The following is a 72,089-nucleotide window of genomic DNA, read 5'->3' on the forward strand; positions in this document are numbered from 1 at the left end:
GGAGGAACCCGATAATGTTGTCGATGAAGAAGGGGATGCCTTGGGCATCCCCAAGCTTAGACGCTTGAGTCTTCTTAGAATATGCAGGGGTGAACCACCGGGGCATCCCCAAGCTTAGAGCTTTCACTCTCCTTGATCATATTGTATCATCCTCCTCTCTTGATCCTTGAAAACTTCCTCCACACCAAACTCGCAACAACTCATTAGAGGGTTAGTGCACAATAAAAATTAACATGTTCAGAGGTGACACAATCATTCTTAACACTTCTGGACATTGCATAAAGCTACCGGACATTAATGGATCAAAGAAATTCATCCAACATAGCAAAAGAGGCAATGCGAAATAAAAGGCAGAATCTGTCAAAACAGAACAGTCCGTAAAGATGGATTTTATTAGGGCACCAGACTTTCTCAAATGAAAATTCCCAAATTGAATGAAAGTTGCGTACATATCTGAGGATCACTCACGTAAATTGGCTTAATTTTCTGAGTTACCTACAGAGAATTAGACCCAGATTCGTGACAAGAAAGAAATCTGTTTCCGCGCAAGTAATCCAAATCTAGTTACTTTACTATCAAAGACTTTACTTGGCACAACAAAACATGAAACTAAGATAAGGAGAGGTTGCTACAGTAGTAAACAACTTCCAAGACTCAAATATAAAACAAAAATACTGTAGTAAAAACATGGGTTGTCTCCCATAAGCGCTTTTCTTTAACGCCTTTCAGCTAGGCGCAGAAAGTGTGACTCAAGTGTTATCGAGAGATGACGCATTGATATCATAAGCTCCCCCATCCGTAGTGGTACTAAGGGCTTTGTCAATCTTAGGCCTATAATAATATTTCTTTGGTTTAGGCACTTTAGAGACATACATAAACTTTTGCTCTTTTCCCACATAAGCTTTCTCTCTAAACTGTAAAGATGAAAAGGTTGAACCCAAGGTTCCCATAGCTTTTTCAAGTTCGCCAATCCTATTAATTTGATTATCATGGTCAACACAAGTTCTTAGGACACTAATTCTTTCATCAATTCCTCCTAAGGATTTATCAAGTTCATCAGTTTTATCAAGTAACATCTCCAACTTAGTTTCAACACTCGGAAAATTTTTCTCTATGGTTTCCAATTTTTTCATAACATCCTCAAGGGAGGTTTCAATTTTAGTTTCATTAACAGGTGGTGTTCCAAATAAACTCTCAATAATGCAACTAGCTTCTAAAGCGGGAGCGCCTAGGAAATTACCTCCCGCGAGACAATCAAGAACATATCTATTCCAGCTAGAGATACCAACGTAAAAATTCCCGAGTAGGATAGTGGTGGAGTGTTTCTTAGTGCACCTATTATGGGCATCACTAATTCTATACCAAGCATCTTTTAAACATTCTCCCCCTTGTTGCTTAAATGAACGAACTTCAACTTCAGAATTACTCATTTTAGCAGTAGTAAATAAAACAAACTAGATAAAGTAAATGCAAGTAACTAATTTTTTTGTGTTTTTGATATAGCAAACAAGATAGTAAATAAGGTAAAGCTAGCAACTAATTTTGTTGTGTTTTGATATAATGCAGCAAACAAAGTAGTAAATAAAATAAAGCAAGACAAAAACAAAGTAAAGAGGTTGGGAAGTGGAGACTCCCCTTGCAGCGTGTCTTAATCTCCCCGGCAACGGCGCCGTAAATTTGCTTGATGCGTGTAATAGACACGTCCGTTGGGAACCCCAAGAGGAAGGTGTGATGCGCACAGCGGCAAGTTTCCCTCGCTTAGAAACCAAGGTTTAATCGAACCAGTAGGAGTCAAGAAGCACGTTGAAGGTTGATGGCGGCGGGATGTAGTGCGGCGCAACACCGGAGATTCCGCGCCAACGTGGAACCCGCACAACACAACCAAAGTACTTTGCCCCAACGAAACAGATGAGGTTGTCAATCTCACCGGCTTGCTATAACAAAGGGTTAACCGTATTGTGTGGAAGATGATTGTTTGCAAGAAAACAAGTAAAGAACAAGTATTGCAAGCAGATTTGTATTTCGGTATAAAAGAATGGACCGGGGTCCACAGCTTCACTAGAGGTGTCTCTCCCATAAGATAAAAGCATGTTGGGTGAACAAATTACAGTCGGGCAATTGACAAATAGAGAGGGCATAACAATGCACATACATGTCATGATAAGTACAGTGGAGATTTAATTGGGCATTACGACAAAGTACATAGACCGCCATCCAACCGCATCTATGCCTAAAAAGTCCACCTTCAAGGTTATCATCCGAACCCCTTCCAGTATTAAGTTGCAAAGCAACAAACAATTGCATTAAGTATGGTGCGTAATGTAATCAACAACTACATCCTTAGACATAGCATCAATGTTTTATCCCTTGTGGCAACAACACAACACAACCTTAGAACTTTCTGTCACTCGTCCCGGTATCAATGGAGGCATGAACCCACTATCGAGCATAAATACTCCCTCTTGGAGTTAAGAGCAAAAACTTGGCCAGAGCCTCTAATAACGGAGAGCATGCAAGATCATAAACAACACATAGGTAATAACTTGATAATTAACATAACATGGTATTCTCTATCCATCGGATCCCGACAAACACAACATATAGTATTACAGATAGATGATCTTGATCATGTTAGGCAGCTCACAAGATCCAACAATGAAGCACAATGAGGAGAAGACAACCATCTATCTACCGCTATGGACCCATAGTCCAGGGGGGAACTACTCACTCATCACTCCGGAGGCGACCATGGCGGTGAAGAGTCCTCCGGGAGATGAATCCCCTCTCCGGCAGGGTGCCGGAGGAGATCTCCGTAATCCCCCGAGATGGGATTGGCGGCGGCGGCGTCTCCGGAAGGTTTTCCGTATCGTGGTTCTTCGTACCGGGGTTTTCGCGACGGAGGCTTTAAGTAGGCGGAAGGGCAACGTGGGGGGCCACACGAGGGCCCCACACCATAGGTCGGCGCGGCCGTGGCCCGGGCCGCACCGCCCTATGGTGGCGGCACCTCGTGGCCCCACTTCGACTCCTCTTCGGTCTTCCGGAAGCTTCGTGGCAAAATAGGACCCCGGGCGTTGATTTCGTCCAATTCCGAGAATATTTCGTTACTAGGATTTCTGAAACCAAAAACAGCAGAAAACAAGCAATCGGCTCTTCGGCATCTTGTTAATAGGTTAGTTCCAGAAAATGCACGAATATGACATAAAGTGTGCATAAAACATGTAGATATCATCAATAATGTGGCATGGAACATAAGAAATTATCGATACGTCGGAGACGTATCAGCGCCCCAAGCCCCCCTCTCTCCCAAACCCTAGCTACTCCCTCCTCCTTCTTCTCCTGCGGTGCTTACGGCGAAGCGCTGCCGGAGATCTCCACCACCACCGTCACCACGCCGTCGTGCCGGTGGGATTCCGAGGAGGATCTACTACATCCGCTCCCGTGGAGCGGGGAGAAGGACGTCGTCATCAACACCGAACGTGTGACCGAGTACGGTGGTGCTGCCCGACTGTGGCACCGTCAAGATCTTCTACGCGCTTTTGAAAGCGGCAAGTGATCGACTACATCAACCACGAGATCTAATCTCGTAGGCTTTGGAATATTTGAGGGTTAGTCTCACATACATCTCATTGCTACCATCTACTAGATTAGATCTTGGCTTGTCATTCGTTCTTGCGGTAGGAATTTTTTTTGTTTTCTATGCTACGAATGTAGGATAACGTAGCATAGAAAACAAAAATTTTCCTACCGCGAACACGCAATCCAAGCCAAGATGCAATCTAGAAGACGGTAGCAACGAGGGGGTATCGAGTCTCACCCTTGAAGAGATTCCAAAGCCTACAAGATGAGGCTCTTGTTGCTGCGGTAGACGTTCACTTGCCGCTTGCAAAAGCGCGTAGAAGATCTTGATCACGATCGGTTCCGGCGCCACGAACGGGCAGCACCTCCGTACTCGGTCACACGTTCGGTTGTTGATGAAGACGACGTCCACCTCCCCGTTCCGGCGGGCAGCGGAAGTAGTAGCTCCTCTTGAATCCGACAGACACGACGGCGTGGTGTCGGTGGCGGTGGAGAATCCCGGCGGAGCTTCGCTAAGCGTGCGGGGAAGAAGGAGGAGTGGGGCGGCTAGGGTTTGGGGAGAGGGGGTGGCCGGCCTCCAAGGGGTGCGGCCAAGGTGGTGGCTTTTGTGTGGCCGGCCCCCTCCCTATGCCCCTCATTATATAGGTGGAACCCAAGTGTTGGTGTCCAAGTCTTCGAATAAGACCCGAAACCAAAACCTTCCATAGGAGGGGCAATCCTAGCCCAACTAGGACTCCCACCCAAAGGTGGGATTCCCACCTCCCATGTGGGGGTGGCCGGCCCCTATGGTGGAGTCCACTTGGGACTCCACCCCATCTAGGGCTGGCCGGCCATGGAGGTGGAGTCCCTTGTGGACTCCACCTTCCTTGGTGGTTTCTTCCGGACTTTTCTAGAACCTTCTAGAACCTTCCATAGAACCTTCCGCGACATTTTATTTCACATAAAATGACATCCTATATATGAATCTTATTCTCCGGACCATTCCGGAACTCCTCGTGATGTCCGGGATCTCATCCAGGACTCCGAACAAATATTCGAACTCCATTCCATAATTCAAGTACTACCATTTCAACATCCAACTTTAAGTGTGTCACCCTACGGTTCGAGAACTATGCGGACATGGTTGAGTACTCACTCCGACCAATAACCAATAGCGGGATCTGGAGATCCATAATGGCTCCCACATATTCAACGATGACTTTAGTGATCGAATGAACCATTCACATACATTACCAATTCCCTTTGTCTCGCGATATTTTACTTGTCCGAGGTTTGATCTTCGGTATTACTCTATACCTTGTTCAACCTCGTCTCTTGACAAGTACTCTTTACTCGTACCGTGGTATGTGGTCTCTTATGAACTTATTCATATGCTTGCAAGACATTAGACGACATTCCACCGAGAGGGCCCGAGTATATCTATCCGTCATCGGGATGGACAAATCCCATCGTTGATCCATATGCCTCAACTCATACTTTCCGGATACTTAATCCCACCTTTATAGCCACCCATTTACGCAGTGGTGTTTGGTGTAATCAAAGTACCTTTCCGGTATAAGTGATTTATATGATCTCATGGTCATAAGGACTAGGTAACTATGTATCGAAAGCTTATAGCAAATAACTAAATGACGAGATCTTATGCTACGCTTAATTGGGTGTGTCCATTACATCATTCATACAATGATATAACCTTGTTATTAATAACATCCAATGTTCATGATTATGAAACTAATCATCCATTAATCAACAAGCTAGTTAAGAGGCATACTAGGGACTTCTTGTTTGTCTACATATCACACATGTACTAATGTTTCGGTTAATACAATTCTAGCATGATATATAAACATTTATCATAAACATAAAGATATAAATAATAACCACTTTATTATTGCCTCTAGGGCATATCTCCTTCGATCTCCCACTTGCACTAGAGTCAATAATCTAGTTTACATTTGTAAAGATATAACACCTTGGCCTTATGGTGCTTTATCATGTATTGCTCACGGGAGAGGTTTTTAGTCAACGGATCCGACACGCTCGTAAACGTATGTATTTTGTAATTCATTTGCGTCTCAACGCATCACTCATTTCCAAATGAGTCGGCATTAAATATGTTTGGTCTTTTGGTGGAACCTTAATTCCGCGGTCTGAAATATGTCACTTAATATTGTCACACACAATATAGCTTCAAAGTTCTGACTCTGTCGGAAATACACCAAGTTCTCAAAGAACCTCATGACTTAACATCCTTTGTCATTGTCAAAACAATGACATACTCGCCTTCTTTTGTAGAATCCGTCACAATATTTAGAACTCTTCTAAATCTAGCATAGACAACTTCTAGCTCATTGTGCTACTTTTTAAACAACACTTAATCTAATTTGAGATTGAAATTATATTTTATATGTGACAAAACCAATATCGGTGTAACACCTTACAGCGATTTGTTTGTCATTTCTTCATACAAAAATATATATATATATATATATCCTTAGTTCTTCTAAAGTACTCAAGGATATTCTTACTCGTCGTCCAATGATCATCATATGAATCATTCTGGTATATGCTCATAACACTTTATAGCACATGATATCTGATTGTGTACATATTATTCGTGATCTATAATCACTCATGTGTTTTTACTCATTGAGTGTCAGATACACTCAAGTCTTGTTAAAACTTCACATTACAAGAACATTTTCTTAATATTTCTATATTGAACTACTTCAATATCCATCATATGTACTTTGACTTAAACTTATTTATGTGTTTCAATCTATCTTCATAGATCTTGACACTCGAATTTGTTTCAGTCCATATCCTTTCATTGAAGTTAATTCTCAATGAAACCTTTTTAATCAAGTATATAATTACATCATTTATAACCAACTATATGTCACCTACATAAAGTATTATAAATGTGTCTTAGCGCTCCCACTTAATTTCTTGCAAATGCAAGCCTCTTCATCGTCTCTCGATGAAATAAAAAACTCTTTGACTATTTCATCCGGTGAAGATTCCAACTCCGTGATACTTACTTCATCCAATTGAAGCTTGTATACCTATCTAGTATTCCACGGACCAGCAAAACTCTTGGTTGTATCTTGTATACATACTTCGTTAAGTAGTGTATTTTGCCATCCTACTAGCATATCTCATAAAAGAAATATGTAGTGATTACTAGAATAATCCACATAGACTATAAGCATTGCTACGGAAGATCTAATCTTATCGTATTCAACTCTTTGAACTTTGTCGTAAACAATTTTTCGATAAGTCAAGCTTTCTTCAAGGATATTTCATCCAAGTCTATCAATTTCATAGATCCATTTACTTTCATAAAGTATTCATCTATCTTGGATTTCATGGCGCATGGCCATTTTAACGGAGTTAGGGCCCATCATAACTTCTTTGTTTTGTAGTTGGTTTATCATTGTTCAAAATCAATCCTTTGTCCACAAATCATTTATTTGATCACAAAGTAAACCATACCTACAAGGTTCAATATGTACTTCGATCTCCATGGCTAAAACACTTTGTAGTCATGAGAGCCATGATTGTCGTGGCCGCTTTCGAAACCAATTCCGATGTTGCGCTACTCTGATCAGTTTGCTCAGGTTCATAAACCTTATCAAATTATATTGTCCTCCCACTTAAATACTTCACTCGAAACAATTTCTCGGAAATAAGAAACATTGACAAACACTTTTGTCTTTGTCTCGTGGGAAGAATTCCTAATTAAATCTCTGGGATAACCAACAAAGACATTCATCCGATTTTGGTTGTAAACTCTTAGACCAAAATTTAAAGAAAGACTATTAGGGTTTATACCCATATCATAACTCGTATGATGTCATTTCAACGGATCATGATGATGCTCTATTCAGTGTAAAAGCGGTAGTCACTAAAACATAATCCACAAAAATATAATGGCATCAATATTTTATCTCATCATTGATCCAACAAAGTTTGGATATATCTCTTGGATACTTCATCATCACTATGATACTCCAAGAAATGTAAGTTGTAGAACAATTTCATAACTCTCTTAGATGTTCGCTAAAACTCGTAATTCAAATATTTCCACCATGATCCAATCATAGATATTTGATTTCTATTACGATGATTTCCACTTCATACTGAAATTTATTTGAATCCATTCAAATGTTTTCAAACTTCTTCCTTATTGAATATATCCATATATATATACTCAATTCATTGTTGGAAGTTTTTATGAAGTAGAAGAATCTCCCGCACACAACTATGCCCAGTGAACCACATACATCAGCATGTATGTTTCCACTAAGTTAGTTGCCCGTTCAACTCTTGGCCTATGAACGGTATTTTAGTCATTCTTTTTAGAAAAAGATTTGCAAGCGCCAAATGATTCAAAAATCAAATGACTCCAAAAACCCATTTGCATGGAGTTCCTTCATGCATTCCTTTCTAACATGACCTAAATGGTGGTTCCACAAATAAGTGGAATTCAAATCATTTGCCTTATGGCATTTTAGCGTCAGTGTTATGTATGTGTGTTTCACCATTAAGATTTATAATAACTTATCCATCGTACATGGAGTAATGTCATAATTTGAACAACTCATTGTTTTCATTTGACCAGAGCAAAATAACAATTATTAAGTTCTTTATTATAAATTCTAAGGGCTAGATAGAATGCCAACGACGAACATAATAACACTTTATTTTGTTCCGGACGTGCATTCCTATCATATTCCTTGTCGAGTCACTTAGGCCATTGTATTCTTGTATTGTGTTGTTTTGTATGACACTTCATACCAACCAATATAGTACTAATACCCAAGAATTTCATAGTGTGACTTAACTAGGAATACAACAATAACATGTATATCATTTATATACACCTGAGCTAGACTTTCTAGTCTTTTCTTTTCTTTTTGCCAAAATATCTTTTGCAGTTTCTCTTTTAGCTTTCCTCATTATTCAGAAAAACATTTCAACATCATTAACTTCTAGGTTTGTTGGTCAAATACCAATAACTTTGAGGTTCTTACTTTGAAGTTGATCATCATATGACAAGTGTTTCAGATTTCACTATTAGTAAATTTGTAATACGATGAACAATTTCACTCATAATTTTATCCATCAATTCATGATAACTTTCTGAGACCATGTCCGTACATGCTAGGCTCATAAAGTTTAAACCTTAGTATTCGCATATGCAAATCTGGCTTGCACCCGTTGGAAGCACACGTAGAATCTATAACACCCGATCATCACGTGATGCTTCGAAACGACGAGTCTTAGCAACGGTGCATACTAAGGACAATCACTTCATGGATATGCGAATATCGTTAGTGCCCCAATAGTTGGAGGATTGGGACGCCTTGCGTCTTCAACCTTCGTACATTCCCATAAAACTTATGAGTTTATGTAGTCTCACCAAATTTATATTCTATCATCTTGCAATAAGGTCTTAGATATCACATATATCTCGTACCTTGATTATTTCTGAAAACTAAATTTTCAGCTCCTTACTTTTCAAACAGATTTGAACTTCAAGTTTCACGGAGACAAGATAACTTTAGGTACTAATTGAAACCATAGATCTCTGAATCAACAAAGTGAGTTTTACTAAAAGTTTGCAATAGGACTTAATCATTTCTTGATTCATTAACAATACGGTACCAATCCGTAAAGTTTCTAGTCAGATTTTAACAGTATTTCTATCTCAATTATAAGACTAGCGCATAGTAGTAAACGGATGCCAATACTACAAAATTAATTCAAAAAAACTACTCAGACTATGTTTATGATAATTAGTTCATGTTTTAATCTAATTACTAATGAACTCCCACTTAATACAACATCCCTCACAGTTGTTAAGTGGTACACGATCCAAATTCACTACACCAAAAACCGATCATCACGTGAGATGATGTAGCTTCAATGGTGAACATCAACATGTTGATCATATCATCCATATGACTCGTGTTCAACCTTTCGGTTTCCGTTGTCCCGAGGCCATGTCTGTACATGCTAGGCTCGTCAAGCAAACCCAAGTATTCCGCGTGTGCAACATGGCTTACACTCGTTGTATGTTGAGTTTATCACACCCGATCATCACGAGATGCTTCAAAACGTCAAACAATGCAACGGTGCATACGAGGGGAGAACACTTTATTATCTTGATATTAAAATGAGGGATCATCTTATAATGCTACCGTTGCGTTCTAAGCAAAATAAGATGCATAAAGGATTAACATCACATGCAATTCATATGTGATATGATATGGCCCTTTAGTCTTTGCGCCTTCGATCTTCATCTCCAAAGCACGGACATGATCTCCATCATCAATGGGCATGATCTCCATCATTGTCGGCGTAGCGTCAAGGTTCATGGCGCCGTCTTCATGGTTGTTCACCTCATGTAGCAACTATTACAACTACTTTGAAATACTACTCAACATGAAATTTAAAGACAACCATAAGGCTCCTGCCGGTTGCCACAATACAATAATGATCATCTCATACATATTCATCATCATATCATGGCCATATCACATCACCAAACCCTGCAAAAACAAGTTAGACGTCTCTAATTTGGTTTGCATATTTTACGTGGTTTAGGGTTTTCGAGTAAGATCTAATCTACCTACGAACATGAACCACAACGGTGATACTAGTGTTGTCAATAGAAGAGTAAGTTGAATCTTCACTATAGTAGGAGAGACAGACACCCGCAAAGCCTCTTATGCAATACAAGTTGCATGTCGAACGAGGAACAAGTCTCATGAACGCGGTCATGTAAAGTTAGTCCGAGCCGCTTCATCCCACTATGCCACAAAGATGCAAAGTACTCAAACTAAAGATAACAAGAGCATCAACGCCCACAAAACCATTGTGTTCTACTCGTGCAACCATCTATGCATAGACACGGCTCTGATACCACCTGTAGGATAACGTAGCATAGAAAACAAAAATTTTCCTACCGCGAACACGCAATCCAAGCCAAGATGCAATCTAGAAGACGGTAGCAACGAGGGGGTATCGAGTCTCACCCTTGAAGAGATTCCAAAGCCTACAAGATGAGGCTCTTGTTGCTGCGGTAGACGTTCACTTGCCGCTTGCAAAAGCGCGTAGAAGATCTTGATCACGATCGGTTCCGGCGCCACGAACGGGCAGCACCTCCGTACTCGGTCACACGTTCGGTTGTTGATGAAGACGACGTCCACCTCCCCGTTCCAGCGGGCAGCGGAAGTAGTAGCTCCTCTTGAATCCGACAGCACGACGGCGTGGTGTCGGTGGCGGTGGAGAATCCCGGCGAAGCTTCGCTAAGCGTGCGGGGAAGAAGGAGGAGTGGGGCGGCTAGGGTTTGGGGAGAGGGGTGGCCGGCCTCCAAGGGGTGCGGCCAAGGTGGTGGCTTTTGTGTGGCCGGCCCCCTCCCCTATGCCCCTCATTATATAGGTGGAACCCAAGTGTTGGTGTCCAAGTCTTCGAATAAGACCCGAAACCAAAACCTTCCATAGGAGGGGGCAATCCTAGCCCAACTAGGACTCCCACCCAAAGGTGGGATTCCCACCTCCCATGTGGGGGTGGCCGGCCCCCTATGGTGGAGTCCACTTGGGACTCCACCCCATCTAGGGCTGGCCGGCCATGGAGGTGGAGTCCCTTGTGGACTCCACCTTCCTTGGTGGTTTCTTCCGGACTTTTCTAGAACCTTCTAGAACCTTCCATAGAACCTTCCGCGACATTTTATTTCACATAAAATGACATCCTATATATGAATCTTATTCTCCGGACCATTCCGGAACTCCTCGTGATGTCCGGGATCTCATCCGGGACTCCGAACAAATATTCGAACTCCATTCCATAATTCAAGTACTACCATTTCAACATCCAACTTTAAGTGTGTCACCCTACGGTTCGAGAACTATGCGGACATGGTTGAGTACTCACTCCGACCAATAACCAATAGCGGGATCTGGAGATCCATAATGGCTCCCACATATTCAACGATGACTTTAGTGATAGAATGAACCATTCACATACATTACCAATTCCCTTTGTCTCGCGATATTTTACTTGTCCGGAGGTTTGATCTTCGGTATTACTCTATACCTTGTTCAACCTCGTCTCCGACAAGTACTCTTTACTCGTACCGTGGTATGTGGTCTCTTATGAACTTATTCATATGCTTGCAAGACATTAGACGACATTCCACCGAGAGGGCCCGAGAGTATATCTATCCGTCATCGGGATGGACAAATCCCACTTGTTGATCCATATGCCTCAACTCATACTTTCCGGATACTTAATCCCACCTTTATAGCCACCCATTTACGCGGTGGTGTTTGGTGTAATCAAAGTACCTTTCCGGTATAAGTGATTTATATGATCTCATGGTCATAAGGACTAGGTAACTATGTATCGAAAGCTTATAGCAAATAACTAAATGACGAGATCTTATGCTACGCTTAATTGGGTGTGTCCATTACATCATTCATAACAATGATATAACCTTGTTATTAATAACATCCAATGTTCATGATTATGAAACTAATCATCCATTAATCAACAAGCTAGTTAAGAGGCATACTAGGGACTTCTTGTTTGTCTACATATCACACATGTACTAATGTTTCGGTTAATACAATTCTAGCATGATATATAAACATTTATCATAAACATAAAGATATAAATAATAACCACTTTATTATTGCCTCTAGGGCATATCTCCTTCAACGAATCCCATCAGGCAGGCCCCTCCCCTCCTCTTCTCCGGCGTAGGCTAGCGTTGAGTCTAGGCGAGGGTCCCCCTCTCGTGTATAGAAGTAGTTAGGTTGTAGTCTAGGTTTCTTTGTGCCTTAGTGCATGATACGTCGCAAACGTATCTATAATTTTTGATGCTCCATACTTGTTTTACACCAATTAATATATGTTTTTCTTACACTTTGTTGCACTTTTACATGATTTCCAGCACTAACTTATTGACAATATGCCACAGTGTCAGTTCCCTATTTTCTGCTGTTTTTGGTTTCAGAAAAGTTGTATAGGAAACATTCTCGGAATTGGACGGGACAAAAGCCGAAGTCAATGTTTTACCGCAACGAAGCCAGAGACTGAAGAGGAGTCGAAGAGGGGCAGCAGGGCGGCCAGACCAACCCTAGGCGCGGCCCAGGCCCTGGCCGTGCCTAGGGGTGGTGTGGCCCCACCAGGCCTCCACCGACCTCGCCCGCCCTTCCGCCTATCTATCTATTATATAATTAAAACACAAGACAAATAATGGCTCAGATTTAGCAACGCCAAGTAAACGATCCAGATTAGCTCAGCCAAAAAAAAACGAACTGCATAATCCTAACTGTTTAGGGGACCCCGTAAAAACCCGTTTAGGAGATAATAACAACTAAAAGCGTAACTCAAAAGAAAAAAATAAAAGCATGTATATAGAAGTCCTTTCTTTTGGTAGATGCGTTAGCTTTATAGATAAAAATATCTTCACAGATCGGAAGTTCCGATGTACACCAGTATCAGCTCATAATCCACGGCATGCGGGTTTCATCCAACAATCGGTACCACTACCAGTTTTTCTCTTGAATTTTTTGCTGTGCGATCTGCATATTGACGTACAGCCGCAAATTGCAGGTCTGTCCTCAATCCCTTGCGCCATAGATATGTTGCAGATCGATATGAAGAAAGAATGCTTCGACCCAATCCAGGCCCCCATTGATCGTTCTTAACTACACCTTCGCGTCCCAGCCTTTTTGCATCAAGATCTCGCGTCGCCGTTCAACTAAGATTGGTATCCTCTTCATCTCCATCCAGCAGGCATGCATAAAGATTGGATCTATGTTACAAGAAGCACCACCGCTAGCTCTTCTGCTCTTGGATGATCGATGCGGTGGCAGTAGGCTCTACTGATCAGCCATGAAGCATACGTACGCGCTTTAGATATATAGAAGCTGAAGACAAAGTACTGTCAAAATCGATCGATGATTCTCTCCGGCCGTCCGGCGTACGTTCGTCTGGCAACTAACGCAATCACGCCAGCGCAGACAGTTAGCCACATCGTTCCAGCGATACTTAAGCCATTGTCTCAGCAGCGCGCTGCAGCCTCCGCTAGAAGCCATGCATGGACTTCTATTTGAAACAAGTTGAAGCTCTGTGGACTTGGCCGACATAGAGAGAAGATTGTCAAGCCATCATATAACAATATACTCGCATCTAATGTCCTGCGATTTTAGCACCATCAACCAGGTACGCTTGATCAAATGATGCTAACATGGGATCTGATCTACCTGTTAGCATCCAACAACTAGCATATACATTTTTTTTTGTCAAATTAGCCCGCCTGTGTGTTTGTGAGAACTATGTACGTAGTTTAATTCTATAGATTAGACATTCGACCAAGTATACAATTTCTTTCATAGGTTCAGCGTGTTAAAATTTCATTTATGGAGTCCACTTCATTAAGAATAAATGACTGAATATCAGCAATCACCATTGCAGATTGTTGACTTCTCGGGAGTTGTAGATGTGGACGGCCGTCAGGCGGATACGGATATGGAAGCTCCTACAAAGGTCTCTACAATACCTCCGATGAACTGGCCTGCGTATACACAAAGTCGACGGCAAACTCGACAACGATCAGGCGAGAATAAACGACAGATTCTGAAGATCATGCAGCTGCGAGGATCGACGCTAACCATATGACGAGCAACTACAGAGCACAATGGCAGTGTGAAATTGGCGACAGGCAGGGCCATGACGGTTTGCATCAGTTGGTGCTCAGTCGAGTTTCTTTAGGGTCCAATTCCGTGAACTAAATGTTTCGACGGACTACCCAATGCGTCAAGTCAACTCAAACAGGTTTGATTATCTTCTTGAGATGACATGTCATGCATGCATTGTGCACTCACATGATCTGGCCAATGTATAAAGACTGAAAAAGAATAATTGTGTGCTTAAGTTGGATTCAAAATTTGACTTTATTTTATAGAAACAAGCCAAATAAGGGTTTTGCAATTCTTTTCTATGTATATGTATAATATTTTAAATAAAGAGGATTTTATTTGAAAATTAGCAGATGTGTAATAATGTGCAATATAAACTAAACAACATTTTGTGAGAAATATTGCATTTAGATTTTTACATGTAATCTAGAAGTCAATAAATAACTAATTAAAAAATTAGCATTTGCATTAGTATGGAATATAATAAAACGAAAATAGTTTACAATTTATTACCCATCGACCTACACTCATAATGTAGTGGACTAGCTACGAATAATTATAATATATAATGATCGTGTCCAATGCATCAAGTGCGAATGTTGCCTGCTTGCATGCATAGATTCAAGAGTAGAAAAAATGGGTTGCGAAAACAGAACGCTCAGTGAAGGATGCATGAGCCGATAGTTCATGCAGTTTGCTTAAAAGAGTTCAATATTAGGTGACTTGCATGTATATAAAGCCATTTAAACGAGTGTATAGTGTACATTGCGCCCAGAAGCTCACGCTCTAAGCGCTGGCAAAATAAATTCATACAACATAATGGGGATAGGATTAAGAAGAAAAATGATGGGGAGGGAGAGAGAGAAGGATATGATTATGAAATTCTCCGGTGAATATAGACGGAAAATACATTGCTTTGTAGATAGAAAATTGTAGTAAAATAAGCATGCATGGAATAATTTTAAGGTATGAGAATGTACAAATCAAAACGTAAATTCCCTGCCAATGATGAGGCTATTAGAGGAAGAGAACACGAGGTTTAGCTACATGGCACCGATATTGTGATTTACTTTTTACGGCAGGCGAAAATGCTTCAATCCTCCATTGTCTCACATCAAAATCCTTACGAAAAACCTTAATCATCTCACAGATTTTCTTACGAAACTCCAAATCTTTATAGGATAATTTAGTTTCAGGTTATTTTGCATGAGATAAATAACCGCCAAAGAAAATAATATCAAATCTAGCCGCGCAAGTGCGCGGGTCATCCTGCTAGTTTATTCATGATCTCGGGAAAACGCCAGACTCCCGAGCCTCCATCCACGAAAAGTTCCGTCGCGGCCGCCATTGCAAAACCCATCTCGGGGGGTTCTGAAGCTCTTTCCGGCACCCTGCCGGAGGGGAAATCATCGCCTGAGGCATCTACATCGCCATACCTCCTCCAAAGTGATGTGTGAGTAGTTCATCCATGGACTATGGGTCCATAGAAGTAGCTAGATGGTTGTCTCCTCCAATTTGTGCTTCATGTATAGATCTTGTGAGTTGCTCTACATGATCAAGATGATCCTTATGTAATCCTACATGTTGTGTTTGATGGGATCCGATGAATATTGTGTACTATGTTGAGGTCGATTATATATTCATGTCATATGTTATTTGTGATCTTGCATGCCTTCCGTTGCTAGTAGATACTCTGGCCAGGTGGATACTTGTGACTCGAAGAGGGGGTATTTATGCTCGATAGTAGGTTCATGCCTCTAGTTTTCTAGGAGAGTGACAATAACTTCTAAGATTGTAGATGTGTTGTTTCTAGTTGGAAGAAAACAACAATGTTTTATCCAGGGTAATTTTATTGTTTACATTGCACACAATGCTTAATGCAATTATCTGTTGCTTGCAAGTTAATACTGGAAGGGGTGCGAACGCTAACCGGAAGGTGGATTTTTAGTCATAGACGCAGTTCGATTACGGTCCATGTATCATGTTGTAATGCCCAATCAAATCTCATAATAATCATCTTGTCATGTATGTTCAATATTCTGTCAATTGCCCAGCTGTAATTTATTCACCTAACATGCTATTTATCTTTATGGAGAGACACTTCTAGTGAACCGTGGACCCCAGTCCTTTTTCCATAATACTGATAAATTCAACCGCTACAATCATGCTTTGTTACTCTGCAATTCCCGTTCTATTTAATTACTGCAAACATCTCCTTTCACTCGATACATCTAATCATTTGTATTCAGCGGACCGGTGAGATTGACAATCTCACTGTAAGTTGGGTCAAAGTATTTTGGTTGTGTTGTGTGTAGGTTCTCCGTTGTTGCTGACGCCGGTAGTACGTCATGTCACTAGTCAGTGAGCAACACCTTCAGAAGTCACGCATTTCTCCTACTGGTCGATAAACCTTGATTTCGTACTGAGAAAAACTTGCTACTGTGCTCATCATACTTCCCTCTTGGGGTTCCCAATAGTGTGAAGTCAGCGTAACGATAAGTACCATCAGTACCGTCTGGCTTTATGTCTCGGGGAGATTCACCGGCTGGGCGCTCAGGAGGTTGGGGCTGCTGGCCATCGTGCTCTGGAGGTTGGAGCCGTTGATGGTGGGCATTTCTTTCTCTATTCCTCTTCAAAATAAGCCTGGGATGCGGCTGGATATGCTTGTCTCCCTCTGTTCTGTTCGCCACGATGGTGACCAAACGAGGACTCCAGCGTGTCCCGGCAGCATCTTGCCCCAGAGGTGCTTTGATGGTACTGTTGGCAGCTTTCGTCGTGCGAAACACATGACGCCCAAGCTTGGCATGGCGCCCAAGCTTGGCGTCATGATCATCGGCCAGAAGGGCGGCCCGTTTCCAACCTCCAGCACGGAGGCCTCTTCTCGAATCGTGGAAACCTCCAGCATGAAGGCCTCTTCTCGAATCGACTGCAGGAGCTCGACGCTGCGACGCCATCAAGTGGTTCGTCCCCGGTGGTATTGTGGTGGCCTGCGGCTTTGGTAGCCGGAGCGGAGTTTCCGAGCGCACTGCTCTCCCACAGACCTTGGCGGCGACGCCTTGAGGTCACCGACGATATGTGGCGGAGGTATCCAGTGACCTGATTGCGTTTCATCTTTTTGTTCCAGGGTGCTTTTTGTATTTTCGAGGGCCGTTTCTTCAAATAGTAGGTTCTTAGTGCGAGTGATGTTTAAGGGGCCTTCTTGTAATATGTACCTGCCCCGTTTTAATTAATGCAGTCTCTAGGGTCTTCCACACCCTTTCCTTTGTTCAAAAAAAAAAGATCGAAAAATTGTCACACCCCTAAAAGAGGGCTGCCCTAGCTGGCGCTCGATCGCTAGAAGATTAGCGAGCGATCGGTTTCGGACTGGATTAGGAGTAAACGTGCTGTACATTTGCATGCATGATGACGTAAGGAGAATCTTTCCAAATTTGAAAGGTTAAAACGTTTTAACTTTTAAACGACAACTCCGATTTAAGATTCGCTTTCACCAATAAATCCATCTCGACGAGATCTTCAAAACTAGCACCCCATGTTAATATGTTTCGACAAACTTTTTTCTGGCTAAAAGTTATCAACCCTCTCTATTTGAATAATCAACCCCTCCGTACTTGAGTGATCAACGCAAATGTATAAAATTATCAACCTGGTGTAGGCTATTGAGGGAAAATTCTGCATGCAAGCAGAAATAGACGAATCTGCTGATGTCAGCGGAATCTTTTCCAAATTTCAAAATTCAAAACATTTTAACTTTCAAACGACAACTCCAAATTAAGATCCGCTTTCACCAATAAATCCGTCTCGACGAGATCTTCAAAACTAGCACCCATGTTAATATGTTTTGACAAACTTTTTTTCTGGCTAAAAGTTATCAAGCCTCTCTTTTTGAATAATCAACCCCTCCGTATTTGAGTGATCAACGGTAAATGTATAAAATTATCAACCTGGTGCAAGCTATTGAGGAAAAGTTCTGCATGCATGCACAAATAGACGAATCTGCTGATGTCGGCACAATCTTTTCCAAATTTGAAAATTCAAAACGTTTTAACTTTCAAACGACAACTCCAAATTAAGATTCGCTTTCACCAATAAATCCGTCTCGACGAGATCTTCAAACCTAGCACCCATATTGATATGTTTCGAGAAACTTTTTTTTGGCTAAAAGTTATCAAGCCTCTCTATTTGAATAATCAACCCCTCTGTACTTGAGTGATCAAAGTGTAATGTATAAAATTATCAACCTGGTGCAGGGTATTGAGGAAAAGTTCTACATGCATGCACAAATAGACGAATCTGCTGATGTCAGCGGAATCTTTTCCAAATTTGAAAATTCAAAACGTTTTAACTTGCAAACGACAATTCCAAATTAAGATTCACTTTCACCAATAAATCCGTCTCGACGAGATCTTCAAAACTAGCACCCATGTTGATATGTTTCGAGCAACTTTTTTTTGGGACTAAAAGTTATCAACCCTCTCTGTTTTGAATAATCAACCCCTCCGTACTTGAGTGATCAACGGTAATGTATAAAATTATCAACCCCAAAGTTAATTTTAATTTAAACATTTTAGCGAATCTTTTTTAGTTTAGAAACTATCAACCCGGTGTCTTGATATTTATCAATACTAAATATGAATAACTACCAACCTAAAAATCTAAATTCATTTCGAATATTTTGGCGACTCTTTTTAGTTTACAAGTTATTAACCCGGAGCCCCGTTATTTATCAATGGTAACCCTAAAAAGTATTTCATTTAGAATATTTTAGCGAACATTTTTTTATTTTACAAGCTATCAACCTTGTGCCTCGTTATTTATCAACTGTAAATATAAATAAATAATAACCCTAAAAGTATTTCATTTAGAATATTTTAGCGACTCCTTTTTAGTTTACAAGCTATCAACCCGATGGCCCGCTATTTATCAATGGTAAATATAAATAAATATCAACTCTAGAGATTTAATTTAATTTAAAATATGTAGCGATTCTTTTTTTGTTTACAAGTTATCAACCCGGTGCCCCGTTATTTATCAACTGTAAATATAAATACCTAGCAATCCTAGAAAAGTAAATTTTATTTACAATATTTTTTGTTAGCTTACAACATAAAACAATACTTAATTTGAGTAGCAAGTGGTAGTTCATTTGAATTGCAAGTGGATCTTCTCACCCGTTATTTTCCCCCTTAAAAACCACTGGCCCGAAAAAGGGAATTGCAAAAGGACCCCCTTAAACATGAATTACTGTACGAAAAAATCTTAAGGGAATTAAAAAAGAGAATTGAGAGTCTGTTTCGTGCTGAATAAAAAAAGTGAGATGCTGTGTGTATGCATGCAACAACTTACGAAAGCATGCTGAAAAGTTGGCTCATTAAGTGCAAATCCATGAGATAATCTGTGCATGTACATGCATGCAGTATGAACGCTCTTGGTGCATGCATGCAGTGTGAACGCTCTTGGTGCATGCAACTTGCAAAGTAGTGCTGTTAGTATGAACACATGTGAACGCAATTAAACACTAGGTGATAAAATGGGAATTGACTCGCGGCTTCCGGGCCACGAAAAGTGCTTGCTCGAGCGCCAGGGAGGGGATTCGCCTAAAAGATAGGATTGCCCGAGCAGATCCCCGTGGATAGCATTATTGTACGAGCACATGCTGATATTTACACCAGGTGTCTACGGTACAAACCAACACGGACTTACGGACTCATGACCAGAAAACAGAAGTACTTGGACTAAGCAAAGACTAGGAAGAACTCGAGACTAATCCACACACTGCAAACGGAAGCTCTGGAAGGCGCGCGCTGCCTACATATGCGTCCTACTACTTGTTGAGCCTCGCGGCCGCAGCCATGGACGCGGCCACCCCGCCAGGCCTGGCCGTCACGTCCTGCTTGTTCCGCGTCTCTGCGAACGCCACCCTCGCCGCGTCGTCGGCCTCCACCTCCTTGTCCGCAACCAACTTCGCCGTCGCATTCTGCAAGCGCGCGATCGATCAGTGATATTGGTGATGTTGATGACCACGTGAACAAATGGACGTACGTACCGAGAGGACGTCGCCGAGCGTGGCCTTGTCCCCGTCGCGGGCGGCCCATGTGTTGGAGTCGGCCGCCGACTGCGCCTGCGCGGCCAAGCCACCGGGAATGTTGCCATCCATACCCGTGGCCCTCACCTCGGCTGCCTGGATCGCCGCCGCGTCGCTGCGCTCCACCGGCCTGGTCCCTGCTGCGAAGCCCGCAGCCTCCAGGGCCTCGCCGACCGTTATCTTCGTCTCATCAACGCCGCCCCCAGCGGCGGCGGCATCATCCGGCTCGAGGTACTGACCCACGGCCTGCCCGGAGACGAACTCTGTGACGATGCGCCCGCCGGGGACGCGCGTCTCGGAGACGGAGACGCCCTGCTCGGCGGCAACGTCCGTGGCCTGGTCGTGCGCGACGACGCCCATGCGCTCGTTCCGCGTGGCCGCGGACTGCATGGTGGCCGCCGGCCCGCCCTTGATCGTCTCCCCGAACGCCATTGTCTCCGCCGACTGCATCGTGGCCGCGTCCTGCGGCGCCACGGGCTTCTTGGCGAGGCCGCCGCTCACGGCCGGGAACACGTCGCCGTAGCGGATGGCGCCGTCCTGGCCCTGCTCCTGCTCGGAGGACGCCGGCCTCCTGGGCTGCCCCTGGCTCATCTTGGCGAGAAAGCGTCTGGATATGATCTGCCTGGTTGCGAGTAGGTGAGTGGTGCAGCTGAACCTTGCGATCGACATGGTTCGTGCGGATCACTGTGGTGCTTATATACGGTGCGCGTGTTTCTTCGTACAAGGACGTGTGTCCTTTGGGATGGTGGAGACGTGGAGGCGAGGCAGGATGGCAGGCTGTGGGTGCACGGCAGGTGGCGCCGGCGGAAGCGGTATGATCAGCGGCGAGACGACCAGCGTGGAGTGACGCGCGCCTGCTCCGGGCATGCAGGCGGTGGGCTTTCCGCGTGTTCGCGATATGGTCTACTCCGTACGTGCGGACGTGTCTGTGAACTACAGTGCGTACGGAATGGAGGGCGTTGTATCCTAGAAATCCTCAGTTTAGTGTATTCTATCATCCAATTTAAATCTGCGTGTCTTCTCGCTCATTACACTACGGCAGAGCACAGATGTGCCGGAGCCATCAGCGTAGGAGTCTTCGGAGAGCGGCGATAAGGATGGTCATCGGTGTTAAACTGGTGCCGACGGCCATCGTCGGCACAGTTCTGGCCGTCGGCACAGGACCAGTCTGACCGTCGGCATAACATTTTTTTCTTTTCTTTTTTCCACTACAGAGCTGTGCCGACGGTTATAGCTTTTTTCTATTTCTCCATGGCAGTCTTCAAAAAAGCATAACTATATCATTCTAGTTGAAAAAAATCTATATCTATATCTATCTATACCTAATAATAAAGGGGCTAAGGTTTCTGCCAAAATTTTCGTCCAACTTTTTTGGGACGATTTTGCCCTCCCACCAAACTACATATTACGGCACAACTACCACGCCATGTTACTTACCGGAATAATAAAGGGGCTAAGGTTTCTGCCAAAATTTTCGTCCAACTTTTTTGGGACGATTTTGCCCTCCCACCAAACTACATATTACGGCACAACTACCACGCCATGTTACTTACCGGTTCGTTTATTTCGGTGTCTGTTTGTCAATCGATCGCTCGGGGCTGCTTCCGGCTTCCGCTATATCTGGGCCGAGTCTATTGCTACCGATGCAGCCCAGCACATTCAGGCACAAGTATTTCTTTTGTGTCAATAGTTCCACATTCTTTTGCGTCAATAGTCCCACATCGCTCTTATATACCGAGTGCGAGCAGTTTATATACACACGTTTTTTTGGTTACAACAAGCTGCCTTGGAAACTACAAGCAGCATCTATCGGAAGCGAATTTAAGAAGGGAATTGTATCGGGGGCAAATAAAGAAAGGATAACACCTGCGGGATCAAAAGAATTTGGGAAATTGGAGAATAAAAGGAGATGCCAAGAATTTGGGAAAAGAGGGTTGAAGGACGAAGGTCGCCTCAGACTTCAGAAGAATGGAGAGGACGAATATCGAATCGAAGGCAGAGAGCGTTGGCGCAGATCCGAGGCGGGCGAGCTGGCGTCGAGGGGCGCGCGTGAAGGGGAACAGAGGAGGTCCGCGACCAGAGGGAGACGCGCTCGGGGCGGTGGCGACGGGGAAGGTCGAGGATGACTCCGCGGTGAACAGCCGGCGGCGCGCGGAGCTTGATTACGGGAATAGGGGGAGCGCGCGGAGCTGGGAAGGGACAGATAGAAGGGGAAAGTGAGAAAAAATTAGCCTCGCTGCGCTGTTTGCGTGCCTGGCGGCGCGTCTAGGAACACGAGGCATATAGCTAGGGCGACCGTCTCGTGCAGGAACGAGCGTAAGCCACGGATGGGCCTTGGCCTACCTGGTGGCTGCTATGAATTTTTGTCCGTCCTTTTGCTAGCCAGACACACATGGCCCAAGCCCAACAAGGCAACGTCAAACAGTTTTTTTTTAAATCAACGTAAAAAAGTTTTTGTTTCACACTGTCCCTTGCTCGCCCTGGCTACAACCTACAAACATGAAACGAGGCCGCATGATGCGTACAAACGTTTGGTCCTACCCTGCTCCCTTACACTGTTCCCAACTGGTTTATATACGTTTTCAAATAGCCTGGACAATCAGCAAGCACGGGTGAAAATCAACAAGCAGATCCAAAGGTATTTGGTTAATTTGGAGATATAGATATGATTGCTTACAGGGTGGGAATCAATCCAAAAAAAAAACATTAGCGACGATATTAGAATATCAGCCATCTTGAATCAACAAGAAGGTTCCACCATTTCTCAGGGACGGTGCTCTTAGTTCCCGGCTTATATAGAAAACACTTTGTTCAGTAGCCACGCATGACACTTTTATCTGCAACTTTTTTATGTGGCGAGCGAGTTCAAGCTCCGGTGGTGCCGTTGCCATGCTGGCCAACATGGGGAGCTTCTCTGATAGGCAAGGACCATTATCGCAGTGATTGTGTTTTTTAGGTTTCTTCCCAATTAATAACATAAAATTAATGAAGACAATGGACAACCTTTTGATTAAAGTGTATGGTAGAATTTTGTTGCTACAATACAGTAACAATGTAACTAACAATGTAACCGTAGAGGAGTATCCCATAACATACAATGAGGTTGTAATTAGACAAGATTTGCTAGGTGGTGTAAAAATAGAGGGAAACGACAAAACTATGCAATGTAACCTCGCCAATGGTGTGCCCTAACATGAGTTAACCGTAGCGAAGCACGGGTATTGTCCTATTCAAATAAAATGCTATATAAATTTTTAGTAGAAGACTTTCATATTGTTTGTACATTAGATGTGCAGACTATGGCCTAGGCCTCACACAATTGTAAGAATGGATGATTGTGCTCCTTCCTGAACGGATAATTTGAAATAAGCATTTTTAGTTGTATAATTTCTTTTGCAGGGATATTTAACAAAAAAGTTAGTTCTATGATTTGATCCGTAGCAACGCACGGGTTTTGTCCTAGTACCTACTAATAAAGGAAGTAAGGTTTCTCTCCAAAAATTTCGTCCGTTTTTTAATTATCCCTCATTTTGAGATGAAATTACTGGTAATGCCACCGCTCTAGAAAACGTTTCGTATGTTGGGAAGAAAAATATCAGTACGACGCCGCGTGGGCAGGAGACATACTCACCCCATGCAGACATCGGCCTTATCAGGCTCGCTACCTTGGACACCAAAGACCGAAGTGGGCCAGTTTATAATGGGCTGAATTGATGTCTTTGCTTCCATCGCATGCCATGAGGAAAGGTCACGCACGTACAGAATATTTTATTTTAATTGTCCCACCTCGCTTCCTTATAACAAGTGCCACCAGTTTATATACGTATTTTTTCTGGGTTATAACAAGTTGCCTTGGAATAAGAAGCAGATATCCCTACTTGGGCCAACGATATTGGGAGATGAATTGGAATAGATGGCTAGGAAGAATGTCATGAGGAAGGAAAGATATATGAGAATCGGATGAATTGGAAAAGACGAGCTGGTTGTCCAAGATGCGAGCCGAAGTGAAAGAGGACATGGAATGGATGAGTGGAGTAGCGGCCGGAGCTTGAATCGACAAGTTGGCGGTGGAACGAGATGTGAGAAAACAGTCTCTAAAAATTGGCATTCACCTTCGCGATTTTTTACTATCTTTTGCTCAACTTTAACAAACTAATTTTTATTTACTTTACAAAATTTTAATGGATCGCTTTATTATGTATGTTTATAATTTTATTTCACCAACACACAAATATTTTTTCTATATATTTTTATCTACTAATAAAGGAAGTAAGATTTCCCCCCTTATTTTGGTCCGTTTAATTATTACCCACATATTTTATTTTTACCTACTAAGAAATGAAGTAAGATTTCTCCCCTTATTTTGGTCCGTTTAATTATTACCCATATATATTATGGAAATAACGTGGACTGCCACCACCTGACTTAAATCACGGTCCGCTAGGACTCCTGATCCCTTCGCCAGGGTCGTCGAATTGTTTATGTGGCCGTACATCACCCAAAGCAGTCCTCGCTCAGGTCAAGATGGGCCATCGTAGGTGCGTTGCTAGGCCCAACTCTACATTTGTTCCATCAAAATGCCAAAAAGATTCTAGATTAGTTCCACCGTCATGATGCCTAAATTAGTCCCACCTCGCTTTGTTAAACTGGTTATTGCGGGTTTACATCCGCAAGTTTTCTCGAATCAGCAAGCCATCCAGGAAAACATGAGCACCACCATTGTTTGGTGTAAGCTATAATAATCAGGAGGGAATTAATGAATTAGTATATGAAAGGAAGCACCAAAGACGGGAAACAAAGAAAAGAAACACCAAAAAAGAAGGAGGCCACCGCCCGGACAAGAGAGCGACGATTAGAAACAGGTCTGGAAAGCGCGCCACAAAATTGAAGGGGTGGCAAGCGCCGGCCGGGGCACGCCATTCGTGTGAGGAAGAGAGGCACGAGAGGAAATAAGTGGGGGAGGTATGAGGGAATCGAGCTCTGGGGTGAGGCAGGAGAGTAAACACTCGTAGTGAGAGTAGCGGTGCGAGGAATCGAGCGCCAAGTGCTCGCATGTGGTTCCCTATTGTTAGGATTTGGTAGATTTATTTGCGCCCTTGGGCTGAATTATGTCAGTCCGGCTGGGTTGGGTTGGGCCTTTTTCTTCTATTTTTTTCCTTTTTTCCAATTGATTTACAGAAAAAAATAAAAGGAAGAGGCAAGTTCTTTGGGCAAATTTTTTTTGAATTTTTGCAAATCTTTGTGATACATTTTAAAAAATTTACAAGAAAAATATATTTATTTAGAGAACTATGAAAATGAACGGACAAAATGCTGCTGCATGTGCTATGTTGCAAGAGAAAATAGAAAAATGCAAAAGTAAAACTAACATTACGAAATATCGCGGAAAATTTTAAGTCATGCAACGAGTGAAACGTTCTTATGTCAAATCAAAATATTCAATGTTAAACAACCTTTGCAACGCGCAGGAAATTTGTGCCAGTGCAACACATATTCACCGAATAAAACCTACAAGATCAACAACCTATTCTTCCGCAGCAACGCGCGGGCATTGTCCTAGTCTATACCTAATAATAAAGGCAAAAACGTTTCCTTGGTTTCGTCCGTTCGGATTACCATCGTCCGTTTTGGTCCGTCGCTAGCTTATCTATACCTATCTATACCTAATAATAAAGGAGCTAAGGTTTCTGCCAAAATTTTCGTCCAACTTTTCGTTGGACCGATTTACCCTCACCAAATCGCATAATACTGTGTATTACCGTTGTACCGGTTCGTTTCAGTCTTATTCTGCCGTCCGCTGAATCTAGCCTCCTCCCGACCTATCCCCTTGCCGTGAATCGAGCCAGCTCCCGAACGATTCCCTTCCCATGAGGCCATGAATCGATCCATAGCTCGTTGCCGCCAGAAGCTAGACGCCGTCGACGCCGGCGCCACCCCAGCCAGCGGCCAGAGGCACCAAATCACCACCACCGCAAGCAGCATGCCGCCGCCTCCAAGAGATTCCCGTCGTTGTCTACAAGAGATCCACGATGCTGCCTGCAAAAGCTGTGCTTTTCGGTCTGGCTCACTCGAATCGCCCCCGGCTAGGGTTCTCGCGGGGAGGGCTCGAAGTGGAGTCTCTGGTGCGGCGAGTGCTTGCGTGAGGAGAGTCCGGAGTCGATCGGCGAGGAGAAACGGTGGGCTGCCGGCGCGGGCCGGCTTGCGTGAGGAGCGGCCGGAGGCGCAGCTTGGGGCGGAGGAGAAACGAAGGCTGCGGGCAGCGGCCGCCGTCATGGATTCCCGTCGATAAGGCTGCTAGAGGCAAGGCATCATGTTTTATTTTCCTTCCAGTGATAGCCGCCTCTGGAGGCAGTTTGTTTGGGTCGTACACTCGTACTGCAGTTAGCAGCAACTCTCAGGCCTTGTTTACTCCTAGAGTATTTCCATCCCCTGGAGGTTTGGGGATGAGAGGGGATTGGGTGAAAACCCCCGTTTCACCAAATCCCCAGTTTTCCCCTAATTTCCCCTCATTTCCCCACACTCTCCCCACAGCCTCTAGTTACTTTGTTTTTGGGGATGAGAGGGGATACGAGAGGATGGATTGTGATCAGATAATAAAAAGTCAATCTTTGCATCCTAAGAAGTGATAATGGATAATCAGTAAATTAAAAACTTTGGCTTTAACATAAACTTCGTGTCATGCAAATTTGTCATGCGATTTTCTCAAACAAGAAAACACATATAAATAAATGCTCAACCAAACAGATGAGCAACCACATACAATTTGAAGAACACTAGAAGTTTTCGCCACCGAACGTCGGAAACCACGCCGCCGCCACAGGACCTCCAGCTAGAAATACACGCAGAGGTAAAATTTAGTATTGATACATTGCTTACAGATAGTTCGATTGCAGAGGTAAAATTTAGTAATTGTCAAAAGTAACAGAAGCTACCAAACAGTAGAAAATTGATCAGTTTGAGTGGTTATTCTTGCACAATACTATAAAATTGAATCTCACAGCTGCATCCCTGGGCACTCAAACTGAAGAATGAACATGCAAATAATTTTAGTAGTCGGGTTCAGAGTTCAGACATGATTGAATTGGCCAAGCTACTTTAAAATAATCAGGTAGGAGTACTTTAAAACGCAGGTCGATATGAACACGGCAGGCTAGAGCGCCTCCCATATAAAATGATGCTACACTACATATCGACCATAGTATTTTCTAGCTCGTTTCATATACGGTAGGATGTTCGGAAAATGGTTTCTAGTGACGTGAAACCTGACCTAGTGATCTTTCAAATTGCATTCCAAAGCATCAAACATGATTCCGAGCATGTCAAACACTTTTCGATAGGCACAGGAAGGTAAAATGGTACATACACATTAGTAATTTGGAGCATGGACTAAATATTTTAAAGCAAAATACTAGAGAACTGAATGCCAATGCATGACTATGGAAGACTTCAGTTCAAAAGTCGAGAAGATAGTGTTGTCGATGCAGCAAGGTAAATCTAACTGCATTATGGTCAGCCTATTCAATATATCATGTCACAAAACAAAATGTGCTATCTTGAATAGAATTATAAAGGTTAGTTCTGAATTTAAGAAAAGAACCAGCTACAAGTATTTTCGTTTCAAACATCAGACACAGGTTGCTTCTTAATTTGAGGTACATAAAACATATACTATTGCCATGTTTGTACTTTCCCGTTCCTAGGATGGAAGATCAAGGGTAAGCAGGTGCAGAATAATAACCATGAGTAGCAGGTGCAGATTAACGCAAGAATATTAAGATTTTCATAACAGAAATGATTTTCCAAATTCTGATACAGACATACAGTTACGGATGTACATATATTCGTGTGCAATACTAGAATCATATTTGTGCAAATAATTCGAATCTAGTCCTGTCCTTGGGCTCCCATAATAGTAGTAATAATAATATGCAACAATTACTAGTAATTTGACTGGGTTGACACAAGCTGTTACCAAGTGACACTGTCACTACACTAGCTAGCCAAGCAAGGAATTGTTATCATGTTTCGATGCATCTCAGTTGTCAATGTTAGGCACGAAGCAGAGCCATGCTTAAAAGCAGATAAAGTTCCAACCAAACCTATCTGAAAGCATATATACAAATGCACTTCTGATGTACTAACTAGCGATCTTAGTTTTACTAACACAGATAGACATAGTGGAGAAAGAGAGAGATTCCTCCTCTGTAATAGCTCCACACTTTGCCAGGCACTCGATGCCCTTCCGCCGCCAACCACCCAGATGCCCTTCCGCCGCCAACCACCCAGATGCCCTTCCGCCGCCAACCACCATCTAGCTCCAGCAGCGCCACCGCCCAGATTCCCCTCCGCCGGCAACCACCATCCAGCTCCAGCAGCGCCCGGAGCTCCGTCGCGGACGGCGGCTGACACCAAGAAACCCTAGGAGGAGGGGAAAAGGGGAGGAGGCGCGAGGACTTACAGGGGACCAGTCGCCGGAGCAGGATCTCGTCGTCGCCGTTGCGGTTTGCTCGCTCAGTCCCCGCCGCTGTCTCCTTTTTCCGCCGCCTATCGCCACCGTTGCGTGGCCTCCCTCTCTGTCTGCTCTCCACGACCAGAAACACGAGGTTAACCTCGTGGGTGAGAAAACCAGAGCGTGGAGCTTACTGGGTCGGGATTATCCGGGATGGGCCGGAAAATTCCCCAAATAAACCAGACAAGTAAACAGCCCATCCGGGAACTTTCGGGATTTAGTCGTGGGCCGGTATTTTCCCCTCCCAACCCCCAAAATACCAGATAAGTAAACAAGGCCTCAATGAGTTTTATGGGACATATTTTTTATTATCACGGTAAGCTGACGCCAGAAGCTAATGCTGAAAGGATCAATCTTTTTCTTGGAATGGACTTGGGCATCTGGACATGAGCAGGAGCACAAAAGGGCGATCGGCTGGGTGTGTTTGAGCTATTTTTTCCAGAGCGAACACTTCGTGTAGACGTGTAGTGCTATTGATCAAGGTTGGGGAGGGTTGAGCTAAGCTGCAATATTTTCTTTGTTTGGATGTATTCTCTGCACATGAGAGCAGAGAGGATCGATATGAATAGAAGAGAGGCCTGTGGATCCGAAGATCACCAAAATTGTCAAGTCGCAACCAAATTGATGGGCTACACTGAACTTAATTTCTACGTATTCTCTATACATGGCAGATGGATGGATTACTTTCATAGAATGAGTACACATGGTAGACTTGCATTAGGTTATAGCAGTATTTTTTTTCGATCGGAGATGCTGCTACTTCTACTTTCTTTTTCAACGGACCTGCTGCTACTGCTACTTCTTTTTTATTCTTTTGGTGGGTTCAAGATAAATTTCTAGGAAGTGATAGATAGAGATAGACTGGATCAATTTGAGCTTCTTTTGTAGTTTCCTATTACTCGCTAAATTCTACTACTTACTACTAGCTGAATTCACGAGCAATCCAATGGATTGGTTAGAGTCGAATCACCTAGAAAAGAAAGAGATTTTTCTTGCTTGTTTTTCAGAAGTTAGAGATGCACATATGAGTGTAGTTGGGTTCATATACTCTTACAGTGTTCGGTTTGTAGGCAAACATAATCTAACCATGAATTACAAGTTTCATGTACTAATTGTTTAACCATATTGTGCTAAAATGTTAGTTACACAGGAAATTACATGTGGCTATTTTTTGCGGCAGCGTCAATGTAGGTTATGAGCTGACCATGGTCATCTACGGGAGGAAGAAGGCCGCAAGTCCAGGATCATTGGACCCAACAGGAAGGTAAACATGGTTACATGGTTCCAGATATAGTTTCCCTTTTATATGTGTTGAATGTAGTTATTGGCTCGAATCGTGCTTCAAGTTTACTCAAGCTCACATATCACATAAAATATGCTTAATTAAATTACATATTTTTATTTAGCAATTCTTTTCTTTTGAAAACTTAATATTAAACATGCAATTCAAACACAAGGCGGAAATCGTATGGATAGAGAGTTCCGTTGAATCCGGTGGACTGGCCATACATATTTGGCAAAACGGCGAGGTGATAATAGACTCAATGCAAATCTCACTCTGTGCATCGTTGAAACACAATTTTTCTCTCCCGTTGCAACGCACGGACATTTTTGCTATGCTAGTAATAATAAAGGAGCTAAGGTTTCTGCCAAAAAATTTCGTTAACGCTTTTTTTTAGACCGTTTTGCCCTCCCACCAAAACCCATAATACACATTTGCCCCTACCGGTTCGTTACCTTCCCCGGACAAACCGTTTTAGAATTGTTCATCCTCTCCTCTTTGTTTCCAAACGACGCACCGGGGAAATCGGTGGCTCTGGTGGTGATGACGGGGCAGGGGCAGGACAGAAAGACGATCGTTGCGGCCTGCGTGGTGCGTCCCCGTCGTTGTCGCGTCGGTCCGCTCCTTGCCACCATCACTTGGGAGTTCGTGATGAATCATGGCCTCCCCGAAGTTAGCCTCCAAGGCGCAACGGCAAGGATCGGGAAGGACAAACACGATGACTCCACGGAGGCGCTGCCTGGGATACGTGCCCCGGCTCCAGTTCCTCAACGTCGGCCTCGCGTTCGACCGGGAGACAGCAGAGACCGACGCATCGATTGATCCCGGTCGGCACGAGGTCATGCCCAGGAGGGCAATCGGATCCCGTCAATGAGCTAGAAGCAAGCGAGCTCGATACTCGATAGATCGCGAGGATTGCCTGGTTGATCGCCCCAGGAGGAGCGGCTCCCACTGCGTCAGGTACCCAGATTGCCGGCACAAAAAAGTGCCGGCAAAGGTACAAAAAGTGCCGGCAAAGATTTTTCAAGGCACAAAAAAAAGTGCTGCGTTTATTCCAGTCGAGGTAGGTCTTTGCCGGCATTTTTAGAAAAGTGCCGTTAATTATATTTTAAGGCACTTCCAAAAATGCCGCTAGTTAGCATTGCCGGCACTTTTGAAAGATGCCATGGAATCTTTTTGTTGGCACTTTCCGAAAATGCCATAGAATTTTTTAGCCGGCACTTTTCGAAAAATGTCACGAAATCTTTTTACTGGCACTTTTCTAGGGATACCATCTAAACTTTTTGCCGGCACTTTTAAAGGATGCCTACAATTACTTTTTTAGGCCTTTAATTCTGGTGTCGCTGGTTATTTTCTTAGGCATATTTAAGGTTGCTATACTGCCTGCAAACATTCAAGCAATCTACAATCAAGCATACATCACACTCAAGAAGTCAAGCAATGTTTAAAACCAATATTTCCAAGCAATCTAGGTTTGAAACCAACATTTTGAAACATTCAAGGATTCACAATCCAGGCATCTAACTTACATGACCAACAAGGTTCATCTCCACATCATGAACAACATGGTTTGAAACCATTAGATAAAATACACAACAGGGTTGATCTCCTCATCATGAACAACAGGGTTCATCTACCGCCGAGGAAGAAAGTTGTCATGGAGTTTGGGCCCTGCCTCGCACGCTGCGCGGCCAGATGCCTCGTCGTGCGGCCAGAGGAAGTTAAGTTGCGCCAGCTGCGCCATGCATCCGACGCCACAGCCAGGTTCACGTCCCCGACGCCAAGCCCTCTTCATCGTCGAGCATGATGCCAGAGCACCGGTGAGCGCGCCCTCCGCCCTCCACCCACCCTCCTGCAGTTCATCGAAAATGTTCCAAGTCCTTCATTCTTTTGATAGTAAATATGAAGATAAAACACCCACGGAATAACCGTGCTTGGATCTGCCTCAATGGAGCGTGCAAGAAGTAAAAGAGCCTACGGAATGTATGTTCCGAATTAGAGGTAAGTTGAGTAGCTGAGAACACAATAAATCCAATTCATGTTTGATTGTGTAACCGTAACATGTCCCTAAGCAAGTAAGCAATACAATGATCACCTTTAGCCTGTCGGGTTTGTTTACTTTTCCATAATATAAACCAAGTGCAGCCTCTAAGAATAGTTCTCCCTATACAATCTTATTCTACACAACAAAAGGTTAAATAAAAACTAATCAAAATATAAGCAGATCAGAGAGCAATGAACTAGTAAAAGATTCAAAGGAAAGTGTCATGTCATTAAATGTGAAAAGAAATGCAAGTGAATAAGACTTGGACATCGTCGACGACAGAGTTGAATGTTTTTTGTCAACTCGTTGATTAACTGTCCAAAGAATTTCAATTGCCAATCTTTTTTTGTAGGGGGTAGCATGAAAAGGGTGTGATATAAGCAAGCAAGTACTCCTGTGTTCCCTATTAATTGACTCTGATTTAGTAAAAAGTTGTAATAAATCGTAGTCGGTTAATAGGGAACGGAGGGAGTACAGTAATAAGAGCTAATTCAACATTCTACATGGGAACACAAGAAAGTGATGAGCAGCAAACTTCTAAGAGTAAGTTTACTTGTTTGGAACCAGATACTGATATATATGGTAAACTTCTAAAATTTATGGGAGTGTGTTATGATATGGCCCCAGCTGGATTTCAATATGTGCGTGGCCTTTGGATGAAGGACCTCCAAGTCAGTATGATGTACTATCTAACTAAGAGGATATACCAAAAACGTATTTTTTTGTAAAAACCAATATATTAGGATGCACTACCTATGTTCTTCAACAACCATGTACCTAAGTGGCAACAACACAAAAACTTAGCAGCTTAGAATAGGCAATGAAATACAGAACTGGTGTTTTGTCTTTTTTTCCTACATACTTAGCAGTCCATTAGTTAACATTCACCAAGAAATAATAAGAACAAAAAAAGAGCACATCACTCGGCAGTTCATAAACCTTTGAAAGGCTACATAAATATATTTTCTAATTTCTAATGCAAATAATGGCTAGATAACATTTTACATCACTAATACATATATTCAGCAGGGCTTAGTTCAATGCAGCAATCAACTTGTAGTACGATACTCCTGTTGCATATGCTCAACTAAATGTATTGTGAGCTAGCCATGCATAACAGCAAGCTAATATTACCGTATAAAGTACCGCATATAGAAATTTGGAGCACTACTGCCAATAATCAAGGAATTGTGTACTCCTCGAATATCTTCGCCTTGGTGAGGCGTTGGTGGAGCCGATCCACAAAATAATAATACTCGGGGCATTTAGCTCAACCTCCGGCCTTCGGATCCAGCACTTGGAGAGCGTCATCCCCACCCTCCCCTGCCACCCAGAACAAACAGAACTTGCGGATAAAAGAAAGAAAAAACATTATCACCAATACGAGATATAATTTCATCAGCGTGCGGACTCAGCTATCATCAGTGTGCCTCTGTTTACATTCCGAAATCTCAAACACAAGGGAACTACATAGAATCGACTAGCCAAGCCCGTAAAGCTACAGTTAAATTTCTTAGCAAACAGCAGAGATTTTTCACAAATTCAGATAACTCACTTTACATATACCAAATTAACAAGTTTATGGCATCACTTTTGTAGGTGGACTAATCATGTGATCTATTATAATATAGTGCTAACTATGCAACAGGAATCTCTCCTCTCAACCATGGAGTAACAATGATCCGCAAAATCCACCAATCATATACAATGTACTTGCAATAGCGAGCAAAAATTTCAAAAGAACTTTAATCCATGATGTTGGTGATGCTAATAAAGAAGCACGGGCTCAGCGAGTAAAATAGGCCGGACATACTAACCTCAGGCTACAACTCCACAATATTATTGAAGTCGGCGCCATGAGCTAGTTCATCGGCGTTCTTCGGCCGGATCCTTCCCGCGACCCTTACTCTGCACACATCTGAGAAGCGCACCCTTTATCAATTCCGAAAACGATCTAGAAATTGTAAATGGTAGTAATAAGAACAAGTAATGTGCCAGTTATCATGATGTAACTAATTCGCAAAAAAAGGTATCATGATGTAACCGAAGAACACGGATTGACAGACCTAACGGTAATATATGCAAATATATTCAGGTAACAGCGATTAATTAGTAGTATCATCGAGCTGCCACCGATGCGGTGCGCGTCTAACCTATGGCATTCCGGTTACCGGAAAATATCCCCTTTCTAGCAACGAGAACTCTACCGCCGCTTCCAGCATCTCCTCTCGTCTTTGCGAATTAGTTACTATTGGTATGAGTACCATCAAATGTTGACAGTAGGTTGACAGTATAGTTCTCACACTAATTCAAGATGTGGTATTCGAATTCAAGTGAACAACCTATACACAAATTGCTCTAGCCTCTTTGAAGAAGAAGCCGAGAATAAGGCTGTTTGGCAAACGCCTCAGCTCTTTTTGTGTCTATTGTCTAAGGATATTGGCACATGCACAGACAGTATATGTATATGTCAATTTCAAATTAATGAACTTGGAACTGTCTATGATGTACTTTTACTGATAGAAAACTGAAGCTCCTTGGGCAGCGAAACCAGATACTATGGTCTTCGCAACATAGTTTGTGTGTCCCACTAAGGTACAATAAGAGGCTTGTATGTTGTGAAGATCATAGCAGTAATCTTGTGATCTGCTGAGTCAATTGCAATGGAGCGAGCGCAATCAGGTTGATATTGTACGAGGCAGTACATTTACCATTGCTTTGACAAGTGCCAACACTACCAACCTACAGAGTGCATCGGAAAATGTTACTACAATGTAGGGCAAAATTACCACCATCACATGCAAGCTCGATAACCACATTGTCATAATTCAAAAGTTGGCATACAGACAAGTGTAATAATAGAATTGCCCGATTCATATTCCACAACGAACCATCAGCACTCCCACTAACCAATTTGGTTGGATCTGCAAGTGAAAAGTCTACTGATCACACTCATGTTCCCTTATTTTAGTTAGATGGTTACGTACACAAGAACCATAAATTCGTTCAAACCCGATACCGCAAGAAGCGATGGTCCACGCAGCTAGCAACATACTACATTTGTGCTTCCTGGTGGTAAAGTTTGAAAATGATTCCATCAGCATACTGCATAGATATTAAGATGGAATCATAGACACAATTAAATGATTCCAAATTTAATTCTTAAAAAGATAATCTACTGAAACAAATTTAAGGTGAAGAAGAGCAGCAAGAAAATCTATATTTGGAAATCAGAGCTTCTAAAAATCAAAATTAGACGAGCCCTTGAGCAGCAAATGAACCAAGAAAGCATATATACATGAAGATCGTCTTTGCAACAAGATGATGTGTCTCGTGATTTGAATTGCCTACAGATATATTTGCACGTCACTCGCTGGGGATCGCCATGGCGTGCGTCTTATAGCGTAATTACATAAGTAGGGGAACACATGATAGAAAGCATACATGATGTAAAAAAAATGAATCCTGCTTGACAAAACATTGTAGTGGTGACCAGGAATTTTGTGGATAGGTTCAGGGTTACTTACCATAAGAGGTTGTCCGGTCATGTCCAGGAATGACCTTCTTGGCAGAAAAATAGTGTTGTATTTTAAAATGTATATACATGTTAATAACCTAGGTTGACCACCGATTTTCTTTCCATATTTTCTAATCACAAAAAAATCCATTTTCCCATGTGTTTGTAATAACCTCACTCATAATGGAACATGAATGGGCACCAAGCGATCAGCACTTCAAGAACTAAGTTAGCAAAAGAGAAAATCTGGAGTATCTTAAATTCATATTGTATAATCTCCTGACGAAGAAGACTCATTAATATCAATGGCGTGATCAAATACATGAACATTCAGGGAAGAAATCTGATATACTTATACTTAAAAGTTAAAAAAAGGACATCAGGAGCAAGCCCGTGATCGCTGTCCTCCCCGTCCATTAGCAAGCTTGTGGCTGCAGAAAAGTGCCCAGCTTAGATGATAGCATCACGAGATCCGGACACCACACATTGTGAATTTGGTAGTATAACGAGAAAACATCAATCTACCGAGCCCACCCAAGGTGCATCTACTGAAACTTATTGTTAGGCATCAAAGCATGGAAACGACATTCATATGAGAGCCACTATCTGAAGATGAGGGGATGAGAGGTCTCACCAGCTAAGTGGGTGGTCTGGTCGGCGATGCTCGATACGAACCGCTGGTTGTCAACGATTAGGCCTTGATTGTCGTGGTCCCTGGCGATGTTGCGGTCCTCGAGGGCGCCCACGGCGGGGTACAGCGCAGGACCCCTGCGTGGGATGGGGACGATGGCGTCGTGTGAGGGCTCGTCGCAGTCGGCGCCAAGCCACATGGCAAAAAGACGGAGGAGCAGGAGCACGCGGTCGGGGGCGGGGGCGAGAATCATGCCGCAGATGTGGTAGGGGAGAAGCACGAGGCGTGGCGGCGCGGGAACCGCGGCGGCGACCGTGCCGAACCATTGCTAGGGTTAGCCGTGGCGTCCCTCTCAGGTGCAGAACGGCGGGGCGCGAGTCGGGATCCAGTGGAGGGGCACAAGACGCAGTTCGCTCAGTGAGTAGAGGCGGCGGACGCGGCCGGCGTCGGACGGCACGGCGGCGGCGCATCGTGAACGGAAGAGAGAGAGGTGGGTGGGGGAGAGTACGGAGGGGAGAGGAGTGCGAGAGAATTGGGTCGGGTCACGGGTGGGATGTCTGTTCGTTTTTGCATTTAGACCCTAAAAGTTTCGGAAAATAATGCCGGCACTTCGATAAATGCCAGTAATAATCAAGCACTGACGGCAACGTCCAAAAAGTGCCGCTAATTAGGTAGTAATCTAAGGCACTCACCAAAAAGTGCCCCTAATCAGTAGCATTGAAGGCATATTTCTAAACTGCCGGCAAGAAAGTGCCGGTAATCCGGACACGTGAGGTAGTGTCCTCATCATCAGCTTTGGCCACGAATGGGACAGCGATCGAACCCCAATCTAACCATGGACCTCTCTAACATGATTGACTTGTTTGGGGTCGAAGAACCACATCTTTCAACAATCAACTGTGTTCAGGTATATAGCCTGTCGATGCAATACTTGCTCTGGATGCCAAATACGAAGAATTGAGCAATATGATGTTGAGGCTTTTGTAGATGGCCTCTGCCGATGGCGTTGAGCTCGCGTGGAGCGCGCATCCTTCGTCCACTGTGTGCTCATAGACAGTCAGCCGGCAGCAACATGCATCTAACAGAACCATTAGGATTTAGCGATGTAAATTTCAGTTCAGTGCAAGCTCCAGCGTTACTAGAAAAGGTACTTTTTGGCTTCTTGATCTCAAACCTTGCATCAAGTGTAACAAAGCATAATTCTGGTCTTCATCTCCATGTTGGTCTGAACTAAAATACCATTCTGATAAGCTGAAGATGCAAATCAGGTTTCTGTTCAAAGCTATTTCTTTTATTGCACAGCTTCTCTCCGTCATCATTGCACGGCAGCCCTTCCTGAACTCCCAAGAGCACCAGAGCTTCGTGGACCATCTTGGATATCCAACGCCGTGCTTGAAAGCGGTAGGTAACATGCTCTCCTCTTTCGGTTACATCCCCGAGCTACTCTCTTGATTGACTCGCATCATCGACTTCCTCCAACGAATGATTCATGGATCTTCATCGGTGATTGATTCCTGCAGATCACTCCCACGCTTGGTTTTATTTAATCAGTTGATTCATCTAAAGCTAAACAATACTCAACCATCATTTGATATAAAATAAAAACAAATTGAAAGCTAAGATTTTTTACCAGCAACACATTATTGTATTTATCAAGTTGTGAACATTTCTTGATTTATTTTATAAATCCGTTGCAACTCTCCATGTATGAACTATTTTTTATGAACTACTAGTACAAATGCCCGTGCGTTGCTACGGGTTTTCAAATTTTATTTCTCAATGCACATATATAATTCACAATTCAGTATGAAAATTTAAAACAAATCAAGAATATCATAATGTATTATATCATAATAATACCAAATGCAATAACAAGACATCATTGTTGTGTATCTGCGTGGTTCCAAGATCTAGATATTCTTGTTACTCTTCTACGGTAAGTCCCACATCGACATCATTATTGTGCATCTGCGTGGTTCCAAGTTCTAGGTCTTCTTGTTACTCTTCGGCGGTAAGTCCCACATCTGTGTTGGGCCGTCATAACTATCAACTCAACAACCTCTCTTATTGGATCTATTATTGTCTCACAAAACATGGATGCTGCAAACACATGTATAACTGAAGAAAAAAAATTATGATTAGTCCAAACGATACATTAATATTCATAAATATCTGGACACAACCTTGGATCGTAGCCTTCTATATCGAACATACATACAAAAGAGGCTTAACAAATCTTCCAAATAATGGTTGGGATAAAAAGACCAGTAGTACGGATGCTAATTTTTTAGGCAGATGTAGAGCTGCGAGTATTTATTATGAGGATGTAAGCAAGAATTAAATTTACCTTTCATGCATAAATCTAACTGATGTTACTCTTTGCAATAGTATAAGAAAGACATGTGAACTTGTGAAGGGTATCTTAGAATACTCAAATACGCATCGTACATTGACTCGCACTCATACAAAGCAAAATAACTCATACAGGATCATGCAAGTCCACTCATACAAACCAGAATAAATTATCGGAGAAGGGCTCATGCCCATCTGGCATGTACATATGCAATTACATGGACGTAATAAACTCCTATCTCTGCTGATATTTAATTCTTTGAATTAGTAATTTCCAAGAACCAAATTAACATACGCTAGATGTTACCAACAATAAGAAAATAACAGGCACGTGTCATGTATCCATTGCGTCCTTCCATGAAGTAGCCAACAAAAATTAGTTGATAGTTATGACGGTCCAACACAGATAGCTCCACACTTTCCCATCGAAAAAAATAGCTCCACACTTTCCCTAGTGGTGGTGATTGGTGAATGCACCAGAGTGCAGTGGAAGGAACAAAGCGAGGCGCCGTCAGCGTTGAACTGACCGCACGATGGTCACTCGCATGGTCGTGCAGCACCACATTGGTTGCAAGGTCACAGTTGTCATGTTGCTCTCCAAGAGCAGCATCTCACAGTGTGAAGTATTAAACGTTCTTTAACCATAGTTGCATAATGCTTACCTACAAGGAAAAACAACTGATTCTGAAATAAGTGGCAATAGAAATAGGTTTTGACATATGAATTACCAGAAGTAGACCTAGACCTTACTTTTGGTAAATCTCATGCTATGTTGTTGCAATGAACTAAATGAACAGAGAAAAATTCTACCAGTAAATCTATCAAGCAACCTAGTGCACATAACATGGAAGACAATTCTCACCAGATTTGATGAAGTGGTCTCTCGAAGCCTCTGAATCAGCCAGTCCACCTCAAACCTGCACAAATCAGAATGCACTTCACAAACAAAATGGTGGATTTTTTTGGCACCAACTATCGGAGTGCTGGTGGGGGTGATGAAGACAAATTTGTTCCATGAGATATGGGCGCTCAAGAACAGAACAAGTGATGGAAGAGAGAGGGGTGCAGAAGTAAAATTCAAGCCGGAAGCAATGCCGGGAGAGAGAGATTTTGAGTGCCTCTAGGCGCCCGCGGTCCACAGAGAGATTCTGCACCAGTTTGATAAATTATTAGTCAACTTTAATAACATGATAAACAGAAGAATCACCAAACTACAAATTGCAGCAACATATTCACACATGAGGCTCAAGTTATCAGCATCTAATGGATTGTTCCAGATCATCGAATTGAGCAATTGCAATTCATTTTTGAGTAAAGCATAAGCACCACGTTTTTTCCCTTCATATATAACAAAAATAACACAGATGTAAATGGCGTAAATCTCATACAACCAAGAGCAGAATCAGATCCAAAAATCCCATGTAAAATAAAATATGGCTTCTCTGAAACAAGCTACACAAAAATATGACAACGAACTAACACTTAATAGAGATAAGGGAAAGAGTCCACCAAATAAGGAACACTCTATCGTATGTCAAAAAATATGCAGGCAAAAAAGTACAACCTCGGTCTATCGTATGTCAAAAAATATGCAGGCAAAATGTTGCAGAAAGCTCTCCGAAAAATGCATTTTTGGTACATCCAACAACTTCTTCATACTGTGTTTATTTGGTTTCCATTGCACTCAAATAGATACTTACATTTACCAGTTCTGATGCAATACTGCAGATCAAAATAACCATAACACAAACGAGAAAGAGAAAGCTCAGATACAACCTCTAGCTGATCAAGCGTGAAGGGTGTCAAGGTGCTGCATGTTCTCTAAAATAATGAGGATCACCATCTTGATTAGACAATTACACAAGTTGGAAGGTAATTCTACCAGATTACAAGCCCCTCGTTTTAAAACAGTTAGAGAACACATCGACTAAGCAAACCTGAAATCCATAACCATGCATACACTGTATTAGACCTCATGCGCTTTCCGCATAAGAAAATTTGGCATGCTCATCATCGATTTCTCACTTTATGTATCAGTGAAATATATATGACAAAGTTATCTTCCAAACTGATTATTTCGTGTTGATAGTAAACAAAAACACAAAATAGATGTGCATCTAAGCGGAAACAAGATACAAAGATGAATTTGGTGAATAGCTCTATCCTTCTAGTAAGACATGATCATACTGCTACTAATTGCAAGAATAGCTCCTGCATGTTTACCATCTCTCGGATGAGGTGCACATGTCTTTGCCCAAATTTAGAACCTTGGACGAAATATGAAAGATACGGAGAAGCCGTCTAATTCGAACAAACAAATGATTACCTTCTTTGTCTCCTTCAGCGATCTCTATAGCTAGATCATGCTTGTCAACTACTTCATCTGCCATAGCAACATGCTCTTCAATAACTGCAGGGATTACAAGCAAATATTACTTCGCCACTTTGATCAAGTTGGAAGAACATACTTGCTGTTTAAAATAATTTTGCCCATAGTTCATTTCAGATTTGCATCTCTAAACATCCATGCTACTACTTTCAAGAAAACAACCTTACAACAATAGCTTACTCGAGAGTAGGGAAGGGCAATAAACAATTAACATCACACGAAACAATTGGATCACCCTCCAATTCTTCATACCTTAATTTTGTAAGAAAAGGCAAAATTTTCTAACATGTCCTTGTGGTGAATCTGGTAGATACTATTCCTGACCAACCTACCAATGTAGACTGTCAAGCTGAACATACAGAAAGGTAGACCGTCACACTCAATGTGATGTGCTACATGAAACAGTTGAAAGTTCAACTAATTTAAGCATAACGTTCGAGTACGCCACCCAGCCTCTCCTATATGCAGATCTTAAGAGATAAAAACTTCCACTCGCTAAATGTCTCGCACACAAGAAATTACGGCCTCAAAACGGTAGTGGAGAAAATTACTTTATGGTTCCCACACATCTACCAGTCATGGTTTATGATGTGTTTACTCACCTATGTATATAGAAAGAATGCACCTACCTGTTTAATAAATTGGAGCTAGATACCCAATCTGTGACGGAAGCTGCGCTCCACCCGCTGCAATGCACATGTGACACCTGAACCTGCAAGATGTGTGGGAATCATCACATGGTTATATAGTCTTATAGAAGTACCGCAAAAGTTGTAGCATTCATCTCACATGATTAAGTTCCCTTTCATGCAGCCAAAAAGGAGATTATCATCCTATGTTAATAAGAACAAAATTCCACTGAAATCTTGTGTGTCGCACAACCGTGGAGCACCCGAATTATAGTACGCACCTGAATCAAATAAAGAAGTTGACATCGCTAAATTGTCCTTTTACGACAAATCTCCAACACTGTCTTATAAAGAGGCAAACCATACAACACATATGTAGAGAGTAGTGTTCTTGTGAGGTAAAATAAATATACAATGGAATGTAGAGCTACAAACAGATTGCAAACTATGTATAATGGTTCGCCAACTGTTGAGGCAGCCCCACGATGTTGCAACATGAATCCAATACTGCATTTCTTCACTTGCCAAGGAACTGGATGTACCCATGTTTGGTTAAGTGTTCTCCTATCCTATAATCTTTCCTGGGAATCTTCAGAAATTGTTCTGCCAAAGGTTTGCTAATAAATTCAGTGAAGTACATCAATAGTCAGACATAAGTCTTTGCACACACGGTCACATTGTGAACCAAATTTTGATTTCGTTTCTGTATATTATTTCCATGGATCTCAGAACCAATTTTGAAAAATGATGACACTACACTACACAGACGCATCTCAGGTCCTTTGCTTGAAGAATTATTTTAATTTTTCATCTAGCCTAAAAGCCGTTCACAGGGTCGATAAAACAACACTTCCCAACCTTGCAGTTTTTTGCCAAAACCGAGAAATACTACAGTATCATGGAACTGCAGTATTCCAAGCCCTAGCACTAAAATACTTCAGTTTTTGAATAATGCGGTTTAGAAAAATACAGAACTTCCAAAAAGGGCCCAGCCTATCAGGAAAAAAATGCTCATCCACATACAGACTGAAGAGTAAATTAGGCCATATCTTGGATAATAAAGCGAGTGGGCTATTCACAAAGAGCTTATATGTACTGCTGATAGCATATAGCCATATATCATCAATAACAGTGCAAGCTAGCCTTAGAACAATAGTACATCACCAGCACAACGGTACATCACCTTTGGGCCATTCCATTTTAACAACACAGTCTACATAATCCCACACGATAACACATAGAAGAATGTTTACCTCATCTCTCATGTCCTCGACGACACCTCTCGCTATTTCCTAAATCCTCGCCCAACCCTCCTAGTATAATTCTGAAAGCATCAAGCTACATAAAGAAATACCAAGTTAAGCGATCAATCTAAATATACGTCGAATCCATTCCATTTTCCACAAGAAAAATGTCAAACCAAAATTAAAAAACCAGTGAGCATATAAGCATCAGAAAAATATAATCTAATAATGGTAGGTAGGAGCAGAAGATATGGTCGCTACGGTCTTAGCATATAATACTTGTATTAGATAAGCATGCATGCATTACTTTGTCTCATCAATAAACCAAAAAGAAACATGACTGGTATGAGGTAATATAGAATAGTTAAATGGTGCAACAATGGATGTACAACAACTGCATATTCATTTGAAAAATAAATACATAATACGACAAGTTTGAGCCTCCACACAAGGGAACTGATATGCTTCTCACGTGTTTTGCTGGTAACTCCTTGCTCGAAACAAAGAAAAAGCGAGAACAAACTTCACCACAAGTAACTGGAATTAAAGACATTGCAAAGGTGAGGAGTAGAAGATGTTATTACAGATGGCAAACAATCCATGTCATATACAGTAAGGTAAAAGTAAATAGGTGTGTACCTGTGTTACATGATATTGTCCCCCATACTTTATCCAAGTAGCGCAAGATCCTAAAAAAGGAATCCTCTAATGTCATTATTCCTGATGGAGATGGCTAGTGCGCCAGCGTATCCTCACCATTGCCTCTCCAAACAGTGTTTAGTTTCACAAGAAGGTAAGGGCGAAATCATTTTGATAATAACATGCAAGTATTTAACTACATTGATCTGCAAGTGCTTCAGAACTGTAGAGAAGACAGTAGAGAGATAATGTAAAGCTCAATTACCGCCTAGTTTCTGCAGACAACGTGCAGCAAAATCCATCTAATTTATAAATTTAAGCATACAACAATCATATAATTTATGCAGAGTCCCATCATGGTATGCTAATATGATAATGTGCCAGAAAACGAAATAATCTTCCATCCGATTTGTAGCTATATATTCAAAATCAGCACAAGAACTTGAAGTTTGGCATGTTAAAAAGGAGAGCTTGAACCCTCAGTGTGTCACAATCAATTTTGTCAATTCACACATTTTAAAACATGTGTACTCATACAGATTGGTGATTACAACTTCAACTTCTTCCATCACGAAGCAAAATTTGAAATTAATCTAGCACAGATCAGGAACATCACGAGAACTAATCTGTTGGTCTCTGTTCCAAGAAGCTGTCTCTCTGTTCCATGGTTCAGGACTTACCTCCAGACTGCCAGGTGATGAATCAAAGGAGGCTGCCGGCAGCGAAGTCCTACTTGAGAAGGAGGGGGCGGGCTGAGGTGAGTACCGTGGGGGCGAGCTTCCATCGCCTCGGGGTACCGCGCGCCCTGCATCTCACACCACCGCAGAGAACATCGTGTGTGGGCATGGAGCTCGTGGTTGGTCTCGACCTGGGAATGGAGGAGGAAGAGGCACGGAGTCGCTGCGTGGTGCCGGACGGAGGGACGACGGCGGTAGCGAGGGGACCACCCTGTGGTGGTGTGCGGGGCGCGTGGTTCCCCAGGCGGTGCGGGATAGAAGAGATCTGGGGGCGGGCAGCACGGTGGCGGAGCGCGTGGGTAGGTGCTCGCCGGCAGCCGGGCGCGGGGGAGGGGCTCGCTGGAGGCGGCGCACGTGGTTGGGGTCAAAAGTGGGTCAAGGTCGTGGCTGGTGGTGACGGGACTTTTAGGGTTGAGGAGAAATAGAGGAAGGCGTGTATTATGTGTTTTGGGTGGGAGGGTAAAACTGTCTTATTGAAAATATGTAGGACGAAAGATTCGACCGGAGGAAACAGAACCAATTCGTCCTTTTTAGATAGTAGAGATATGTGTGAATTATTTTATAAATACTGTATTTGTTGCCAACGAGTGACTCAACCTTGGTGTCTGGCAGTGACGGAGCTACGCCCAATGCTACCAATGTCGTAGCACCGGCCCAACAGCTACACTACAACGAGTAATTCCTCCGTTTTAAGGTTACAAACATGAAATGTCTAGCTAATTAATTAGCACCACTAAACCTATATTAGCACCACACTTAGATTGTTTCTGGCTCCGCCCCTGGTGTCTGACCAACGCAGCATTCTCGGGGCTGAGGGTCGCGACGATGCATCCCGAACGCAACTGGACGGCCATCTACATGAGGACGGACAACCCTCACTGATATGTGGGGTTAGGATTTCGAGAGAGCCGTGGGGAGTGGGGACAACAAGAGGGTGGAAATTGGGAGGGCATGTGTCAAAGGAACGACAAGCGCCATCTAGGCAGCAGTACCTTAGGAGGAATTGGGGGTGGGGAGGGGGAGGGGGGCTGGCTCAGGATCACTCATGTAGAAGGCAGGACTTCGTCGCAACTGACCATGATGTCACATTTGTGGCGGAGATCGTCGGCAAGCGCAGAGTGGTCATCGACACTTCGTCTGGTCAAAATTATTCGTAAAAACAATCCGTAGAAACGCACGGGCACTTTTGCTAGTTTGTTTCTCATGTATCGTATAGGTCGTGGTTTGCTATTACCTATCCGACTTATGTCAGCGTCCGTGAGCCACACCGTGTCCTACTTGGACAGGTGGTCGAAGATCGAGTCCTACGAGCTGGTATTATACATAGGCATCGATCGATCCACCGAGTTCACGAAAAAGTCCTACCCACCGAGATCCTTCCCTTACCTATCTCGACTTATGTTCTGCCGCCTCCGCCCGGCCTCCCGCGATCTCTAAGTAGATCGATGTCCCGGCCGCCGGCGCTATGCTATTGTCCGACTCGTAGGTTTGGAGGCCTGGCGGGCGCGCGGAGAAATTACAGCTGGAGATTGCAAACCTGTGGTAGGTGTACGTCGACTTCCCTCGATCGAGCGAGCACATCGTCAAGGAACGGGAAACGGGCGGCAAAGCCCAGTCAATACATAGCTGAAGCGAAACGGCTACGGCCCAGCTCCGCGAGGAGCACGCATCCCTCGTCCGAGCCCTGCTCGACCTTCCCGGCGAGGCGCGCGGTCCAGCAAGCCGGGGCGCCGCAACAACCAAGTCGCCATGCCTCCCAAACCGAGCTCATCCCTCCGCCGCCTTGTGCTCGCCGCGTCCCTCTCGGTACCGAGGCTGAGGCAACCAATGAGTGCGCAGGAGATAGACAACCACCAGGGTCGAGCCCGCCTCTTAAACTGTAGCTCAACTCGATGACGCCTTCTGGTCAATGCATCCCTGAGTTTACAGGTCGCGTACGACTGTAAGAGCATGTCTAACAGACCCCCTAAACCACGTCGGACTTGTATAATTCCGGCGGTATACGGGGTGCGGGCGAAAATGGCCGTCTAGCAGGCCCCCTAAACGGTTCACCCCGTATCTAAAATATACAGGGCCTGGGAATTTTCTCCCTCGCCCCTTACTTGTAGAGGGTGGAGGGGCTTGTAGGGGGTGAAAACTGCACTCTGCACCACCGGACCTCGCCGCGCCGCCGCCAAACTAACTCCACTCCGGCGACCAATTCCAGCCAACGAGCTCTAAATTCTATCAAATCTCTACCAATTTCTTTCAACCCATCAAGATTTCTATCAAATAATGAAAAAACTAGATGAATTTTGAAGCAAAATTCCGCGTTCTCCCACTCGGGGCGGAGCTGGCGGGGACGGGCGGAACCGGCGCCGGCGCAGGCAGGGCGGGTGCGCCGCGACGGGGCAGGGCCGGGGTGGCCATGGCGGCCCGAGGCGGCACAAGGCGACGGGGGCCATGGCGGCCCGAGGCGGCGCAAGGCGACGGGGGCCGCCCGCGGCCTGAGAAGCGGGGCGAGGCGGCGGGGCGGCGCGTGGCAGCAGCTCGGGGCGGCATGTCCGGTGGTGCGGGGCGGCAGGTCCGGTGGGGCAGCAGGTCCGGTGGCGGGGCTGCAGCGCGAAGAGATGAAAAAAGAAGCATATTCTTAGAATATGCTCTTTTACAGTTTTCGTATACGGGGCTGCTAGACGGGAGGCCTTTTTGTCCGGTTAAAAGTACTCGCGTTTTATATACAGAGCCCTCTACACGTGTTTTACGGGGCGGAAATTTAGGGGGTCTGTTAGACATGCTCTTAGAGCCGAACTGTCGTTCATGTTTCAGATGCCATTAAGAGATACTACTCGAGATAGCCACATCGGCAACACCAAGCTCACCGGATCCATCAGAATCGATAAGCAGGGATAACCAGTGTGCAATTTTGCGGATTTGGGATCAGCAGTCTGAACACATGGATAATCACAGGCAGTTTTCGTACATGCGAGACCGATGTGGATTTTTTTTTTTTTTTTTGGGTCAGGTCTGGCCTGTGCCAGGGCATCTCTGAAGTCAAAAACAATGAGAAGAGAACGAGGTTAGGACACATCTGTAGGCATCGGCTTCGCGGTGTGGAACCGGTGGTGGAGCTTCTCAGCAGCCAGCGAGAGCCAGCTTGGCGTGGCGGTGGTCTGGTAGCACCCATCCAGCGGAAGTCCATCGTTCCTCCACAGAAGTAGCAGTACTGATCTTTTTTTTTTTTAATTTGTAATTGACGCAATGCTATGTACGATTGTAGGAGTTCCTATTTCTGAGATGAGATGGATAGCCCTATTCTGAATTCTAGCGGTAGGTTCTGTAGGTTCTACATATGTTGCTTCAAGCCTATATTAGAAAGCAAGAATTACTATAGCAACAAAATTGCAGTACGGTTGATTCAGTTAGTCTAGGTTTTTAGTTAGACTAACCACAGTTAACTCCAGTGCATTGATGCATCTATTAAGATTGTTGACTAACTTCACTGCAGATTGATTAATCCACATATCTTTTAGTACAAATTGATAGTTTCACAACGTCTTTCTCCCTCTTTTCAATTAACCAATTTTTTTTCTGATATCTCGCTATTTATTTGCTCCGAGTCACAAATAGAACCTAGCAGTGTTTGTTTCTTGCAGAGAATTGAGGGAGTAGAGCTGGACACGAGATGGCAGTCTGTTTTTTAAGGACGAACTTGCAATATAATTTTATTAAGTATGATTATGTTCATCATGAATAGGACAAACGTGAACGGCATCAACGGTTGTGATAGAGAGAAGAAATGTCAATACAGATATGCTGCTGAAGCGCTTGAGTAATTGTTTTCTCCCGGTACAACGCACGGGCACCTTTGCTAGTAAGTATAATATATCAAATTTTGCAGAAAAATAAGATCTACTGTGATGATGACAGATTCTGTTTTCTGGTTAATCATATTTCCATATGACCGCATCAATCATAGAGATCTCACCTATGTAAGTATGGACGCTTCGGGACAATTTGTGATTCCAGTTAATGCCCTATCTAAATAACGATATCTTTATCTGCAGATGAAAATCGTTATGCATTCTCTCAATGCATTACTACTACTTGGGGACGCTTTTCTCAACACATTGGTAAAACTTCGTAAAACTTTATGACAGTTTACTGTTTCATTACGCCTCATAATAGTTAAATGCGCAATTCGCAGCCATTTCCATGGTTTCGGCTTGAATGTTTTTTCTCTTCACCTCTGTGTACGTAATTTTTCAATGGATTCTTCACGCTTTGCAAGAAAGGAACGAAGTCAGGAATGAAATATAAGAGGAGCAATCTTAGTATGAGAGGGACAGAACTAGCTCAAATCACACAAATAAGGATGTACCATGGCTTGTGTTCAAAGAAAAATCATGAGCATAGGGGGGCTGCCCCCCCCCCCCCCTCCCGTCCCCCGTCCCCGTCTCCCCTTGTCTCCTTCCCTGGCAAGAAATCATGTAAATATCCTAACTCCGGTAATTTGTTCGATAACACCAGTACCTTTTTTTTTGCAATTGAGTATATGTTATTTGAATTCAGGTGGCCTTACCCTTTTCTCGATTTGTCCTCCAAAATGACCCCCCTCTGGTAATTTTATTTAACTCACCTCCTGTAATAAGTCATATATTTGGATTGTAAAATTAAAATACCCTAAAATTTTGGTTTTTGCAGGTACGTCCTTGCCGGATTGATGCATGTCCCGTGTTTCATAGCATTTCTGCTGCTCATTAAGCTGAAGCACCGACTGTTGGTCAAGTGGAACCCCGTCGGCTAGGAGCCATATCATACTGTAAAAATGAAGAGAACTTGGTACTTCTGTGACATGTACTCATACTGTGCCGAAGTGAATGTAGAGAACTTGGAGCTTCTGTGACATGTACTCATACTGTGCTGAGCTGATTAGTGGAACCCACTATTAGGCCTCGCTTGGTTCAGCGTCCTTTTTCTTTAGCCAAAACAGCGGTAACATTTGGAGCCGTGCCTTATTCCCTAATCAGCGCTTGGTTTATCGCTTTTTTGTCGCTCCGTTCTTTCCCAGGCGCGTAAGTTGCATGGTGACGCGTAAATTTTTTATGGACCTCCAATGCTCCGGAAAATTCAAGCGGAGCCTAAGAGCATGTCTAACAGGTCTGTATTTTTTCGCCTCTTAAAACGCGAGTAGAGGGTCCTGTATTTACTTTTCGCCGGCCGCGCAATCAAAATATGTGATGCATAATTCATAGTTTTTAACATCACAACGCGATCATGACCAATGTTCAAGCCACGGAAGTTCCCAAATGTGATCAACCATCAACGAGTCCATCGCTAGCGACGCCACCACTCGCCGGAGACTCACCTTGAGCACTTGCAGCACGAGCTTCACGCGCAGCCCTTCTTCCTCGCCATGATGTCCGCCTTGGTCTCCTTCACCACGCCAGCTGATCGCCGTGCGTGGCTTCGGCATCGATGAAGAACCGGCGGCAGCCGGATCAACCTCAACCACCTCCTCCTCTTTGTCACCCTCATCCTCGTCGTCATCAATCTCTTCGACGTTGCACTCCCCATCGAACGCAGCGATGCCGGCGTCCAGATTCACCGCGGATTCGTTGAGCATGTCGAGGTACGATGTTGTGGACTCAACATCGAACACCTTGTCTACGTCCATGGTGGGTGGCGGCGGCGCGGGCGGCGCATCGTACGGAACGGAGGGAGGAGGGGTCGTGGCCTTGGAGGGCGGTGGAGGCGCGAGGCCGATGCGGCTGATTGCCTTTGTCCTCTCCTTGGCCGGCGCGGCGCCCCTTGGCCCGACCGCTTTGGTCTTCATCTTACCCCCTTTCTTGGCAGCCGGCGGGGCTTCGGCCGGCGAAGCTGCGGCCGGCGTAGGTGCTTCGAAGAATTGCTTTGGAATCCTCTTCTCTTCGACGGGATGGTGGCGCAGATCATGGCCGACACGGCGCCGGCGTTCGGCGGACCTCCGATGGGGACATCAACCACCGTGGCCGAAGGAGGTGCACCGCCGGCGGTAGGCGGCCCTTGTGGAGGATCCATGGCAGCGGGATCCAGCCGTCTCGTTGCCGGGAAGGGCGGGGTGGAGGAGATCGGGCGGCGGCGGCGGTTGGCTTCAGCGAAACCCTTCGCGCGCAGTGGAGGGGAGGATACTGGTTTGGCCCTATATCCCCGCTCCCACCCCGCACAAGTAGGGGGTGAAGGCCCGCCCCGTAATCGAAACCAGCAAAAATCGGAGCGGGGGCCGTTTTTACGGGGTCTGCTAGATGGCCGGGTAGAGCCGAAACCCGTATTCCGACGGTTATTATACGGGTTTGGTCCTTTTAAGGGATCCGTTAGACATGCTCTAAGGAAGAAAAGCTGAGTACATGACCACTAGTCACGCGGACCTGGGGAATCGGCAAACCGCCAAGACGGAATGTATATTTCACATTGCCAAACACCCCTGTTCCAAAACATCGAAATGTAGTAGTACTACACTTTCTTTTTGTCTTCACCTACGGGCTAGTTCATCCAGTGTTCCATGCACGGACCAAGCACATAGAGATTGATTTTCATTTTGTGAGAGAACGTGTTTCACAGAATCTATTACAAATCAAGTTTATCTCCTCAAATGATCAACTTGCGGACATCTTCACCAAGCATCTACCTTTGCCCATGTTTGAGGTCTATAGGCGCAATCTCAACCTTCTTGATACATCAGGAGTAAGTTGAGATTGAGGGGGGTGTTAGACTTTGTATAGCCTCGCTTGTATTATACTTGTACATGTACGTTGTACCCCTATGTATATATGTGAGATATGCCACCCCTAGAGGGTTGAGCAAGTTCCCCCAATTACATAGTTTTACAGCGTCTCTCTCCTCTCTTCAACCCCCACATAACAACATGTACACCTAGTCGCTGAGGTTGAGATCCCGCGAAAAGCAGGCCCACTGATCAGTGACCAAGTGGGTACATCACGCATGGCGATGCAGGGCTGTCCGGGAATGAACGGCGCGGACCACGTGAGCAGTGTGCTCGCGCCGATCGGACGGGCGAGATGAAGAAATCTGAGAAATCGACAGTCACAGTTGCGCTTGGCCAGATGATCGGACGGCTCAGAAGTGAAGAGGCCTGGATTGGCTCACATCCCCACCAGAATGTTTCAAAGAGATTTCTACGGGCCCAGGCCGTACCCACCGCAGGAAGCGCGATGCAAGACGAGCCCAGGAGAGGAAGACGGCCCTAGTGGCCCAAGAAGATGTCATGACGGGGACTAAAGGCACAGTTCCAGAATAGGGAGGCATCGATGATAATTGTAACGAGCTGCGGCTCTCCTTTCTCCTCTCTCCCTGGATCTCATTCCCTCTATGTAAGCAAATCCGAGATTATGATCCAGCTACCTGTGCGTGACGCGAGGGCAGAGATCTAGTACCTAGCAAGTGGTATCAGAGCAGTTTCGATCCCGGATTTTTTTGTCTTCTCACTCGCGAAATCGCTGAATTCTGTCGGTAAAATCAATCGAAGGGTGCGGATCCTCAACGGATTCGCGCAAAACACCTCGCGTGTACCCTAGATCGGTGCGACGGGAGGCTAGCTGGGAGCGACGACGAGATCCGGTCGCCCCAACCTCACTCAGTGGGTGGAGATGGCGGAAGCGTCGATGGCGGACCTCCGCAACCTGCTGGCGGCCACGGCAGAGGCCAACAAGGCCACCGCAGAGGCGGGACAAATCAATGCTGAGCCCATCTCCGAGATCAACTCCTCTCTGGAGAAGTTGATGCTCGCGCAACAGGAAGGTATGAGGACAACATCTCGGATGGGGACGACGCTGGATCGGGTGGTCTTCGCCAACACGGCACTAGATCGCTCGGTGACCGACCTCCGGCAGTCGATGGAGCGGGTGGCGACGCGGTTGACATCACTGGAAGCAATCACGGCCAAGCTCTCGACGCATGAACAGCCCAGCGGGCGCCGCTCTTCACATCGAACCCATGGTGTTGGTACTGGAGAGGATCAAACCTCCGATCGCACCCTGGTAAGGGGTGAGCAATCTACAGCCTATGATCATGAAATTTTTGATACTGATGTTGATGAAGATGACTTGTCTAATCCTGACCACACTAAAGACACCCCATACCATAATCGTAACAATTTGGCTTGCGGTTACCCAAATCAGATTTTCCTAAGTTTGATGGTGAAAACCCCAAGTGGTGGAAGAAAAATTGTGAAAAATACTTCACGCTGTATAGGATAGAGTCTAAGTTCACGCTGTATAGGATAGAGTCTAAGTTGTGGGTAGATTTTGCTACTATGCATTTCAAAGGAAATGCAGCATTATGGCTACAAACATATGAGGCATTGCATAGCATAGACAATTGGGCTGCTCTTTGTGTAGGAGTTTTCACTAAGTTTAATAGGGATAAATATGGCAAAACTATAGACATTTTCTTCGCTCTTAGGCAGACTGGTAGTGTAGATGAATATGCACACAACTTTGAAGAACTCATGCACAAAGTTCTGCTGCACAACCATGCTTATGATGAGACTTTTTTTGTAAGAAGATTTGTAGCAGGTTTGAAGCGTGAGATTCGCTCAGCTATCAAACTGCATAATCCAAGTACAGTTGATCTTGCTTTTTCCATGGCTCAAACCCAGGAGGCTCTCTTGGTCGAGGACTCTCCAACTACACCAAACAAATATGTGCAGCGAGATGCATTTTGCTTGAAATATAAGCAACACTCGCAATTGACGGGGTTTTTGGGAGCACCGCCAGAGCAGAAGAAAGCGGATGACAAACCAGTGGCTGTTGTCAGCAAATTTGATTCACTGAGGGCGCAAAGAAGAGCAAAGGGTGAATGTTTTAAGTGTGGAGAAAAGTATAGTCCAACCCAAAAATGCCCTGATAAGGTCCAGCTTCATGTCTTAGAAGAAATTCTGGAATCGTTACAAATCGAAGAACCACAACCCGAAGACACTGCTATAGATTCATCAGACTCTGGTGCTAGTGATACTGATACTGAGGAAATGATGAAATTTTCAGTTCAAGCAATGTTAGGTACAACTTGCAAACGAATTATGCGCTTGCAGGGACAAGTGGGCAAGTTCACAGCACTTATACTGATCGATTCAGGAAGCTCAAGCACTTTCATCACTAAAGCATTGAATGATCGTCTGGAACACCCAATTTCCTCATTACCTCTTGCCAAAGTCAAAGTTGCAGGAGGGGGCACTATTAACTGCATTGAATACTTGCCTGCAGTAACATGGTTTACACAAGGGCACAAATTCACCATTGACCTCAAAGTAGTAGTGGGGAAAACTATTGTACATGCTCACAAAAAAAAAAATCACAGAGAGTAGTCTTTCTTGTGTGCATTTGGATTTTCATTCCCATCTCTTAGTTGCAACAGCTATCTTCAAAGATTCCCCAACTCAACAACACTAGTGAGCTTCCAGAGCTCAAGCTCATTGGCGATTCGCTAGCAGGCTGTGCGGACGGTCTACGCTGAGCTATGAAACACCTAGAGTTTCTTTGTTTCCACGAGTCCAGACGGTCAAGAGGACTAGAGACCCAAAGCCCTTCCTCTGGTGCAGAGGGACGTGCCACCTCGCGTCAGAGCACCATTCGATCAACAAATGTCATCCGTGGCCGGCATAGGGAGATGCAGATTGCGGCGGCATGGAGAACTCCTTTGCGAAGACACATCCAAGAGCAAGGTGATCCGCTGTCTCGGACGCCTGGTCACCGAGGGGACGCATGACTAACTGTGTGGATCTTACATAGTTGCACTTCGCCGAAGCCCACGTATTTCCAAATAGTCTGACCGCAGGGGAAGATTTGTACGCTGAACTCGCTGACTAGGTGTTGGAATCGCTGTACTCCTCCTCATGCCATATTAGGCTTAATCGGAAGTCTCCATTGCCTAGCTACTATCTATCTATCTATCTATCTATCTATCTATCTATTTATCTATCTATCTATCTATCTATCTATCTATCTATCTATCTATCTATCTATCTATCTATCTATCTATCTATTATATAATTAAGATCAACAAACATCAGTGGTGGGGATTAGCCGTCACATAACCAATGAATCAGATTAGCCCTCTCACATTAGGCACACGACATCTATCTACGCACGGAAAATAAAATGAGAGGCCGTTCAAGGAAAAAAAAGGTCTACGGGGTTCCCTAAAAAAACAGAAGGGGAGTCATATACAACCATAATTCATCCAAGATTTAATTATTTTATTAGACCTAACTAATTAACAACCGAATAAACAAACTCTTCTATATATCCAACCGGGAATCGGGAAGCGCCCTCCTATATCTCTGCATAATCCAATGCTTTTCCACACCCAACCGGGAATCGGGAAGCGCCCTCCTATATCTCTGCATAATCCAATGCTTTTCCACACCGACGACAGGGAATTTGTCGATCTCCCTTTCTAGCCTCATGGTAGGCATCCGAGGCCAACAGGAGGCAGCCGTCGGTCTGGAACACCCAACCAACCGATGTCCATGGCCCAAGTCTTGCTCCGATGTGGCACGCCGCCGAGATGGAGCACAACAATGTCTTCTCCTAGGCAACACCAACGCCATGGGCAATTTATGGCTCTGTAATCCATGTAGACGTTGAATAGGTGATGCATACATACAGCATAACCCCATGCACTTTAATTTGGATGATCACTTTTTCAGGTCGGTTGTCATTGAGTCCATAGATCTGTCCCCTACGGTTCGAGAAATCAACCAGGTAATCAAAGGTATAACAGAATAGCTACATGGGCAGCCGGCGGACGTCACAAGGGCATCAGCTATTGGGATGAATTCACATGTGGTGGTGCTCCGCAACTGTATGGATTCATTGCTTCGGTGATGTATATTGAAAGTGCATACATATTTGTATTATCCTTCTAAGCTTCGGTTATTACAATAGTCTTTTCTTGACAGATTTTGAGTCTCTGGTTGAAGCTCTAGACCATTATTGCAGGAATTTGAGGGGTATACATAGCAATGTGATTTACCAGGAGTCTTGCACAAGCAGATATGGTTTTACGTGAGTCAGTTTTTGTATTGCACCTACTGATGCCGTGATGTTGGTGTCATGGAAGAAGGCTTTAATGGAGTCGAAGAGCCAGAAACTCAGGCGAGCAATAACGGCGACGGCAGTCCGAGGTGATGGATCGTCCACTGAGATTCCAGGTGGTACCGCCGCTCGATCGATTGTACAAAAATATGATCGATGAGGCAAGAACGCGAAGAACCAGAAACTATGGTGAGCAAAAGCGGCGGGGATCAGTCGCCAGTGGATGCTGGACACTAAGCATGAAGCTTGCATCTGCATCGCCAAAGTCCTACAGGAAAGTCTAGCTAGAAGACAAAGGAGAGCCATACCAGCTGCAACGGTGTCAACTTTTTGACCGGCCGGCTCGGTAGGAAGACAACTGATTTGATAGGTTATCTATGCATGAAGCAGATTCATCGACTACGGCGGTGCCAATACCGGGAAGCCAAGCTACCAGTCGGCGGTTTGGAAACTAAAAAAACCCTCATATTAATTTGATTAGTTATTTTGTTCAAATTGCAGGTATTGCATATTAGATGACCTATTTAACGGAGGATATACCATCTGATTTACTGCATGATGTGTGATGACTAATTACAGGAAGAACGTCATCAATGATCACAACGGATGATAGATTGGTGGCTGAAGGTACACGCTTGCCGTACAACCTGAGGACAATGTGAAGTCTGAATTCTGACAACGAATGTACTATACAAGTATATGTATTTCCAGCAGAAAATCATATGCTCGAAAGTGTCTCGAAACATATTTTCTCGGTATATATTTATTTTAGATTTTTTCCTATATATATGATGTTAAATACTTGATTTTGCAAACGCTTTCTGTCAAACATCTCTATCTTTCATGAGTGATCGCTAAAACATATGTATTACATACATATACATAAAATGTATTGTTACCTTCACAAATATATTAATGGAAACGAGCAGCAACTCATGACATATTATGAGGAGGTAGATATAATAAAAAAATGTACTTAAAGTCCATCCTATTAACCAGAATTTATATTTTTAATCTTTTCTTATTTACAGATAGGAAAAGAACATTTTTATGTAGTGGATATATATGAGATGCGGAAAAAAAATCGATGGAAATTGCAATATGGCTGTCATACCAACTCCATAAAAAGAGTCCAACAAGAGCAATGAGGCATACTTGATGTTTAAAAGGAATTACCTATTAGCTAGACGCAAAATTAAATTGATGAACTCAATTAATCTTATATTGTATTAGCATGTGTAAAAGCTTCTACAATCATCTGATAGAAAAATTGCAAATCGATATATGCTAATGCGGGTTGAACAAGAGGAAATGTACAATATTTCAGTACATTCTTCCGTTGTTCAGTTCTTGGTGAAATAATTCATTTAAAATAATACATGAAAATATTTACACAGTCACACAGAGGAATGCATATTAGCAGACCACAGAAAATAAAGATTATTAATATGAAAGTATTTGTTATTTCCACTTTCATAAAGAAAGATCGGTCTCCTTTTCTGAGGAGTAAGGTGCAAATACACATCACCAAAAGATTTATCCAGGAACCAATCATATTGCGTGAAGGCATACATTAAAAATATATTGATCAATGTACTGTAGTGGTGATCTGAAGTGGATAATATTAATTGCATCCACAAATAACCTTTATAGAAGCGGCACACAGAAAAGTTTTCACAATGCATTTTTGGTTACCAATGTTTCTACAATTATAGATGCCAAAATAATAACATGCGAACAACCAAAAATCAATATAATAAAAGTAATATATCATACAATAGTAATATATAGAAAATCTAGCCGCGCAAATGCGCCGGTAATCCTACTAGTTAGTATGGAAGAAGCGTCTAGTACAAGAACTGCTTTCTGCCAAGAGGTGCAAGATTAGCAACAAGATACATTCATGATCATTTTTGGTACGCCACTCGTCCTCCACCTATAAGCCACTTAGCCATAGAATACGACATTCCCAAGGTGTCTCCGGCTTCATCCTCGTGGAGCTCGTCGCCGACAAAGCTTCATCCTCTAAGCTAGATCGAATGGGGTCAGCATCTTAGTCAAAACATAACTGTACATGTGTTCTTTGTATTCGTATAGAGAAACTCCTCGTAGATGTGTCTTGGTCGTGTGGCCTCTTGAACCCTGGATCACCGTGAGATTTCTCACCTCTGCCTGCCCGGCCTGCTCCTAATTCCTGTTATATTATGATCCAAATTCATATACAAAGGAAAGCTAACTTCTGACGAGCGGAGCGAGACCCGTCGCCGGAGGCTTGGGCCAAAGCGTAGCGGAGTGTGGGGGCGACACCCCCCCCCCCCGCGCGGTACAGATCGATGCCACCACCTATATATACCTCTTGTCAGCCGCCAACTAGGGTTTATCATATTATAAGATAACTCACGATGTTTGTAAACACTCCCCTATATAGTGAAGTTTTTATGGCTGACGCCCATGGTTTTTCCCCTTATGTGTTGGAAGAGCTTTTCCACGTTAAATGTTGTGTCTCCGCTGCGTTTTCTTTTATTGTTCTTTGTTATTTGCTTGTCGTGTTTGTAACAAGTGGTATCGGAGCTCGTGTTTCAATCTAGGGTTTGCGACATGTCTTCCTTGAAGTTCGATCTACCGCAGCTAGATTACACCAAGAGATTTTCTCTGTGGCAAGTGCAGATGAGGGCGATCCTTGCCCAAAATTCTAATCTGGATGAAACTCTTGATGGATTTATCAAGAAAGATGCCAAGACCTTAACCAACAATGAAAAGAGGAAAAACCGTAAGGCTTTGTCTTTAATACAGCTTCATCTACCCAATAATATCTTGCATGAAGTGCTGGCTAAGAAAACTGCAGCAGTGTTGTTGTTGAAACTAGAATCGATCTGCATGTCCAAAGATCTGACTAGTAAGATGCACGTGAAGATGAAGTTGTTCTCGCACAAGCTACAAGAATGTGTGTCAATAATGAATCACCTATCGATCTTTAGAGAGATCGTTTCTGATTTGCTGTCCATGGAGGTAAATTATGAGGATGAGGATCTCGCTCTTATATTGTTAGTCTCATTGCCCAATTCTTTTGTGAATTTTCGAGACACCTTGTTATACAGTCGTGATGAACTAACCCTTGCCGAAGTTTATGAGGCCCTCCAGCAGAGGGAAAAGATGAAATCTATGGTGCAGGCAGAGGGTTTTTCATCTAAGGCGGAAGCTCTACAGGTCCGAGGTAGGACCGAGCACAGAAACAACAACTACAACAAAGATAAGAGCAAGACCAACCGGGGTCGCTCAAAGTCCAAGGGACAAGACAGTAAGTTCTGTAACTATTGTAAGAAAACTAACCACAATATTGTTGATTGCTGGAAGTTGTAGAACAAGGAGAAAAGAAACGGTACTTACCAACCGAAAAACAAATCTGATGGTGATGGTAAGGCTGCTGTTGTTTCCAGTGATAATTCCGATGGTGATTTCATAGTTGTGTTTCCTGGTTGTGTTTCTCATCATGATGAGTGGATACTTGATTCTGCATGCTCATTTCATATTTTCTGTAACAAAGACTCGTTCAGTTCTTATGAGTTCCTGCAGAGTGGAGATATTGTGCGTATGGGAGATAACAACCCACGTGAGATCGTGGGCATTGGCTCTATTCAGATCAAGATGCATGATGGCATGACACACACACTAACAGATGTGAAGCACATACCTAGCATGGCCAGAAACCTGATCTCTCTTAGTACCCTTGATGTTGATGGGTACAAACACTCCGGTTCTAGCACAGTTCTAAAGGTATAAAAAAGTTCTCTCATTCACGTGATTGGTGAAATGAATTCTGCTAAATTATATGTTCTTAGAGGTAGCACTTTGTCTGGTATTGTTGTTGCTGTTATTCCTGATGAACCTGGTAAAACTAATCTGTGGCATATGCGTCTTGGACATATGAGTGAACATGGCATGGCAGAATTGCACAGGAGAGACCTGCTAGATGGCTGCAATTTTGAGTAAGTTTGAGTTATGTGGGCACTGTATTTTTTTGTAAGCATAAAAGAGTTAAATTCAATACTTCCGTTCATACCACTAAAGGGATTCTAGATTATGTGCATGATGATGTGTGGGGACCTTACCGCAAGACTTCTCTTAGTGGTGCAAATTACATGCTTACTATCATCGATGGTTACTCTAGAAAAGTGTGGTCTTTCTTTCTGAAAAATAAATCTGATGTGTTTGATGCTTATAGAAAGTAGAAAGTTAGGGTAGAGAAGCAAATGGAAAAGAAAGTTAAATTGCTTCATGCTTGGCATGGAGTTTTGTTCTACTATTTTCAATGATTATTGCAGCAACGAAGGCATTGCTAGGCACCACACGATCTCATACACTCCTTAGCAGAATAGTGTGGCGGAGAGTATGAATAGAACCATCATCTTCAAGGCTCGCTGCATGTTGTCTAATGCTGGTATGCATAGACGTTTTTGGGCTGAAGCAACCTCCACCGCTTGTTACTTAATAAACATGTCACCTTGCATTCCGCTTGATAAGAAAACTCCTTAGGTATGGTCTGGTTCACCTACAGATTATTGATGTCTACGTGTGCTTCTATTCTTGTAGACAGTGTTGGGCCTCCAAGAGCAGAGGTTTGTAGAACAGCAGCAAGTTTCCCTTAAGTGGATCACCCAAGGTTTATCGAACTCAGGGATGAAGAGGTCAAAGATATCCCTCTCAAGCAACCCTGCAATCACGATACAAGAAGTCTCTTGTGTCCCCAACACACCTAATACACTTGTCAGATGTATAGGTGCACTAGTTCGGCGAAGAGATAGTGAAATGCAAGTAATATGGATGAATATGAGTGGTAATAGCAATCTGAATAAAATATGGCAGCGAGTAAACATGCAAATGTAACAGTAAATAAACGGAGATTCTATGTTTGGAAACAAGGCCTAGGGATCATACTTTCACTAGTGGACACTCTCAACATTGATCACATAATAAATAAGTTCTCTTCCTTTGTGCTACATATACTCTTGTTTGATAATGAACACCATTCGTTGTGTAGGGCTACAAGAGCACCTCAATGCCGGAGTTAACAAGCTCCACAACATTTGGCATTCATGTTTAAGTAACCTTTAGAGCATAATAGATCTTTGCAATTTAAACCGAGTACTAACATAGCATACACACTGTCACCTTTACACTATGAAGGGGGAATAGATCACATCAATACTATCATAGTAATAATTAACTCCATAACCTACAAGAGATTATGATCATAACCTACGCCAAGAACTACACGATGCACACACTGTCACCATTACACCGTGAAGGAGGAATAGACTACTTTAATAACATCACAAGAGTATCACATAGACTAATAGTGATACAAAGCTCATATGAATCTCAATCATGTAAGGCAGCTCATGAGATCATTGTATTGAAGTACATAGGAGAGAGATTAACCACATAGCTACCGGTACAGCCCTTAGCCTCGATGGAGAACTACTCCCTCCTCATGGGAGACAACAGCGTTGATGAAGATGGCGGTGGTGTCGATGGAGGAGCCTTCCGGGGCACTTTCCCGTCCCGGCGGCGTGCCGGAACAGAGACTCCTGTCCCCCGGATCTTGGCTTCGCGATGGCGGCGGCTCTGGAAGGTTTCTCGTACCGTGGCTTTTTCGTATCGAAGATTTAGGTCAGGGAGCTTTAAATAGGCGAAGAGGCGGAGTCGGACGGGTTACGGGGGCGCCACACAATAGGGGGGCGCGCCTGGCTCCTTGGCCGCGCCGCCCACACGTGTGGGCCCCCCAGGGCTCCCCTCTGGTGCCTCTCCGGTGTTCTGGAAGCTTCGTGCAATTATAAGATGCTGGGCGTTGATTTCGTCCAATTCCGAGAATATTTCCTTACTAGGATTTCTGAAACCAAAAACAGCAGAAAACAGGAACTGGCACTTCGGCATCTCGTCAATAGGTTAGTTCCGGAAAACGCATCAAAACGATATAAAGTGTGAACAAAACATGTAGGTATTGTCATAAAACTAGCATGGAACATAATAAAACATAGATACGTTTGAGACGTATCAAGCATCCCCAAGCTTAGTTACTACTCGCCCTCGAGTAGGTAAACGATAACAATGATAATTTCTTAAGTGACATGCTACCAACATAATCTTGATCAACATTATTGTAAGGCATATGAGATGAATGCAGCGATTCGAAGCAATAGTAAAGATAATGAGTAAACAACTGAACCATATAACAAAGACTTTTCATGAATAGTACTTTCAAGACAAGCATCAATAAGCCTTGCATAAGAGTTAACTCATAAGCAATAAGTTCTTAGTAGAAAGTATTGAAGCAACACAAAGGATGATTAAGTTTCAGCAATTGCTTTCAACTTGTAACATGTATATCTCATGGATATTGTCAACATAAAGTAATATAACAAGTGCAATAGGTAAACATGTAAGAATCAATGCACACAGTTGACACAAGTGTTTGTTTCTAAGATAGAAAGAAGTAGGTAAAATGACTCAACATAAAGTAGAAGAAAGCCCCTTCGCAGAGGGAAGCAGGGATTAAATCATGTGCTAGAGCTTTTTGAGTTTTGAAATCATATAGAGAGTATAAAAGTAAAGTTTTGAGAGGTGTTTGTTCTTGTCAACGAATGGTAATGGGTACTCTAACTACCTTATCAACCAGACTTTCAAGAGCGGCTCCCATGAAGGACGTTGTCTCTACCAGCAAGGTAGATCATCCCTCTTCTCTTTTGCTTACACATGTACTTTAGTTTAGTTTTTCTTTATTTTTGGATGACACTCCTCCCAACCTTTTGCTTACACAAGCCATGGCTAACCGAATCCTCGGGTGCCTTCCAACAATCACATACCATGAAGGGGTGTCTATTTGCAAAATTAAGTTGCTTACTGATGAATCAGAGCAAAACATGTGAAGAGAATTATTAATGCAAGTTAATTAATTAGGGCTGGGAACCCCGTTGCCAGCTCTTTTTGCAAAGTTATTGGATAAGCGGATGAAGCCACTAGTCCATTGTGAAAGTCTGTCAGAAGTAAATGACAAGATCGAAAGATAAAACACCACATACTTCCTCATGAGCTATAAAACATTAACACAAATAAGAGATAATAGCTTTTGAATTGTTTAAAGGTAGCACATGAAGTATTTGCTTGGAATGGCAGAAAATACCACATAGTAGGTAGATATGGTGGACACAAATGGCATAGTTTTTGGCTCAAGGATTTGGATGCACGAGAAGAATTCCTCTCAATACAAGGCTAGGCTAGCAAGGTTGTTTGAAGCAAACTCAAGTATAAAACGGTGCAGCAAGACTCACATATGAACATATTGTAAGTATTATAAGACTTTACATCGTCTTCCTTGTTGTTCAAACACCTTAACCAGAAAATATCTAGACTCTAGAGAACAATCATGCAAACCAAATTTTAACAAGCTCTATGTAGTTCTTCATTAATGGGTACAAAGTACATGATGCAAGAGCTTAAACATGATCCATATGAGCACAACAATTGCCAATTACCACATGCAGCATTTTCTGTTTCCAACCAAATAGCAATTAACGAAGCGGTTTTCAACTCCGCCATGAACATTAAAGATAGAACTAAGAACACCAGTGTTCATACGCAACAGCGGAGCGTGTCTCTCTCCCACACAAGCATTAGTTTATTCAAACAAAACAAAAACAAACAGACGCTCCAAGTAAAGTACATAAGATGTGACCGAATAAAAATATAGTTTCAAGAGAAGAAACCTGATAAATTGTTGATGAAGAAGGGGATGCCTTGGGCATCCCCAAGCTTAGACGCTTGAGTCTTCTTGTAATATGCAGGGATGAACCACGGGGGCATCCCCAAGCTTATACTTTTCACTCTTCTTGATCATATATCATCCTCCTCTCTTGACCCTTGAAAACTTCCTCCACACCAAACTTAAAACAAACTCATTAGAGGGTTAGTGCATAATCAAAAATTCACATGTTCAGAGGTGACACAATCATTCTTAACACTTCTGGACATTGCCCAAAGCTACTGGAAGTCAATGGAACAAAGAAATTCATCCAACACAGCAAAAGAGGCAATGCGAAATAAAAGGCAGAATCTGTCAAAACAGAACAGTCCGTAAAGACGAATTTTTTAGAGGCACTGGACTTGCTCAGATGAAAATGCTCAAATTGAATGAAAGTTGCGTACATATGTGAGGATCACGCACGTAAATTGGCAGATTTTTTAGAGTTACCTACAGAGAACCCTGCCCAAATTCGTGATAGACAGAAATCTGTTTCTGCGTAGTAATCCAAATCTAGTATCAACCTTGCTATCAAAGACTTCACTTGGCACAACAATGCAATAAAATAAAGATAAGGAGAGGTTGCTACAGTAGTAACAACTTCCAAGACACAACAAAACAGTAGCAAAATAAAAACATGGGTTATCTCCCAAGAAGTGCTTTCTTTATAGCCATTAAGATGGGCTCAACAATTTTAATGATGCTCTTGCAAGAAATAAGAGTTAAAGCAAACGAGAGCATCAAGAAGCAAATTCAAAACACATTTAAGCCTAACCCACTTCCTATGAAAAGGAATCTTGTACACAAATTAATTCATGAAGCATAATGCAACAAGCATAGGAAGATAAAACAAGTGTAACTTCAAGATTATCAGCATATAGAGAGGTGTTTTAGTAACATGAAAATTTCTACAACCATATTTTCCTCTCTCATAATAACTTTCAGAGGCATCTGATGCGTGTAGTTGACACGTCCGTTGGGAACCCCAAGAGGAAGGTGTGATGCGCACAGCAGCAAGTTTCCCTCAGTAAGAAACCAAGGTTTAATCGAACCAGTAAGAGTCAAGAAGCACGTTGAAGGTTGATGGCGGCGGGATGTAGTGCGGCGCAACACCAGGGATTCCGGCGCCAACGTGGAACCTGCACAACACAACCAAAGTATTTTGCCCCAACGAAACAGTGAGGTTGTCAATCTCACCGGCTTGCTCGTAACAAAGGATTAGATGTATAGTGTGGATGATGATTGTTTGCGTAGAAAACAAGTAGAACAAGTATTGCAAGTAGATTGTATTCAATGTAAAAGAATGGACCGGGGTCCACAGCTCACTAGAGGTGTCTCTCCCATAAGATAAATAGCATGTTGGGTGAACAAATTACATTCGGGCAATTGACAAATAAAGAGAGCATGACAATGCACATACATGATATGATGAATATTGTGAGATTTAATTGGGCATTACGACAAAGTACATAGACCGCTATCCAAAGCATGCATCTATGCCTAAAAAGTCCACCTTCAAAGTTATCATCCGAACCCCTTCCAGCATTAAGTTGCAAAACAACGTACAATTGCATTAAGTATGGTGCGTAATGTAATCAATAACTACATCCACGGACATAGCATCAATGTTTTATCCCTAGTGGCAACAAGACATTCACAACCTTAGAACTTTCTCGTCACTCGTCCTGCATTTAATGGAGGCATGAACCCACTATCGAGCATAAATACTCCCTCTTGAGTTAAGAGCAAAAACTTGGCCGAGCCTCTACTAATAACGGAGAGCATGCAAGATCATAAACAACACATAGGTAATAGATTGATAATCAACATAACATAGTATTCTCTATCCATCGGATCCCGACAAACACAACATATAGAATTACGGATAGATGATCTTGATCATGTTAGGCAGCTCACAAGATCCGACAATGAAGCACATGAGGAGAAGACAACCATCTAGCTACCGCTATGGACCCATAGTCCAGGGGTGAACTACTCACTCATCACTCCGGAGGCGACCATGGCGGTGAAGAGTCCTCCGGGAGATGAATCCCTCTCCGGCAGGGTGCCGGAGGTGATCTCCTGAATCCCCGAGATGGGACCGGCGGCGGCGTCTCCGGAAGGTTTTCCGTATCGTGGCTCTCGGTGCGGGGGTTTCGCGACGAATACCTTAAGTAGGCGGAAGGGCGGAGTCGAGGGGTCACGGGGGCCCCACACAGCAGGGCCGCGCGGCGCCCCCCGGGCCGCGCCGCCCTAGTGTGGCGGCGCCCGTGGCCCCACTTCGTCTTCTCTTCGGTCTTCCGGAAGCTTCGTGGCAAAATAGGCCCCCGGGCGTTGATTTCGTCCAATTCCGAGAATATTTCCTTACTAGGATTTCTGAAACCAAAAACAAGCAGTAAAACAAAGAATCGGCTCTTCGGCATCTCGTTAATAGGTTAGTGCCGGAAAATGCATAAATACGACATATAATGTGTATAAAACATGTAGATATCATCAATAATGTGGCATGGAACATAAGAAATTATCGATACGTCGGAGACGTATCAGCATCCCCTAAGCTTAGTTCCTGCCGTCCCGAGCGGGTAAACGATAACAAAGATAATTTCGGAGTGACATGCCATCATAACCTTGATCATACTATTGTAAACATATGTAATGAATGCAGCGATCAAAACAATGGTAATGACATGAGTAAGCAAATGAATCATAAAGCAAACACTTTTCATGAATAGTACTTAAAGACAAGCATCAATAAGTCTTGCATAAGAGTTAACTCATAAAGCAATAAATCAAAGTAAAGGTATTGAAGCAACACAAAGGAAGATTAAGTTTCAGCAGGTTGCTTTCAACTTATAACATGTATATCTCATGGATAATTGTCAACATAGAGTAATATAACAAGTGCAATATGCAAGTATGTAGGAATCAATGCACAGCTCACACAAGTGTTTGCTTCTTGAGGTGGAGAGAAATAGGTGAACTGACTCAACATAAAAGTAAAAGAAAGGTCCTTCAAAGAGGAAAACATCGATTGCTATATTTGTGCTAGAGCTTTTATTTTGAAAACATGAAACAATTTTTTCAACGGTAGTAATAAAGCATATGTATCATGTAAATTATATCTTACAAGTTGCAAGCCTCATGCATAGTATACTAATAGTGCCCGCACCTTGTCCTAATTAGCTTGGACTACGGGATCATCGCAATACACATGTTTTAACCAAGTGTCACAAAGGGGTACCTCTATGCCGCCTGTACAAAGGTCTAAGGAGAAAGCTCGCATTTTGGATTTCTCGCTTTTGATTATTCACAACTTAGACATCCATACCGGGACAACATAGACAACAGATAATAGACTCCTCTTTAATGCATAAGCATGTAGCAACAATTAATATTCTCATATGAGATTGAGGATATATGTCCAAAACTGAAACTTCCACCATGATTCATGGCTTTAGTTAGCGGCCCAATGTTCTTCTCTAACAATATGCATGCTCTAACCAATAAAGTGGTAGATCTCCCTTACTTCAGACAAGACGGACATGCATAGCAACTCACATGATATTCAACAAAGAGTAGTTGATGGCGTCCCCAGAAGCATTGTTATCGCACAACAAGCAACTTAATAAGGGATAAAGTGCATAAGTACATATTCAATACCACAATAGTTTTTAAGCTATTTGTCCCATGAGATATATATTGCAAAGGTAAAGAATGGAAATTTTAAAGGTAGCACTCAAGCAATTTACTTTGGAGTGGCGGAGAAATACCATGTAGTAGGTAGGTATGGTGGACACAAATGGCATAGTGGTTGGCTCAAGGATTTTGGATGCATGAGAAGTATTCCCTCTCGATACAAGGTATAGACTAGCAAGGTTATTTGAAACAAACACAAGGATGAACCGGTGCAGCAAAACTCACATAAAAGACATATTATAAATATTATAAGACTCTACACCGTCTTCCTTGTTGTTCAAAACTCAATACTAGAAATTATCTAGACTTTAGAGAGACCAAATATGCAAACCAAATTTAGCAAGTTCTAGGTGTTTCTTCATTAATAGGTGCAAAGTATATGATGCAAGAGCTTAAACATGAGCACAACAATTGCCAAGTATCAAATTATTCAAGACATTTTAGAATTACTACATGTAGCATTTCCCAATTCCAACCATATAACAATTTAACGAAGAAGATTCAACCTTCGCCATGAATACTATGAGTAAAGCCTAAGGACATATTTTTCCATATGCAACAGCGGAGCGTGTCTCTCTCCCACACAATGAATGCTAGGATCCATTTTATTCAAACAAAAACAAAAACAAAAACAAACCGACGCTCCAAGTAAAGCACATAAGATGTGATGGAATAAAAATATAGTTTCAGGGGAGGAACTCGATAATGTTGTCGATAAAGAAGGGGATGCCTTGGGCATCCCCAAGCTTAGACGCTTGAGTCTTCTTAAAATATGCAGGGGTGAACCACCAGGGCATCCCCAAGCTTAGAGCTTTCACTCTCCTTGATCATATTGCATCATTTCCCTCTCTTGATCCTTGAAAACTTCCTCCACACCAAACTCGAAACAACTCATTAGAGGGTTAGTGTACAATAAAAATTAACATGTTCAGAGGTGACACAATAATTCTTAACACTTCTGGACATTGCATAAAGCTACTGGACATTAATGGAACAAAGAAATTCATCCATCATAGCAAAAGAGGCAATGCGAAATAAAAGGCAGAATCTGTCAAAACAGAACAGTCCATAAAGATGGATTTTATTGAGGCACCAGAATTGCTCAAATGAAAATGCCCAAATTGAATGAAAGTTGCGTACATATCTGAGGATCACGCACGTAAATTGGCATATTTTTCTGAGCTACCTACAGAGAGGCAGGTCGGAATTCGTGACAGCAAGGAAATCTGTTACTGCACAGCAATCTAAATCTAGTATGAACCTTACTATCAAAGACTTTACTTGGCACAACAATGCACAAAACTAAGATAAGGAGAGGTTGCTACAGTAGTAAACAACTTCCAAGACTCAAATATAAAACAAAAATACTGTAGTAAAAACATGGGTTGTCTCCCATAAGCGCTTTTTAACGCCTTTCAGCCTAGGCGTAAAGTGTATATCAAGTATTATCAAGGGATGGAGCATTGATATCATAATCTCCCCCATCCGTAGTGGTACTAAGGGCTTTGTCAATTTTAGGCCTATAATAATATTTCTTTGGTTTAGGCACTTTAGAGACATACATAAACTTTTGCTCCTTACCCACATAAGCTTTTTCTCTAAACTTTATAGATGAAAAGGTTGAACCCAAGGTTCCCATAGCTTTTTCAAGTTCACCAATCCTATTGATTTGATTATCATGGACAACACAAGTTCCTAGGACACTAATTCTTTCATCAATTCCTCCTAAGGATTTATCAAGTTCATCAGTTTTATCAAGTAACATTTCCAATTTAGTTTCAACACTTGGAAATTTTTTCTCTATGGTTTCCAATTTTTTCATAACATCCACAAGAGAGGTTTCAATTTTAGTTTCATTAACATGTGGTGTTCCAAATAAACTCTCAATAATGCAACTAGCTTCTAAAGCGGGAGCGCCTAGGAAGTTACCTCCTGCGAGACAATCAAGAACATACCTATTCCAGCTAGAGATACCAACATAAAAATTCCTGAGTAGGATAGTGGTGGAGTGTTTCTTAGTGCACCTATTATGGGCATCACTAATTCTATACCAAGCATCTTTTAAACATTCTCCCCCTTGTTGCTTAAACGAACGAACTTCAACTTCATGGTTACTCATTTTAGTAGTAGTAAATAAAGCAAACTAGATAAAATAAATGCAAGTAACTAATTATTGTGTGTTTTTGATATAGAGTGCAAGACAGTAAATAAAGTAAAATTAGCAACTAATTTTTTTGTGTTTTGATATAATGCAGCAAACAAGTAAGTAAATAAAATAAAGCAAGACAAAAACAAAGTAAAGAGATTGGATTGTGGAGACTCCCCTTGCAGCGTGTCTTGATCTCCCCGGCAACGGCGCCGTAAATTTGCTTGATGCGTGTAGTTGACACATCCGTTGGGAACCCCAAGAGGAAGGTGTGATGCGCACAAGCAGCAAGTTTCCCTCGCAAGAAACCAAGGTTTAATCGAACCAAGTAGGAGTCAAGAAGCACGTTGAAGGTTGATGGCGGCGAGATGTAGTGCGGCGCAACACCAGGGATTCCGGCGCCAACGTGGAACCCGCACAACACAACCAAAGTACTTTGCCCCAACGAAACAGTTGAGGTTGTCAATCTCACCGGCTTGCCGTAACAAAGGATTAGATGTATAGTGTGGATGATGATTGTTTGCGGAAAACAAGTAGAACAAGTATTGCAAGAGATTGTATTCAATGTAAAAGAATGGACCGGGTCCACAGCTCACTAGAGGTGTCTCTCCCATAAGATAAATAGCATGTTGGGTGAACAAATTACAGTCGAGCAATTGACAAATAAAGAGAGCATGACAATGCACATACATGATATGATGAATATTGTGAGATTTAATTGGGCATTACGACAAAGTACATAGACCGCTATCCAAAGCATGCATCTATGCCTAAAAAGTCCACCTTCAGTGTTATCATCCGAACCCCTTCCAGCATTAAGTTGCAAAACAACAGACAATTGCATTAAGTATGGTGCGTAATGTAATCAATAACTACATCCTCTGGACATAGCATCAATGTTTTATCCCTAGTGGCAACAAGACATCCACAACCTTAGAACTTTCCTGTCACCGTCCCGCATTTAATGGAGGCATGAACCCACTATCGAGCATAAATACTCCCTCTTGGAGTTAAGAGCAAAAACTTGGCCAGAGCCTCTACTAATAACGGAGAGCATGCAAGATCATAAACAACACATAGGTAATAGATTGATAATCAACATAACATAGTATTCTCTCTCCATCGGATCCCGACAAACACACCATATAGAATTATAGATAGATGATCTTGATCATGTTAGGCAGCTCACAAGATCCGACAATGAAGCACATGAGGAGAAGACAACCATCTAGCTACTGCTATGGATCCATAGTCCAGGGGTGAACTACTCACTCATCACTCCGGAGGCGACCATGGGGGTGAAGAGTCCTCCGGGAGATGAATCCCCTCTCCGGAAGGGTGCCGGAGGTGATCTCCGTAATCCCCCGAGATGGGATTGGCGGCGGCGTCTCCGGAAGGTTTTCCGTATCGTGGCTCTCTGCACCGGGGTTTCGCGACGAAGACCTTAAGTAGGCGGAAGGGCGGAGTCAGAGGGGTCACGGGGGCCCCACACAGCAGGGCCGCGCGGGCCCCCCCTGGGCCGCGGCGCCCTAGTGTGGCGGCGCCCCGTGGCTCCACTTCGTCTTCTCTTCGGTCTTCTGGAAGCTTCGTGGCAAAATAGGCCCCTGGGCATTGATTTCGTCCAATTCCGAGAATATTTCCTTACTAGGATTTCTCGAAACCAAAAACAGCAGTAAAACAAAGAATCGGCTCTTCGGCATCTCGTTAATAGGTTAGTGCCGGAAAATGCATAAATACGACATATAATGTGTATAAAACATGTAGATATCATCAATAATGTGGCATGGAACATAAGAAATTATCGATACGTCTGAGACGTATCGCATCATGAACAAACTCAACAATATAAGTATCACATAAAGCATTCTTATTCACATGCATAAAAGTATCATTACTCTCCACGTAAGCATAATCAATTTTATTAGTTGTAGTGGGAGCAAATTCAACAAAGTAGCTATCATTATTATTCTCATCAAGTGTAGGAGGCATAGTATAATCATAATAAAATTTACTCTCCATAGTAGGCGGCACCAAAAGACCACTATCATTATAATCATCATAAATAGGAGGCATATCATAATCAACATAAACTTTCTCCTCAATACCCGGAGGGCTAAAGAGATCATTTTCATCAAAACCGACCTCCCCAAGCTTAGAATTTTCTATATCATTAGCAACAATGGTGTTCAAAGAGTTCATACTAATATCATTGCTACTAGCATGCAAATAAGGTTCCATAGGTTTTTTAATTTTCGCATTAAACCATTCATGGCTTGACTTAGGAAATAGTTTAAAAAGCTCACAGATGTTTTCCATTATGCCTTACTAGTGTTTAACAAGAAACAAAAAGATGCAATTGCAGGATCTAAAGGAAATAGCTTCGAGCACACACACAACGGCAACAGAAAAGTACTTAGTTACCTGGGACCGAAGTATGAGTGTCTTTTACCTTTCCTCCCCGGCAACGGCGCCAGAAAAGTGCTTGCTGTCCACAACTGGCGCGTGGTTGACGTGGGAGGTTTGATGGCGGTTGACGGGCTTGATGGAGTGTCTTGATTCGTCCCCGGCAACGGCGCCAGAAAAGTGCTTGATGTCTACGTGTGCTTCTATTCTTGTAGACAGTGTTGGGCCTCCAAGAGCAGAGGTTTGTAGAACAGCAGCAAGTTTCCCTTAAGTGGATCACCCAAGGTTTATCGAACTCAGGGATGAAGAGGTCAAAGATATCCCTCTCAAGCAACCCTCGCAATCACGATACAAGAAGTCTCTTGTGTCCCCAACACACCTAATACACTTGTCAGATGTATAGGTGCACTAGTTCGGCGAAGAGATAGTGAAATACAAGTAATATGGATGAATATGAGTGGTAATAGCAATCTGAATAAAATATGGCAGCGAGTAAATGTGCAACAGAACAGTAAATAAACGGAGATTCTATGTTCGGAAACAAGGCCTAGGGATCATACTTTCACTAGTGGACATTCTCAACATTGATCACATAATAAATAAGTTCTCTTCCTTTGTGCTACATATACTC

The 72,089-nt window shown here is 43.1% G+C and overlaps 2 protein-coding genes and 1 long non-coding RNA gene across 5 annotated transcripts; all 3 read right to left on the reverse strand.

Moving 5' to 3' along the window:
• Positions 1-20,112: 20,112 nt before the first annotated feature.
• On the reverse strand, positions 20,113-21,042 carry LOC124697219 (late embryogenesis abundant protein D-34-like). Its single transcript, XM_047229842.1, has 2 exons — positions 20,335-21,042; positions 20,113-20,265 (listed from the first exon to the last, which is right to left on the reverse strand). Exons 1-2 carry the CDS (start codon positions 21,040-21,042, stop codon positions 20,113-20,115), a joined length of 861 nt encoding a protein of 286 aa, XP_047085798.1.
• Positions 21,043-35,236: 14,194 nt separating this feature from the next.
• Positions 35,237-37,107, reverse strand: LOC124695760. 3 transcript variants are annotated; one of them, XM_047228577.1, is made up of 2 exons: positions 36,360-37,107; positions 35,237-35,277 (listed from the first exon to the last, which is right to left on the reverse strand). In XM_047228577.1, the coding sequence occupies exons 1-2, from the start codon at positions 36,607-36,609 to the stop codon at positions 35,252-35,254; spliced, it is 276 nt and encodes a 91-aa protein (XP_047084533.1). In that variant the 5' UTR covers positions 36,610-37,107; the 3' UTR covers positions 35,237-35,251. The 3 variants fall into 3 exon arrangements, with proteins under 3 accessions (XP_047084533.1, XP_047084530.1, XP_047084532.1); XM_047228574.1 differs by lacking the exon at positions 35,237-35,277 and adding an exon at positions 35,961-36,156; XM_047228576.1 differs by lacking the exon at positions 35,237-35,277 and adding an exon at positions 35,961-36,197.
• Positions 37,108-40,750: 3,643 nt separating this feature from the next.
• LOC124695761 lies at positions 40,751-41,955 on the reverse strand. The gene is made up of 3 exons (XR_007000595.1): positions 41,887-41,955; positions 41,727-41,809; positions 40,751-41,118 (listed from the first exon to the last, which is right to left on the reverse strand). It is a non-coding gene; the product is annotated as an uncharacterized LOC124695761 (long non-coding RNA).
• Positions 41,956-72,089: the final 30,134 nt, after the last annotated feature.

The sequence above is a fragment of the Lolium rigidum genome, chromosome 3 (genome assembly GCF_022539505.1).
Source record: "Lolium rigidum isolate FL_2022 chromosome 3, APGP_CSIRO_Lrig_0.1, whole genome shotgun sequence".
NCBI lineage: Eukaryota > Viridiplantae > Streptophyta > Magnoliopsida > Poales > Poaceae > Lolium > Lolium rigidum.

Coding starts and splice junctions, on each gene's coding strand:
- LOC124697219 (XM_047229842.1), bottom strand. CDS start 21,042: ATGTCGATCGCAAGGTTCAGCTGCACCACTCACCTACTCGCAACCAGG. Junction 20,266..20,334: donor CGCTCGGCGACGTCCTCTCG/GTACGTACGTCC, acceptor GCGCGCTTGCAG/AATGCGACGGCGAAGTTGGT.
- LOC124695760 (XM_047228574.1), bottom strand. CDS start 36,609: ATGATTCTCGCCCCCGCCCCCGACCGCGTGCTCCTGCTCCTCCGTCTT. Junction 36,157..36,359: donor CCAGACCACCCACTTAGCTG/GTGAGACCTCTC, acceptor ACTTTTCTGCAG/CCACAAGCTTGCTAATGGAC.